Here is a 72,089-nt window from a genome sequence, read left to right as displayed (position 1 = left end):
CATATTAAAGAAACCACACAGGAGTGCAAATCTTCCCCCAAGTGGATCCAAAAATGTGTAGGACTGGCTGTCCTGCCATCACACCACAGGAGCAACTTCATGGAATTATAGGATCTTAGAACAATTTGGTTTGGAAGACACTTTAAAATTCACCTAATTCAAGCTCCCTGCAGGGACTCCTTCCACTAGAATTTGCCATGTTCTATCTGGCAAGAAGATTTTCTCTGAATTGTGCTAAAAGGACACTGAAGAATGTCAAACAGTCAACTTCTGCTGGGTCACTTTTGCTGTTGGTAGATTTGGAGTATTAAAAGTGGCTGAATAGATGTAAGTTTTTTCTTTAAATTTTGGAAAAAAAATTAAATATGTTCATCTCAGACCTTGTGCCACGTTTCAACAAGGAGTGAATTTTTACGGTCAAATTACACGCCCCTGAAAATAGGAGTTTATAATGGAAAGGCTGATACAACCGTAACTATGGTATTGCAATTGCATCACTATAAGAAAATTGGTTTAGATAATATACCCTTCTGGAATGACTGCAGCTCGAAATGATCCTGCATCTCCATAAATCTAAGCTAACTCAGTAATTCAAAATTACTAAGATTTAAGTTTAGTACCAATAAGCAATAAACTTATGGCTATTGCTATAATAACCGCTGGTCTGTGCTCCTTTATTTCACAGCAGGTGGTCTTTGGGCTGGTTTGCAGCCAGAATGAAAATACTTCCAACTAATTGAAAACTAATTCCTGAAGTTGAGCAGAGGCACATTTCCAAACTTTCACACAATTCCCTTTCACTAACAAAGAGCTTGGTTGTTTGGAGGATTTTTTTTTTTCCTTTCCCCTTTTCTCTTTAATCAGTGCCTAAGCATATTGTCCCTTTTTACACTGTTTTATACTAATATATTATATGATGACAGCTGACTCACTGTATTTCTGCAAACTGTCAAGGGAAATGCACTGAGGAACATGTAAGTTCCTCTAAATACACTGGGTCCCTTTACATCATCCTGCTCCCCTCCCCACTTCTCTTATACACCTAAAATTCCAAATGCCAAAATCTCATGCCTGAGTCTCCTGTCAGACTGATCAGCTTCATACAGGCTTGACTCAAGTGACTGATTCAGGCCACCAGCAAATGAGAAGAAAATGAGGTTAACAACATCTAATTCCACAATTTAGCAGAGTTTGAAATCTCATTTCCTTTGGGTTGTGTCTGAAAGACATTGAGGGGCTGGAGAGTGGCCAGGGAAGGGAACGGAGCTGGGGAAGGGGCTGGAGCACAGGTGTGATGAGGAGAGGCTGAGGGAGCTGGAAAGGGGCTCAGCCTGGAGAAAAGGAGGCTCAGGAGGAACCTTCTGGCTCTGCACAACTCCCTGACAGGAGGGGACAGCCGGGTAGGATTGGGCTCTGCTCCCAGGTAACAAGTACCAGAACGAGAGTAAAAAGCCTCAAGATGTGACAGGGGAGGTTCAGATTGGATATTAGTTAAAAAACACCCATAGAAAGTGTGGTAAAGCACTGGAGCAGAGTGTCCAGAGAAGCTGGGGAGTTGCCATTCCTGGAAGCGTTCGAACAACAAGTAGATTCAGCATTTAAGGACATGGTTTCATGGTGAGCATGGTGGTGGCCCAGGTGGGCAGTTGGACTGCATGATCTTAAAGCTCTTTTCCAAACTTAACTCTAATTATTCTATGATAGAAGCAACACCCAGCCTTTCATGACAGGGTGAGGCATCACAGAATGGTTTGGGTTGAAAGGGACCCTAAAAATCATCTTGTTCCAACATCCTGCCATGAGCTGGGACACCTTCCTCTAAACCACGTTGCTCAAACCCATATCCAGCCTGGCCTTGAACCCTTCCAGTGGTGGGGCATCTTCTTGCTGGGATCCAGCAACAAACTTCTGATAAATCGGCTCAGCTATTTAATCCTTCAAGATGCAACAATCAAAAAAAAAATTTGGAAACTCGTTCTTCCATTCATCAAACTTGCTTTAAGTGCCCCTTGTTCTGCAGCCACAATACAACCCCCCAGGAAGCCAAATGTGAATCAGTGGTCTTGCCAGCATTACATGGGACTCTGTGAAAGACACATAACAAAATCCTGTTTTCTGTGTTTCATCAGGCTAAGGAAGGTGATCCTTTCCCTTCTGCTCAGCCCTGGAGGCACATCTGGGGTGCTGTGTCCAGTGCTGGGCTCCTCAGGACAAGAGAGCCATGGAGCTCCTGCAGTGTGTCCAGTGCTGGTGACAAAGATGATGAAGGGACTGGAGCATCTCCCTGCCCAGGAAAGGCTGAGGGGGCTGGGGCTGTTCAGCCTGGAGAGGAGATCCTGGGAGGGAACCTCATCCCTGAGTGTCCCTGTGTGCAGGGAGGGGCAGAGCAGGGCCCAGGCTCTGCTCCAGGGCCCAGCAATGGCACCAGAGCCACGGGCAGGGACTGATCCCAGCAAATTCCACCTGCACAGGAGGAAGAACTTCTGTACTGGGCAGTGACCCAGCACTGAACAGAGACCAGAGAGGGTCTGGAGTCTCCTCACTGGGATGTTCCAGAATGATCTGGGCACAGCCCTGTGCCCTGAGCTCTGGGATGGCCCTGCTGGAGCTGGGAGGTGGCACCAGATGAGCCCCTGTGGTCATTTCCAACCTGACCCATTCTGTGTTGGGACAAACCAGTAAACAACTTCTGCCAGAGTTCTGCTTCTCAGCCTAGCTAGAAACCCTACAGGGTCACTATTATTTCATACAGTCATACATTTATAGAATGTGCTGAGTTGGAAGGGACCCACAAGGATCACTGATTCCCACTCCTGGCCTTGTACAGAACACTCCAAATCCCACCACGTGCCTGAGAACATTGTTGAGCTCTGTCAGCCTTAAGCTGTGACCACTTCCCTGGAGATCCTATTCCAGTGCCCATCCATGCCCTAAAGTCCCTACCCAGTTCTCATGGAGCCCTTTTAGGTACTGGAATGGGTTTTAAATTCTCTCCCAAGCCTTTTCTCCAGGCTGAACAACCCCAACTGTCCCAGCCTATCCCCACAGCAGAGCCAGCCCTTGGATCATATGGGCCTCATTCCAACAAGTCAGCATCCTCCTTGAGCACGGGCCCCAGAGCTGGATGCAGAATTCCAGGTGAGGTTTCCCAAGAGCAGAGCAGAAGGGAAGAACTGTTGGGTTCTAAATGGAAAACCTTATCAAACAGGGCTCATTCTCTGCATCTGTGAAGTCTTCCCTTGTTGGTGAGCCACAGAAGATTTTATCCTTCTCTCAGAGCCTTTTTTCCCCTCCTCTAGCAGGATGAAAATGTGGGGAGGAGGAGTTTAAATAGAGAAAACACTACATAATTTAGAGGACAAGTAGAAAAACTCGAGTAGGAGATTTGTGTAGAAATGAAAATAAGAGTCTGCATAAGAGCCAAGGTGAATGGCAGAGAAAGTCCTAGGCTGGTGAATCATCTTCCTGTTCTCAAAAATGAAGACATTTGCAAAGCCCAACTGTCAGTGCCTGGTTGGTGAGCAAGAGTCTGAATTCATCAAATAAAAGGACAAATTTTCTACCAATGGAAAACCACCATGCTGTTGACTCCAAGTCAAACTGTGCCAACTTGTGAATTTATCCCAAACTGGTAGCTCAGCTCTCTTTGGTAATGACCTTGAATAGATTCAGATTGGTGTGAAATAGATGGAAAATGGTCTGTAGCCTGTTATCAGTGCATTTCCCTACTCCCAGCCTTTAATCCCACGAGAGTAGCAGAAGCGAAAAGGTTTCAAACTTCCTATGAAAATATTTTTCCACCATGCCTGTTCCCTAGCCCTGTCTGTTCTCCTTTCTCTCTGCATAAGCAGTTTTAGACTTTATTTAAGTGTCGCATTTCCAAGCGTTCACGACTCTGTACAAAGCTCGTCACACATCACTCATGCCTTATTTCACGGGTTGAGCTGGTAATTAGCATATTTCACAATTAGCCAGTGTATTTGCTTTGCTAATTTCATTCCATGATGAAGGTGCTAACTTGGCGTGAAGCTGTAATGTACTGGTTGATTTATTAAGCTTCCTCTGATGGATGAAAATCACATGCTGTGCCTTTACTGTCGGGGAAAGTTAACAACATCCATTTGTAAGAGATGGTATTTGAAAAGTGATGTTGGTGTGATTGAATGTGTGAATCTGTAATGAAGCCAAGTCAGATAGCTCCTTCCCCATAAAATAGTATTCAACTTCTGTGGTGGCTGCTTTTTGAAACTGGGCTTTTCTGCCCAGATTCCTCCCCTGAACTATGCAAGTACCAAATACTCAGCAGGTATTTAGCACTCAGGGCTGTTTCCAGCTCCTGTTTTCCAACAGCTGCAGAGGAGTCAAGTGCCTAAACCCTCTAAGAGTCAGAATCCTACTGAGTGCTGACAGGACAAAGCATTTGCTGTTCTTGTCTTAACAAAGCTCCACATAAAATGAATAATTGACCAATCAGTCAATTTATCTGTCAGTCCACAGGTCTTCATGACATCTTTTTGAGAGAGAGCTCCCTGGTCCACAGCCTTTGGTTGTGAAACTTGGTGCAGTTATATCCACATACTCTTCACCTTTCAAAAAAAAAAAAAATTGTAGTTTTAACTAAAATATTAAACGAATTTTGTTGAGTCAGTTCTTTGTTCATAGAGCCAACATGGGTAGACAACATGGGAGAGGGCTGGCACAGGGAAAGCTTCTGTGTTTTCATGACCAGCGTGTGATGTGATGTAGGAATGCACGTGATGCTGGGCAGTGATGATGGGAGGAGCAGCTGAAGTGGCTTTTTCCTCTGCTAATTCTGCATTTTGCTTTTTTAGGATTCAAAGGATCTTTTCTACTCCAACCTGCACGGTTAGCCAGTCTGTATGTGATAATTTTTTTTGTCCATACTTTAAATATCCCTGATTTTGGCACATTCCAGAGAGGATCCACAGTCACCTGAAGTGATGTTTCTTGCAGAAGGATCCCACCTAATTTCACACTATTCTGTGGTTTATTGTTGAGCTATATTAAGTCCATCCTTCTTTTAATATCTCAATATTTTCCTTGATTTTAACAGCTCTAAAGATTATCTGGAGAAATATTTTTGAGAGAGCATTTTGAAACTTCAGATGTCTGTACACCCAGACAGAACAGATTAAGTTCAATCTTTCTCTTAAGCCATCACATTTTATTTTATATCTGCATTTTCTCTGTGTATCAGATATGAACTATTGACAAATCAGCATTGACCTGTCTTGCCAGCAGAGTTTAGGGTTTCAAAGAAATCAGATTGTTCTGTATCAGAATTTCCATGTGTTTCTCTACAATGGGAAAGCAGAATGAAAAAGGAAAGGAAGGGCTGCTAAGGCAAAGATCACAAGAATTAAGGTACCCCAGAATTAAGATTAATTTAATTTAAGTGTTAACTAAAATTCTGCAGATGAAGACAGCATGAACTGATGATCTTCATGTTTTGCTCTGATTTTTCTGCCTCTCCATTCTCTCTGTGCTGGGTTCATCTTTGCTTTGCAAAGCTACACACAAATGATATTGTAACAGTACTAATAAAACCAAAAACTTAGATTCAGGAAAAATTCAAGCAAAATCTAAGCTGCTTCTAAGGATGTGTGTACCTCCCCAGTCAAGCCTGTGCTGAACTGCTGTCACCTTCAGCAGCTTAGAGACAAACACAGATTCAGAACAGGTTGTTTTCCTGCATAACGTGTTTGCTCCTTCCTACATTATATTAGCATGTTTGGGATGCAGGGATTGCACTGCCCTCCTGCACAAGTGAAAGCAGTTCAGCTGGGACATAGCCAGCCTTTCCCAGTGAAAAGCCAGGGAAATATATTGTATCAGGAGCACTGCTGTCCTTACTGATTCTGGAATGTCCTTCCACCAAAATGCTTTCCCCTGTGCCTTGCTCCCCCTTATTCCCTCTCATCACCCCATCCTTACCCCTTCCAGCTCCTTTTATTCCCTGGCTCAAGCTGATTCTGTAACTCAGCAGAAGGCAGGAGCTGCTGTTTCACACAAATGTCGCCTCGGTTCACACTTCCAGCTGGTCTTAGAGACCACAGTCATTAATTACTGTTACTCATCTTGTTGTTTATGCTCCAAGACCTGCTTTTTCACCCCAAAAAGAGTTACAAAGAGCTTAAGAGATGCCACTTGGCCAAGCTTATATCACCAAGGATCGTGTGTGTCTCAATACATTAAAGGTACCTTGACTGCTTTTTTGCCTGATTTTTGCACTGCTGATTAGATTAACTGGTCAAAAACCTAACCCATCTACCAGATATGGAGTATTACAGAGAAAGAAGGAAATAATTTTCTCTAGGTTATTGCAAATGCAACCTTTTAAAAATATATATAACCAGGAGTTGCTTAATTAAATCAATCTGTCAAAGCGTTAACTATGTGCTGTTGTGATTATATAACACTCATATGGAGAGAAATATTTTATTTAAATATTTTTAGATTTAAAATTACTCTAAATTCTTTTCTGCAATTAGCAAGAGACATATACTCCTCCTGCATTTTATATGAAAAATAAGGACTGTTTACATTTTTATTTATTACAACTGATCCATTATCACAATTTCAAATCACATCTCCATAAAGGAACTGACCCACTGAGGCACCCAACAGGCAAGAATCAAAATTCATGGATTGTCAGGCCTGAAGGGCATCACTACCCTTCTTCATCCTTCTTAGTTCAGCAGCTGGACATGGATTACAGAAAACAAGACATTTTTGCAGTAGAAGGTCCCTGGACTGGTGTCTTGGGTTATAGTCCAGAGTGTGATAAAAGGTATCTGTTCTATCACCATCTGTTGAGGGTGGGGGCAGTATCCTTATCTCCGTGGGAGATATTCTGCTAATGGGCCATCCATTGAAACCAGGCAGGGCAGTGTTCTTTATCTTTTCACAACCCATCCTTCCTCCAGCCAGTCATTTTCTGCTCATGGCCATTGAGTCCCACTGTGGGACTGATAAAATTACTGCATCCCATTGGGAGTTGCTCCAGCCAGGGGGAAGAGCCCAACATTTCTTACCAAGATAAAAACAGAGGTTTTGGGACACTAAGGGAGCCCCTTTCTCCACTGGACTCCAGAGGAAAACCGGATTTCTCCACATCCCCACTGGAGCTCCGGAGGGAAACTGCACCTTGTACAGGAGCACTGCTCCAACTGAGCCACATCTGTCACTGCAGGAGGATGCAGCCACCATGGAATGGGACTGCTGCCAACCCCCTGCCTGACGGGTGTCAGGCTGTACTCTGACTGTGTCAGGGTTTGGCGTTTGTTTCTTTGTAGTACTGTATTTCTATTTTAATTTCCCTAGTAAAGAACTGTTATTCCTAATTCCCATATCTTTGCCTGAGAGCCCCTTGATTTCAAAATTATAATAATTTGGAGGGAGGGGGTTTACATTCTCCATTTCAAAGAGAAGCTCCTGCTTTTCTCAGCAGACACCTGTCCTCCAAACTAGGACAACTGGGGAGACCAATGATTTCCATGACATTTTGACATCTCTTGCTGAGGAAATGAAGCCCAGGCCATTGAAATGAGGCTGACCCCAAACTGCTCTGTGTGATCAGGTGAGGAATGTGCTGGATCTCTTACTGAGATTGAAAATGACTGGAATTACAATACTGTTGTCAGAAGAAGGGCTTCATAACTACTCTCAGCATTCCAGCACCAAGCAGAAGTTCATTTTGTGCTTCTCCTACACAAAACACACTGCTTGAAAATGCATCAGAGAACGGGGAGGGAGGATTTCTGAGATCTCACATATTTAATAATGGTCCCAATTGAAGGTCTGTTAATGATTTGGAGCTGATCCTTGATGTTTCCAGTCAACAAGCCTGGTAATAAAAGGTGATAGGGACAATGTATGATGCAATGTTTAGGGAAGTGGATAAAGGCGGGGAGATGGATCAGTTATGTGGATAGGGATGCCTGCCCGATGGAAATTTTAATGCATTTGTCTTCAAGTCTGACAAAGCAGTGTGCACAAACTCAACTGGTGAAGGCCTGGCCTCTGCTTCCTGCCCTTCTTTTCCATCACTAATCTGCTAGCCAATTGTTTAGTTTCATCATTCCAGTATTAATCTCTAGGTACCTTAGACCTGCATCATTTTAGAGGCAGGGATGGGGTGAGAAATCCTACACAAGAGAAGTGAGATACCATGACAGGACATAGTGATACAGCAATAGGACAAGAGGGGATGGCTTTAAGATGAAGAAGGAGAGATTTAGATTAGATGTTAGGAAGAAATTCTTCCCTTTGAGGGTGGTGAGGGCCTCTCACAGGTTGCCAAGGGGCTGCCTCATCCCTGGAAGGGCTCAAGGGCAGGTTGGATGAGGCTTGGAGCAACCTGAGATAGTGAAAAGTGTCCCTGCACATAGCAGGGGGTTGGAACTGGATGAACAGCTTTATTTAAGGTCCCTTCCAACCCAAACCATTCTATAGGTGCTCCTAGACTCTCCTGTAAGACAGGTGCATCCATCAATCTGCTGGGGTAGGAGTGAAGGAGTTCCAGGCTGCCAGCTGGGGAAGGTGCTGACCAAAGCTGAGTGCTGTGTCTGAAGATATGTCTTGCCACCAATAATAACATATCCTGTTGTGAAGCCAATATGAAAGTTGGACTTGATGATCTTTGAAGCCTTTTTTTGAGCTGAATTATTTTGATTTTAGGTTTCATGATCCCATGACTGAGTGAAGTTGCAGGGGATGGGATGAGGAGGGATAGGGCAATGGTGAGTGGGCAGAAAAGAGCAGGACAATTCCTATGGCTTGAAACCTTTCCTCTCTGCAGTATCTAAGTAATGAATAAAGATTTACTGGCAGTTTCTGAGACAAAAGCATCAAACTGTTCCTATCCTGTTTGTGAGGAGGCAAAAGAGTGGTGTGGGGGACAGCAAAGGTGTAGAACCTGCAATGAAGCAGATTTGCTCTTCTGTGCATCCTGCAAGCTTGTCTTTCAACAGCAGCCATGGAGAGAAACACCAGAGGAAGGTGATGAAACTTCTGCTGCCTCTGACTTCAATTTATTGACTGCAAATTGCATGAGGTCCAACAAGGAGCAGTGTCAGGTTCTGGTTTGGGTGACAACAACCCCTGAAGCACTGCAGGCTGGGATAGAGTGGCTGGAGTTCCCATTTCTGGAAGTGTTTCTAAAACATGTGCATGTGTCACTCGATGATCTCAGTGGTCTTTTCAAACTTTGTGGATTTAGTTTTCCCAAACAAACCAGAATTGCTCCGTTCCCCGACACCACTAGATGGTGCTTTCAGCCGCTGCTAAAACCCGCAGCGCCCGCAGACACGGGATTATCATCACACAGAGCTTCAATCCCTGGGGAACAGCGGTTTTTACAGAGCAGAAAATGTATAACGTATCCTGCATGAAGACAGACAGCCAGAAATGCAGATATGCCCATAGGGAAAAAATAAAAATAAAATTAATAATAATTACAATGATAATAATAATAATAATAATAATAATAATAATAAAAATAAAAGACTTTGCAGTGGGTTCTTCCAGCAGTATTGGTACCAGCAGTCCTGGAAAGGCTGCCTGTGTGCAGATTGCCCTGGAAGAGCAATTGCACCGTGTTGTTCCAGGCTCCCAGACCATCTGGCTCCCTGCTCGGACAGCAGCCAGTGGGATGCAGGGACTTGGGCAGCCTGGGCTCTGAGTCCTGCAGCTCTGGGGACCCAGCATGGACCAGAACCACCAGTCCCACGTACCCCGAGCAGCACAGCCATTCCTGGGGCTTGGGGATGCATTAGGAAAAGTCTCCAGTGCTCCTGTTGTTTATTCAGTAGCTGGCAAGGAATGCACAAAAGCATCACTGATTTCTCCTCACTTCTTCTCTTTGTTGTGTCCTGGCCTGGCTGATGCTGCTTCTCTCCAGTCCCACTGGGCTGGGCAGAAGATAAAATTGCAAAGCTGAGATCAGGAGGCTGGTGTTTCCCACAGTGTGGGTCCAGCAGTTTTTACTCCAAATTTCACATCTGAAGAATATATGGCACCTTTCTGGAGAGCTGCAGAGGAGAAGTCTGGACTTGTCCCACACTGGGGTAAGTTTAATAAACCTGGTTATTTCACTGCTGCATGTTGTAAAACAGGGGAAGCAGATACTGTAGTCAGAATGGCTGGAACTGTCAGCTTAATCTGGTTAATGTTTCCTGGAGAAATAAGGAGCTTCTGCTGTAAGAGTGGGGCTGCACTGTCTGCACTGATGGAAGAACAGCTCCTAAAGGCTTCACCCTTCCCAGCTGACACTGCCTAGCATCAGATTACTTCTGCTAAACCCAGGTAGATTCTGTTGAATAATGTACAGCATTGCACTGGAAGTTGTGTCTGCCCCATGCCTGGAGTGTCCAAGGCCAGGCTGGATGGGGCTGGGATAGTGAAAGGTGTCCCTGTCCATGGCAGGGGATTTGGAAATAGATGATCCTTAATGTCCCCTTCAACCCAAACCATTCTCAGTTTCTGTGATTTTGGGATTCAATGATTCCATGATGGTACACACTGGCTAATTAAGCCACTACATTTTGAAGATAATTTTCGTTTCCTGTTTCAGGAGTAAATACAAAAAGACCCTCTTGATGTTCAGAGCAGAATGCCAGTGTCTTTTTTATTTCAAACAGAGGAAACAACTCTTTTTATTGAAGCAGTTCAGTTGCAGAAGTGATAACATTGCTCTCTATTTCACATCACTTTTCTCTTTTCATAAAACCTGCCCAGACAAACTATGGAGAAAAATAACATTTGTGTAAGAAGGTCACAAACAATCAGAAAGTACTGTTATTTTACAGATGTCCTTGAGCACAATCACAACAAATTAAGACCTTTACTGTTGACTCTGGAGTTTTATAGATTTATAAAGGGATGGTTACAATTTCTGACATTTTTTGTGCAGTATAGCAATAATATCTTTATATACCACTGTAGTATCCTAGACCCCCCCCTGAAGTTTCATGAGAATAGATATTCCATAAAGACAACCTGATTTAAAGGCTCCAAGATGAACTGTTAGAGATGTTCATCCTTCTGTGTTAAAATACATGTGCAATTCTCTGCTGTGATTTGTCTGGCTTTGTCATGCACCCTTTATTCATTGTTATTCCTTCCTCAGTTGAAAACAAATTCCATAAAGTAACATGGAACGTTCATTTATTTTTTTTTTTTATATAACTGGGTTATAGACCTCACAACATATTCAAACCAACTTGCTAGGACAGCAACAAAGGAAGCCTGAAGGAGATAGATATTTTCTCGTGTTAGACTTTTGCACAACAGAAGAAACGTTTACATGGTAAAGACAAAGCCACCATTTACATTCCAAATTCAAATAACAGTAATAATATTTTCTGGCTCCAGATTTATGTTTCCATCTGGCTGAAGTGACTTGGCAACCAAAAGCATAAGCTTTGTTTCAATTCTTGGTATCAACAAGTACCCTTAAGGCATATTAGGGAGGTATGACAAAAATCTAGTGAATGCCAAAAGCAGTGAAGCTTAGTTATTGGCTTGCCAGCATGAGAGAAATATAATCTGCATTTTGTAAGTATGAATATAGAACAAGCCCTGGCACTGCAAGCCGCTGTCAGTCAGGAGGAACTTCCTACTTCTTTTCAGAATATATTTTATTTTATGCCAATTTATTTTTGCAGCGTGATTTACTGAATAGAGGATTAAACACAATGGTGTGGCATAAAACAACGCATGTGTAGGTTTGAATACAGATTTTCCTATTCCACACCACTGCACTTAGCCCAGTATTCCTTGAGTAATGGATAAATAAGAATGAGTTAATCTCAGAGCTTTCTTGGGTATCAGGGTTTTTTTGTCCTAAAAGTGAACTTAACATGAGTTTAAAAGCCTCATGTAATTACAGGACCTTCATCCAGGGTGTCTGGGTATCAGAGGCCTTGGCCTTGGAGACAGAAATCTTCATTCATGCCTTTGCCAGAATTTGAATCAAAATGTGATTTCTTCAAATAAGGAATGGAGCCTATTACTTTGAAGTGGACAATAATGAATAGGGCACTGTGCTCTGGGATGTCCCTGCTTGAGCAGGAAGGTTGGCTCAGATGAACCCACCAGTGCTCTCTTCCAACCTTACCCATTCTGTGATTTGGTGATTCCACACTGGATCTTCTCCCTTTGTTTGGGTGTGTCTGTTATTTAAGCTGTTCAGTTCAATTCTGCTTCCAGAACTTTCTACACCAGGTTTCCAGTGTTAAATCGCTGTGTCCTGGTTTCCAGTGGCTATGGGAGCAGGCAAGAAGGTGAACCAAGGCTGGAAGACATCAGTGGGTAGATGGAATTTGAAATATGGGTATTGCCACAAATCTTTTGAGACCTTTTAAAGAGAACCCCACCAGCTGTCTGATCTGTCATTCTGTGTCTCCTGAGCAGTGCTGGATGAAGACATCACCTAATCTGCCATGGATTTGTGCTGGGTGAGCACTGCTGGTTAATCTTGTGAAAGCAAATGAACCAGTGGGAGCTGCTGGAGCTCCCACTGCCAAATAGTCAGGAATCTGGACACATGAGTGCTTTGGTTTGTGACACACTGGGCCTTGCAGCTTGGCCTCCTCCATTTAAGAGAATCAGACATGAAATAGTTCCAGATGATGATTTTTGTTTGGTTGTTTTTGGGGTTTTTTGTTCGTTTATTTGTTTTTAACTTTAACTTTCTCTGAGTTACAGGACTGATCTATAGAAAGCCTTCCTTGTCTCCTGTAATTCAATGTAAGTTTTCCATGTCTTTCAGCTGATGGCACAATAGGAAAAGTTTATCACAACCATTTGACCAAATCTTTATTTTTTTTCAAGATTCACCTCTGAGGACAGTGATGAGATCACCTATTGCACCAGGAGCCTGAGCTGTGTTTGCTGCCATTTCCAGGCTGTGGCCCTGAATGCAATGAAACTTTTGAGAGTTATTATTTTCTTATGATGCAATTTATCAAATCCCAATGAATAACAGACAAACTGCAGTAGATTTTTGAGTTCATCAGGTCCAAGCAGGTTTTCAGCCTCCTGAACTGTTTAGAGGTAGAAATTATGGAGAAGAAAAATAACAAACTGTCCTAGTTTGGAGGACAGGTGTCTGCTAAGAAAGGCAGGAGCCTCTCTTTGAAATGGAGAATGTAAACCCTCTCCCTCCAAATTATTATAATTTTGAAATCAAGGGGCTTTCAGGCAAAGATATGGGAATTAGGAATAATAGTTCTTTACTAGGGAAATTAAAATAGAAATACAATACTACAAAGAGACAGACCCCAAGCCCTGACAAAGTCAGAGTGGACAAGGAGCAATTGTTTTAAACTGAGAGAGGAAAATGTTTGATGAAATATGGAAAAGACATTTTTAAAAATTAAAGTCTTGAGCCACAGGGTGCCCAGAGAAGCTGTGGATGTCCCATCCCTGAAAGTGTCCAAGGCCAGGCTGGATGGGGCTTGGAGCAACCTGGGACAGTGGAAGGTGTCTCTGCCCATGGCAGGGAGTTGTTATTTGATGATCTTTAAGGTCCATTCCAGTCTAAATCATACTGTGACTCTACATTCCAATAAAGGAATGAGATCAGAGGTAGTTTTTGGTGACAAAGAGGCTGCCAGTCTCCTGAGTGTCCTATGGTCCCATTGCAACTTCACAGTGTGATCAGCTGTCAAGGGGAAGTTTAGGAAAGGAGAAGAAGGGGGAAAGGCAGCTTTGTTCATGAAATAACTTCCTGAAATCATTCACTGCTCTTCAAATTTTCATTGTAACTCCTTGGTCTCACCCCAAGCCCCCCTTCAGATCCCTGAAACTTCCTGCAAACCCACATCTTCATTCCAAGCCCCACTGATCCTTCTTGTCACCCCTCATCACATCGATCTCCATAAAAACCTTCACACTTCTGCCACAGCCACAAAATGCGATTTATTTTTGCCTGAGACACGTCAAATCAGCTGTGCACAAGGCATAGGAAGAAGATTTAAGATGCCACAACAGCCTTAGAGAAATCACTGAACATCTGTATTTGTATGTGTGCACGCACAGCGGGGTGCATGGTACAGAGACTGATACTGCTCCAAGACTTGTCTTACCTTTCTAATTAAGTATTGAGTAGTAAAAGAATTAAATTATGAGGGTTTCTGCACCTGTTTGACTTTCCTCTTTGTGACAAAACCCAGATCAATGCATGTGGGTTTATTGAAAAAGGGACTGGTCTCAGTGTGGATAAAATATGATTGGTAAAATCAGAGTTTTCCCATTCCCTTTGTTCTCAGTCCTTCAGAGGTGTTTTCTGCAGCTGGACAGAGAAATACAGGAAACAAAATCAGATGTGCTCCAGGAAATATTTCTTTCACAGTGATGTTGCAGACAGTCTACAGGAGCTCTTTTCTGAACACTGGCTGAACTAAAACTGAGAGAAAATTTAAATTGATGTACATAAACTTTATTAACCATCCAGTTAGGATGAGATTAATTGCAGCCAGGAGCTCTCTCTCCCTGACTGTGAAAAGAGTCTAGATGGAGAACTTAAAAGAGCTTTACAGTCCATGCCTAGCATAGAGGAAATGGATCCTGCCTTAAATGACCCTCCAGATGTTCAATTCTCAGCCTCTATACTAGAGATATATGCTTAAAATTATGCTCAAAAAATATGAGTTTAAATTTCGCTATAGCATAGATATGTTAAAATGAGAGAAAAATGGAAGGGGGAAAAATATCACCAAAGTCATAAGATATGAGGACTTTAATTGACTAGTTTATCTCAAATTTAATCATGATTGAACTTCTAATACTCTGTTTTTATTGCAATAAAAATATTTCTTACTTTTTTTTTTTTTAAGGGTCGGGTGTTCTTTTTAACACGAAGAACTATTCATCCAGACTTCATTGTGCTGAAGAAATATTTGAGTTAATTCTAGTAGTTGTCAAAAACTCCCTCTCTCTTGCTCTCCCTCTTCCCCTCTATAGATATATATTTATGTGCACACAATAGTTTGTTGCTATATAAAGTGATATAGGCACAGAGTATAGTATACAAGGAATAAAATGACATTAAAAATAAAGCAGCTCTTCCAGAAAGGAGAAGCCATTACAGATTAACTTTACAATTAAATGGGAATCCCTGGTCAATGATCCCTATTTCCCTCTCTTTTCTAAAATCCACCCACTCTGCTGAGCACCTCGTTGATGTTAATTTATTCCTCCTCACTACAAAATTTAATCCCTTTCACTTGAGCTGGGCACTGAGAAAGCAACAAAGGACAAGTTTCTACATGGACATCAGGATAAAAATGAAATCAGGAGTCAAAAGCAGAAGTTGTTTGTGCTGGGGTTGAAAACATCAAACACTTCACCTTCCATTTAGGAGGAAGAGAAACCCAGCCCTTCCCTACACATTTTTTTTTCAATGTATTTTAGTCACTGAAGTGCCATGGGGAAATGGAACGTTGCCAGCTGCAACCAGGAGCTTCTGTTGCTGATATTTATTACATTAATTACACTTTATTTCATTAAAATAGCACCCAGGATTCCCTGTGGAGTACAGTCTCTGTGTTACACACAAAGCATGGATAAAGCATGATGACATGTTCTGCTTCCTTAAATGACAGAGCAAGGGAATGGCATGGTGGTGAGTCAAACCTGAATCTAGGAATTCCAACACTAACTCTTCTGTGACTCTATAAATGGACATTTATCTGCTTATTTGTAAAAATGTATGGTGTACCAGCCTCTGGGGAAATTTATTGTTACAGAACAGAGACATCTACAGCTCTGAAATTAGTTTAAGGTTAACTAGATGAGATGGAAAATAGAATTTTTAAAATATAATCACCGATTCTTTGTAAGTTCCAACTTATATATGCAAAATATTTTCTCAGTTAAACAAAATGTGTGCCAACACCTGCTGGCTTTGTTTAAAACACAAATGAGATTTTGTTATCTGTGGACCAAGACGTTATAATGGAACAGTCCCTTAAAATACCTCCTTGTTCTCATTAGAGAAGAGAATCACAGAATCAAAAAGGTTGGAAAAAACCTCCAAGATCATGAAGTCCAACCTTTGATTATCACCATGAACCGTATCACATCTGCTCATTTTTCTGAACACTCCCAGGAATGGTGACTCACCAGATCCCTGGGTAGCCTGTTCCAATCCCCACTCAATTCCCCATTCCCTATTCCAATTTCTTTCAGTGAAGAAATTCCTAATTAAAAAAAAAAAATCACATAAGTCTGCAGCTGGAGAGGTTTATCCAAACAGTTTTACGATGTGATTTAGCAAGGAGAGACTCCATTTCCTTGCACTGCCTTTGTAGAAACCAAGTTAATACTTAAAAATAGACACAATTTATGTTTTCCTGTCTCAAAGGCATTGGCTGGTCTAAGTTGAAAGCATGCTCAACACTGAGGTGAGGTAAATTAAATGAGCAGGATAACAAGAGTTTTGTAATTTTTATTATTTCCTTGAATCCAGGTAGTAAAAGCTGTTAGTTCTGAACATAGAATAATAGGATGGTTTGGGTAGAAAAGGAACCTTTAAAAGTCATCTAGTTTATCCCCTAACATTACTGCTCTGGTTATCAAACCTTGATTTCAACCATATTTCATTTCCTATATCATAATATCTTGAGGACCTTCAGATATCAAATATGTGGATGATATTTTTGTGTGTATAGAAACAGGAAAAGAGTAATAATATCTTACTAAATAAACCACTTTTTAAACAGAAATAGCTCATTATTAAAAGTTTTTCTTAATGTTTTATTAGAGTCAAGAACTCCAAGAGTTGGGTCAGAGACTAATTTTACTCATTGAGAAAATTCCTGCTCAATTCCACAATGAGTAGGAGGTTGGATTATACGACTCCAGAATTCTTTCTTTGTGTCAGTACCTCCAGAGAGTTCATCCAAACAAGGATATCTGATGTTCCTTTTCCACCTCATTGCTTTAGTCACTGTTCCCACCTCAAACTTGTCCCTGTGTCACAGGAACACCGTGTTGCTGACACAGATGAGATCTCCTTTTAAATTGTGTTTCCTTGGGTTTTTTATAAGGAGTGGCACTGGTAGTTCTAGAATACACCAATTTAGTGGGGATCTTAAGGTTTTTTTTCATTCTTCCTGACAGTAGAATTTTTTAAAAAATTAAAATTGAGAGTCTAAATCATGGTACTGGTTCATCCAGAAATTTCCCATATCAGGAAGGTTTCTTGCTATGAGGGTGAATGGCCTTTTACTGTGTGTGTCATTGTAGTGATTGCAGCCCAATTAAAAAAGAAAAAACAAAAAAACCCAAAAAAAACAGGTTCAGAAAGGAATTATTCTCCACATTAAGGCAATGAAGAATGATAATGAACTGGAAGGAAAGAAATTCCTTACCAAAAACAATCTTGAAATGTGGTTTGAGGGTTTTATGGAGATTTTTGTGGGGAGGGATGGTTGTAAATTTTGTGGTCACATTTTATAAAGAAGGAAGGTTTGAACTAAAAGATTTGAGATTAAAAGGACAAAAACTACCTTTTAAAATGTCAGTAAAGAGGAAACTGTAGACTCCATGTACATGTATGTACTTAAGTATATATATATATTTATGTATGTGCAACACACAGACATACTGGTGACTATATTTAATTTATAGTTAGTAGGTTGATGTTCAATAAAATTTCTCTTATAGAGAAAAAGAACAGCTAGTTCTTTAAACTCCTCTCCTTTTGCTACATGATTTAGAGGAAAGCACAAGACAATAATTGTTCTCTACTTATATGCTATCTTCAAGTAATTTGCTTGCACAGTAGCCCACTGAAGTAAGCCCTGAAGGAGCAGTTCCTGCAGTTCTGGAAAACAATAAAGTGAAAACCCCTTTGGAAACCTACTAGTCTTTCTATTGTCAAAAAGAGGAAATTGGTAATTCTAGATTTCAGTTCATTTTATCCTTCAGGAAATACTAAAATCTCCAGTAGGAATCAGGTCATGCCACCCTTTTTTTCCCATTCATTTCTAGGAGAAATCAAGCAACTATGATTCAGGCATCTGTATTTGCAGGAATCCCATGAAAATATTTCACTTGTAAGTTCTGGTGCTGTGTCCTGCTCCACTTCAAGTTATTTTATCCCACTCCTTTTATTCCTGATGATGGCAATGTTTTTGATGAAGTCTACAGTATTCACACAGATAAATCACAGAATTGCAGAACGGGTAAGGTTGGCACAGGGTGCCCAGAGGAGCCCCACCCCTGGAAGGGTTCAAGGCCAGGTTGGATGGGGCTTGGAGCAGCCTGGGATAGTGGAAGGTGTCCCTGCTCATGGCTCAAGTGATGGTCTAGATGACCTTTAAAGGTTTCTTCCAACCCAAACTATTCCATTATTCTATTCTAAAATGATACAGCCACTTCAATATAAGTGTCTTCATCTTGCAGCTAAATCCCATGCTTCAGTCCACTGCTCCCAAAATTGTTTAGTAGTGAAAGTGCTGCAAGATGAAGTTGTCAACTACCAATATCACTCTCAGTTTTGAGAGATATTAATCACAAAGGTGACAAAACCACCCTTCAGTTGTCAATACAGGGTTTCCCTCCCCAACACAAGCTACAAAAATCTAGTTGTGCTATCGCTTCCTCCAGTATTAAAGCTGCAATTGATAAATCTATTTTTTATCGTTAGGATGTGTTTGCAATAACAAGCATAGGAGACTGGGCTTATAATTAAGCACGTTCAGTTTTGCAGGATCCAGGAGCTGTTGGTTAATGAAGTTCAATGTGATACTGTCAATAACCAACATGATAATTGGTTACAGAGAAAAGGCAATTTCAACAAATGCTCCTCATGCAGGTGGCTGGGAGAAATTGCTTTCACTCAATTATCTCCTCAATTATTTTGGATGAATGAGGCAGGATCCTTTAGCTCATTATAAGCCCAATTCCACAATAAGTAAGTAAATATTTTGACACAGTGTTGAAACTTCTGCAAAAGCATCTATAATATTTATAAGCATTGGAGAGGTCACATATTGTATTATCATCATTTGGTGCATTCAGTGCCAACTAAAGGAAATTAATGGTTTCAGTAGCCAATATCACTGGAGTAATATTTTAATACTGTGAGTAGTCAGTAGTTTTTGGAATACTGACAGAGATTTTATGGTTTATAAATACCCATGTCTGGTATCATTTCCAAGAATGGAGCACTAAGCAATAGGAAACTTTTGCCCTGGTTATGGGGTAACCTGTAGGTTATCATACACTGTGTTGGAAAAGCAATATCCATCAATTTAGGAGTAGAATTTGGTATTGATTTATGTCAGAGACCAGAATATATTTTTAAAAAATAAAAAAAAAAAAAGAAAATGTGGAATATCTGAAGACTCATTTGATATGGTTGACATTGTCATCTTCCCTTCACCTCCCTGTTCATCCTGAAGGGAGAACAGGAGAATTCCAGATTTCCACCACTCTGGTGGCTGCCCAAAAAGCCAACTGTAACTTTTGACTGGAGCATTTCAGAATGAACATTCACAGTCAAAAATTATTGCCAAGATTTAGGTAATGTGACATTAATTATATGCCTTTGTCAGAGGGTTTTATGGAAGTTCTCCAGGTGATTCAACTTGCAACACCTCAGGGAATTCAAATTTTTTTTCCTTTTCAGAGACAAGTCTACCACCTGTGTTCATCTAGCCAGTTGCTGGATCTCTTCTACCTCACACATGGATAAAATTCAAATTTGAGGTTCCTCTCAGACAGCTAAGACTTCCTTAGGAGTCTTTTGAGGAGACCAACACGTGTCCATGAGAACACTTGTAGCAGGCACGGAAAATTTCAAGTGTTGCTGGCAAACATCTTTCCCAGGAGCTGTGACCTGCTGGTATTCAAAAGCCACCTGGAATCTGGGAAAATGGCTTTGGATATTTCTGCCTGAGCAGGGAGGGTGGACAAAGGGACCTCCAGAGGTCCTTTCCAACCCCAGCTGGTCTAAGATTGGACAGAGTCTTGTGGAGTCTGGAATTCATTCTGGAGAATGGGAAGGGAAGGGAAGGGAAGGGAAGGGAAGGGAAGGGAAGGGAAGGGAAGGCAAGGCAAGGCAAGGCAAGGCAAGGCAAGGCAAGGCAAGGCAAGGCAAGGCAAGGCAAGGCAAGGCAAGGCAAGGCATACTGAACAGAAAGTTCTCAGAAACAGAGGCTCCAATTTGGATAAAAATTAAGTCCATTTTATATCACAGACACATAAGAAGGCACAGGACATTGCCACTTCAAGGATCCAGTAGATGTTTTTATTTCAGTTTTTCACCTGAACCAGCCAGTAGACAATGATAAGTTTGGCTCTTTCAGACCATGATTATTCCCCAGACTGTTTCCACTCTTTCAGCTGATAAATGGCTATTAAAATTTCTTGTGATTATCTATGGTATCTCAGGATGTCTCTGACTTCTGGGAACCCCAGCTGTACTTTAAGCAGGCCAGATGCAGTTGTCAGGGATGTTTGCAGTATGAAAGTTTAGTTCCCAGGCTCATAGCTGCCAGGTTGGCTGGAAATATCTCTGCCAGTATTTTCCAGTAGAAGTTTTCTTCTGCTCAGGAATTTCCCCTTTCTAATCAGGCCACTTTTAAGGCTGCTCACATTGAAGCCTCTTCAATATCCAGTCTGATTATCCCACCTTATTCCCTTTTCCATTTGGAAATTCAGTCCCTCCTGAAAGGATGCTGTTCTCTTTGTGTAAATATCCAGCTCCTCCAGGGTGAGCATCTCTATTTCTGCCTAGGAAAAGGAAGAGTTCCTGAAAAACATCTAAGATATAACTCCAATTTAAGCAGGATATAAATGCATGATGCTGTGGAGCTGAGAGAGGTCAAGAAGCAGAGGTTATAAATCATCATTGATCCTTTCCATCAGAAGAATAAATAGTAATGGTCATGATGAGAAATGCAGAAAATCTGGAGGAAATAAAAGCAGAAGGAGAGGAACTGCACCAATTAAGGACTGAAACTACTGTTAACCACGGGACAAAATGTCAAGAATAAAAAATATAAAATAAAAAACAAACAGAAAAAAAAAAGAAAAAAAAAGAAAAAGAAAAAATGAAAAATAAATTTTTTAAAAAGCCTTGTTTTAATCTCAATAAAACCAATCTGTTTTCTGAGTGGTCTGAGAAATTCCAGCATCCTTTAAGTTTTCAAGACTATTAGCCTGAAAATATTTTTCTTCAATATGTATTGCACATGCACACAAGGCTCAATTTGCTCTTAGGTGAACGTGTAACAAAAGCAAGATCCTTGCAAATAGCCTTGGAAAAATCTGTGCATAAAGCAAGATTCTAAGGTAAATTTTATTTTATCCTGTTAAATGTTTTGCCTCTGCCATGAGCTGCCTTGAAGCACTGTCCTCAAGATGCACAAGGGAAATCTTATCTGATATTTATGACCAATTGTGAATTATCCACAGTGAACATGACTGCTTCCCCCACATTCCCAAGGATTTTAAACCATGGATCTGCTGCTTCATATTACTTGACTAAATGTTTAGGTGAATCACTTTCCTTTATAGCATGTGAAAATGATCTTTTTTATCAGCCAATTGTGAATTTTCTGTTTTTCCTGAGATTTTCTGCGCTTAGGGTGACAAAAAGAAAAGAAAGGATATGCAGAAACTGCAAGAAGTCAGAAACAAGGACTTGTGGGACTGCAGCAGATCGATTTATAGTGCTTACAGATTGCATGCCCAGATAATTTCAAAGCACATGGTATGAAGGGGTCAGATCAGCCTCGTGCCAACATTTTTTGCAGCATCAGGCAAGACTGTCACTTAAGACCCAGCCAAGAGATTTACAATGTAAAATGGTTAGTGCATATGGGCATGAGATTGCCTAAAGTCCCCAGCTGCCAGGGTAGACAAAGCCTTAATTAGCCAATAATGCTGGAAATTTGTGCTTCTATGGAAGTTTTCTTTATTCAATAAGCAGCTCCCCAAATAGTAGTGAATTGAAAACAACAACCAGCTTGACAAGGAACCGAGGAATGTGGCTTTAGGTCAGTATATATTAACTAAAAATTCAATCAGCTAGCTAAAGGTAAAAGTTTATCGTTACATCTCGTGAGACATTTGGTACACTAAGTGACTGAGAACATGTTTCTTTTCAAAGATTAGATATCTGTGTTTGGGGATCTAATTCCTTAGGAGAAACCTGATTATGTGGCCAGTTTGATGGATTCAGAGAAAAGCTGTTTCCATGAGGGATATGAGAAATTGTAAGCACTTGTTCTGCAGACAAGAACTGTCTGTCCTCATATCTGGGCTAAGAAATTCAACAGGTTCTAGGGATTTAGACTCAGTTCTCAGTAGGTATCAAAAACAGCAGCTTCTATATTCACCTTTAGGTAAAGCCACCAAATGGGACAAAATCCCTTCAGTGGTTTCTTTTATTGTTTGAAATAATATTTGTTATCCCTTATTTTCTTGATGTATGAAATGCTGCAAAGAATGTTAAACCTTAGACAGAGAAGTGCACTTTATTTTGTGGTTTTAAATATGCCAAACAGTACAAATATAAGATTGTTTGTTTGTTTGTTTTCCTCAAGTATTCCCGAACTTGTCTCAGATTCTTGACATTCTTTTGTAAGTAGGGAAAAGAAGAGCAGAAGTATAAAACCAATATTTCCAAAAATACAAGAATTCTGAATTGCTTGCTGTACTGGAGCAGAGTCAAAGTGAATAAGGTACATATAGGCATGTACAACAGGTCAGCTTAATGCTGATAAGAATCATTGAGATGTGTCCAAAGTGGTACTTTGAAACACTTACTCTGTCTCATTTGTATACTGTGCTCTTTAACTCTGGACAGGTCTCAATGGTTTCAGAAATTTTCCTTGATAAAAGTGAGAAAACCCCCATAATATATATCATCTGTATTTTTCATATGGCTAAAAATCCCTAGTTGCACGTGGACACACCTCATGATCATCTTCAATCCAGGACTGGTTACAAAACTCAAATTATCATGTTTAGTGGACAACATCCAGGACAGCAGTGAGGAATCAACCCCAGGTATTGTTTGAACTACAAAAATTATCCTGCATTGGGAGAGAAAACCTTTTGCTGTATCAAACCTTTTTTGACTTTGCAACCGCTGTGTGCTGCTACGTACTATTAATACCCACACTTGGTTTCAGAACTTGGTGGGTTGTGTTGTAGTTTAGCTCTCCCTACAACAGATAAACCATGGAAATGAGTGAGACCAGAATTTCTCTTCCAGTCCCAACACTTCACAGAAGCTAGAATTCAGCAGTGTTACAATTAGATAAATACTAGATATTAGGTTCTCTCTTTGGGTTACAGCTGCAGTACCAGGGAAGAAGATTCCTTGTCTTCTCTGGAACAGATATGAAGAAAAGATTGTCTTCCTTTTTACATCACTTCAAAATTTCAAAGAGTAACTAATGAACCGCCCTTGAGCTAATGAACACCTTGCCCTAAAAGAACCCTCTGCAGAAACTGTCCTCACATTTGCAACAATGAACTGAGCAATAAATGAAGACTTGATAAGAATTTTTGTGGCTATTTGATAAGGCTTTTGCAGGGATGAGCTGATGAATCCATTACAGCTCCAGGGAAGGGGATTTGTCTTCCTGTTTGCATTAAAAATCAAGTGTTTGTCTTACCAAATGGGTTAATATTCAGTGCATAAAGAACTACCTGACATGTCAACAGAGATGGGATGTGCTGTTATGGCTTTTTAAATCCAGAAGATATGTGAGTTTATATCTCTTTAAGGAATAGGAGTGGTAACTGGTAAATTATATGTCTGGTAAGTGGTAAATTATATGCAATGGTTCCCCAATGCCCCAGTGTGATGACTCCTGTGGGCTTACACCACTGGCACAAAAGCAGTGTCAAACTGGTACCAAAGCAGTGTCAAATGAGCTAATTTCGGTGGAGCAGGTGCAGATGTTTTCCAGTTATGTTGTCAAAACAGAACTTTTGAAGTAAAACCACACTGTACTGGTTCCTGTAAGTGCATCACTTACAGAAAAACAATTGACACACACCAAGTTAGTTCTTGTGGTACAATGTAAATTATCTGTATAAAAACTCGTTTCCAAATCTATAAAAACTGTCTGTTTTACTCTATAGTTACACTATGGCCATATTACAATCTTGCAGTTGGCCTTTGTTTTCTATTCAGTCTTGCTGCCTATTAAGTATAAATATGTCCCCTTCAAATTTCCTTACTGAAATAGCTAAACCTCCATGATATTTTTTTTCCTCAATGTCATTTGCCTTGACACCACTTTAGAGGAATCAAGAAGATGCTGCTATTACAAAGTTGTTTCCAGTTTTTGATCACCAGAATTGAATTCTCAGAGAATCTACAATGTCTTGTTTTCCAGGTTTCTGAACACCTGAAGAAAATTCAAGGTATCTTGCCTAACTGCAGATCTCTAAATTTTAAGGAGATGATCCAGTGTAGCCTTTTCATTTTCCCTGGATAAAAAGAATCTACTGCAGAGAATGTTTTATCCTACTTTTCACATATCTGCAAAGAAGTGATGTAGAGCCCTCTTGTAGCTGTCCATCTCTTGTCATCTACTACATGGGGAGCCTACAGAACCTGTTAAACTGGACATTTAATGTGAGAAGATTAAGTTGGATCAGATCAATTCTACTCTTTGTTGAACTACTGTACACTTGCATTTCAATGGAGTAATTATGAATCAGATGAAAACCAGAACAAAGAAATGTGATCCAATGTCTGCAAAAATTTCTTCATATAGATATATATATATACATAAATACCCTCTTTTTAATTCTAGAGGAGTCAAATTAAGGCATTTTCATACCATATAGACAAATGTTGCACAGGAGGACACTCCTAACTTTTGCTCAGGCAAAAATTAAAAATTCAAGGACTTGAAGAACAGGAAAAAAGATGAAACCTGGCATTTAAGCGAACTGACATCTGTTTCATTAACAGACAACCTGGATTACTGGGGTTTGTGTGTAAGAGGTTTTCATTTGTCATAACTCTTCAAACTGGAGGAGCTGTTTAATCAGCTTCAGCAGAGCATAATCCCTTAGCTTTGATACTTTCCCCTCACAGCACTTAGCAATGCAAACAATGTTATGAATACCTGGAAGCATTGCAGCAGATTCACAACAGCAACCTGTCTTAGTCTGCCCCTGTGAAATTGTTTCTGAGACAAAAATAAACAAACAACAACAACAAAATAAGAAACTACCAAGAGAGAATGGCTGTCATTTGGGAAACTCATATTAATTGCCTACAGTCATAGTCAATGTGAACCTACTCAGCAAGGAATATTCAACATTATGATTTGAGTAGTCCCCAGAAAATCAGCTTCTCTGTTTTAAGTCAGCTGCACACTTTAACAACTGGTAGAAGAGGATTTTCACTGAGACAGTTGCTCCATTGATCTGGAAATGACAAGATTTAGGACATGCATTTACATAGAACAGAGGTGGGGACAGCTTGGAAAGTTAGCAGAGTATGGAAATTTTCAAGAACGTAAACCTGAGGTTTCCATCATGGACCAGATGTGTGCCCCCAACAGGCACTGCCAAATAGGTTATCCTGGGTAACTAAAGCTGTTTCACACTGGCAGTAAGAAAGTCAGAAAAATGAAAAGTAGAAAATGTTGAGAAGAAATGCAGGAGTTATTCAAGCAGATAAAGTTTAAGAAAAACTTTAAAAAAAAACCAAACAAAAGCAGAAGATCTCATTCTCTGTGAACATCTCTAGAGTGCAAGAGAATCAAGTCAATCAATCAAGATATCTGGGGGAAAGAGGAGGGTGGAAAAAAGGCAGAATGGCCCAAATCCTTCCTATTGATCCCTGTGATCTCTGTGATTGTCATGGTGCTCTTGTTTCCTCAGGAAAACCAATATATGAGCAATGTGTTTCTGTTGTTAGTGAACCTTTCCCTTATCAGTGTAGGGAATTGTTCTCTTCCACAATATTAATGCTGATGAAGATCTCATTTTGCTTCCTCATAAGCTTCCCCCAATACATAAACCATGAGATGGGACCTTTTTTTCTCCACATCTCTTTGTCCCACCTCAGTTTACAACACCTTTCCCTTGTGTATTTTTTCCTGTGTAGCTGCATACCTGCAAGAATCAGAGGTCTTGTGGTAATCAATGCAGAATCAATGGCAATTCCTGAGATTTTGCTGGGTATTTAAGAAATCAGTCATCTGGAAGAGTTGTAACCCCGAGTGAGTTCCCCTTGACATATCAAATCTCGTGGAGATTTATCTTACTGAAACTATGAACTATTTCTGAGCACACTCACTGCTTCCTGAAATAGTTCACTGTTACACTGCAGCAGGTTGTACAACTACTTAAGTGCAGAAAGTGCCAGGACCCTCAGAAGAAAAGGGGACATTTATCAGTGCTAGCAGGACTGGCATGGAAATGGGACAAACAATTAGAAAAATGGTGAAAGTGTTTCATTCCACCTGTAAATAACTATAAGAAATGTTGACATGACTATTTAATAATGAACATGATTTTTCTTTGTTTCACTGTTTACAGATTATTTCATAACCTTGTTCAAAGTTTCGATTAATTAGGAAAAATTTTCATTAAAAGGATTTTAATCTTGTTTTAACGAAAACGAACAAAACTACAAACAAACAAAACCTCTCCATACCGAAGCAGAAGGAAAGAATTTCATTCTAAAGTCAAAATTTTGAGAGTTCAGAAGAAATTATGGTCTTTTACTTCAGCGATTTTTAAGACAGACATCTGTGCCCAAGAGCTCTGCCATCAACGTAGCAGTGCAAGTATTTCCAAAAGCAATAGGTCTGGTCTTCAGCTGTCCAAGTGGGTTAAATCCTGCTCCAGTGGTGTCTTTTTCAGTCTAATCACTACTGGACATCTATAAAATTATCTTAGACCAGACAACAGGCTTTAAAATATGAAAACCTTGTTGAAAAGTTATCTCACCATTCCTACCTAAATATGGTTATGTTATCCTTTGATATAAAAAAGAAAAATACCATCTGTTTTGCACAACTCTGATCAGTAATAAACCCTTGTTCTTTTCTAAATGGAGTGAAAACTAACATGAAGAAACATTTTCAGTGCAACTGTAACTTATTTCTAGTCAGGTAATTTTGGGCTGCATGTGCAGATCTGGTGAGCACAAAGAACCAATTGAACGGTGAGACAACAGCGAGCGAGACTACAAAAAAATTAATGGTGAAAGAACACACCTTTGTCTATAATTTAATTCCCAACTATAGTGTTATGTAGCAGGATGAGGGCACAGTGAATGTGCTCTGTTATTTGCTTCAGGGTGGGCTTGGAGCCAGGGAGTCATTCTGCCCGAGAGACAAAAGACGCTCTGTCTGCGCAGAGATCCTGCATCTTCCCGACACGTTTCCTCATACATTTTGTGAACTGTCTTTCCCCTCCCCTCTCCCTCTGTTATGTGAGCTGTGAACTGCACTGAAAATCTGTCTGTGACAGACACTTGCAGTACTTGGTCAGCTGTCAGACAAGCATGAGGTGAAAGACTTCAAATATGGCATTGGGCTCACAAACACACACACACACAGAGAAACAGCCATCACTGGCTACTGCTCATGTCCAAGCATGGAAAAAACAACAACACACACCAACCCCCCCAAAACAAACCCAAGGGAGAGAGTGCTTCTATATAAGTCTGGGATCTTGCAAACAAAGAAGGCATGTTTTATGGTTTTCACAGAATCGCAGGCACAATGGGTAGGGTTGGAAAGGAGCACAATGGGTCACTGCTCCAACCTCCCTGATCAAGCAGGGTCATTCCAGATCACTTTTTAGTTTGTGCTCCGAGTGAAATATCCTCTCTGGCCCTGTACCTAAGAAAAGGATGTTGTCTTCTCCTACAGCACCCTGCAAACACAATGCAGAACTCAGGGAAACCAAAGGAAATATCCCAGGTGGATCCAGTCTGAGATCAGATCCTGAAAAGCCTTCTTTGTTCCAAATCTCACCACACAGAGCATCTGGGCTGGACTACACAAATCTCACAAACTCCTTGATTTCTTTTCGACTCTGAGAGGGATATTTTGGTTCCCTGGCCTGCAGAATTTCAGTATAATTTATGAATCTAAACGAAAACATGGCCCACATGGGTATGTCTAATATTCAGAGGTATTCCTAATGGCTCTGGATGCCTGTAGAAAACCAAATTTTACTGCCAGAGATTACAGGAGTAAGGACATGTTCCTCAAGTGTAGACATCTACAATTAGATGTGTGAATTTGAATCCTGCCATAGGCTCACTCCCTGTCACTGCAGAGATATAGGCACCTGTAGAGGGTGGCTCACCCTTTTTTTAAGATTGAGAAAAAAACATGTCAAATATGAATTCAGAAGAAGTGTCTGAATTTTATCTTCACTGAACCCTAAAGTGGGCTAAATGGCTGCCATTTAGACAGCTGAGTGTCCATTCCTCTCCCTGAGTTATTCCTGGCTGTCTGAGATGCCCTGTCAAATCTGAGACAGCCACCCAGGCCTGTCAGACATTACAAAACATCAGTGGGAAATTCAAACTTTCTGAACCAGTAGCTAATGTTAAGACAGAATATTTTACAGCATCTCAAGACAACACCAAGCACTGAAGCAGAAACAAATGAAACCAAATTTGAAGGAAAGTGATTAAATCAGACAGTGGGCTGCACTCAGCTGCTCAAACTTTGGTGTTTAGTATCATGTACCCCCAAAAAAGAGCAAGGCAGGAAAACACACCAGAACAACTAGCTCCTGGATATACTCAAATAGAAAAAGCAATCAGTTGACAGACAATGCCTGGTAAATCCCCAGAGCTGTAAGCATAGCTGAGGCCAGGTAATTTGACTTACCACACATGAAATAATGGGGATGTGATTCCTTTGCCTCCATGTAGACATTTAGGGTTATTTTAAGTACTGCAGAATGTCCTACCTTGCCTCCATCTGACACTCCAGAAGGGGAGTCTCCCATAAGTGCTGTGTAATACCTGTTAGTACCGTGCATATGTCTCAAATATGCTACAGCAAAATTGGCAACAGACGTCCATGTTTCAGCAACAAAATCCTCCCTTACGCGCCCGCGCTTCCAACTTCCCTGAGCATTTGGAGATCCCACCTTGCAAGTTGTCACCCAAATAGCACAGAGCAGCGTCAGCCAGTGATGGCACAGACCAGTGCAGTCTGGTGTGCAATCCAAGATATCCTCATTCCCAGGCAGTGGGAGCACATGGCTCCATGCATGGGGACTTTTGTTCCTTCCTTTCCAGCCATGAGCGGGTCGGTTTCTTCTCCCAAGTAACCAGCAACAGGACAACGGCTCATGGCTCCAAACTGTGCCAGGAGAGGCTGAGAGTGGGTATTGGGAAAAAATTCTTCATTGAAAGGGTGGCCTGGCATTGGAACAGGCTGCCCAGAGCACCTGTGGGGTCACCAGGCTCAGAGGTTTAAAAGAAGTGCAGATGTGGCACTGAGGATTAGTGGTTGTATTGGCAGGGCTGGCTGATGACCTGAGAGGTCTTTTCCAAGTTAAATCACATCAATTCTGTGATTCTATGATTCTTGCAAATAATCCAAGCTTATCCAATCCAAATCTCTACATTTAATGCTGAGGACATATCCAGAGAGACTGCTCAGACCCTTCTGGTGCATACAGGTTGGGATCTGCATCATGCAGTTCCCATAATGATATTTTTTCAAGAGAAGATGAAAGGAAATCCTGGTTTTGTGTGCAGAAGTTGAGTTCCATCTGTGACTGAGCCACAACCTTCCTGGATGTGACAAGCCACACTTTTCCTCTTATTTCCTTCCATCTCATCCTGTAATCAACATTACTTCTTCTCTGAGATTACTTGAGTGGGCACATCCATTCATGCTTATCAAATATCTTTACCACTGAAATTTTTGGAATCCTTGGGGATTCTCGACAGAGAGATGATAATCAGAGTTTCCTCCTGACAATGCTGAACTTTGTCACTTATCTCCACCTCTCTGTCTCTTCTTATTTTTCTTTGTGATGAACACCAAGAAGCCCCAGTTCATCTCCACAAATTCAGCCTTCATGTAATAACAGAGTTGTCTTTCTCTTCCCTAGCATGAGAAAACACACAAACCTGAGAAGAGCTACAGAATTTCTCTGTGAAGAGAAGAACAGAAAAGATGAATTCTCCAGGGATGTTCATGAGTTATTTCTTTCCTTCACCAAAATTTCCTCAGCTTGTGCTACACCTTTAGCTCAACAAGGTGAGCTTTTAGTATCCTTTTCATTAATAAGTTAAATATAAATAATTAAAATAAAAGGACAGAATTAAAAATATATGAGACTTTTATAAAGCCATTCAATAATCATAATATTATGGTTACAGGTACTTTGGGATGTTAACTTTGGGATCAAAGGAGACATGTCCCAAAGATACCTGTTTATTTTCAAAAGGAGTCTTCCTCAAAGGTAGATGCTCAGGGTTATTTAGTTAAATCCATTTCAGGTGCATAGATGACCTGTAGAATGTGGTCTTTGGTGGTCTTTGCAATATTATTTTCTTCAGAATGTCTCATCATCTTTCCTGGTAATATTTGGTTTTAGGTGTATTCAACAGGGGTGTGACTATATAAGCTATCATATATAAGCCATACATATAAGTTATCAATACAGAATATGTCCACAGATATATTGTATAGACTTCAAATACTTCTTTAAAAAAATCAAATGCAAAATCAAAATGTGGGAGAATTATCTCTATTTTTCGTTACACTGTTATCACAACTTAATTTTGACTCAGAAGATCTTTAGATCTGTAGGTTGATAGGTAAAGATTATTGCACTTTGTGTGTCTGTTAACATAGAATATCTGGCAAAAAAGGTTTATATATTATTATCTTTATATGCATAGGATTTAGCATGATGATGGATACAGTACTACTTCAAAGCCATTTGGAATTATGTCCAGGTACTTGGCAGCAGCATATGATTTCAAACTGTAGGAGAAAAGGGAATTAGTCCCAAATATTGTGGGGTTTCTCAATAAAACTGGAAGCACATTATTCATAGAAATAATTATTACAGTAGTTTCACGAATACAAGCCGCACGGATTATAAGCCGCACCCCCGGTGCCTCGACAATGTTGCTGTCTTTGTCAATAGATAAGCCGCACCCCGAATATTAGCCGCACTTTCGTTCGTCGCGAGAATCCGTGCACAGCTTTCACAAATTGGCCAATTAGTAACAGGATCGCGGCATAGCGGGCTTTACTGGCTCGGGGCGGGGCCAGGAAGGCTCGGCCCGCTCATGGTTGCCGACGGGGCCGGGTGGCCCAGCTCAGCGCCACGGCTCGGCGGGGCTGGCCGGGTGCTGCCGCCGCCGCCGCCGGGCTCGCTGGCCCCCCTCTCCCGTCAGCACCGCCCCGCTGCCGCGTTCGCTCGCCCGGCTGGCAGGGCTGCCGCCGCCGGGCTCGCCGCCCGCCCCGCTGCCGCTTTCGCTCGCCCCACTGCCGCTTTCGCGAGCGGCGGCGCTTTCGCGAGCGGCGGCGGCTCGCGGCGGCGCTTTCGCGAGCGGCGGCGAGCGGCGGCGCTTTCGCGAGCCGCGAGCGGCGGCGCTTTCACGAGCGGCGGCGCTTTCGCTCGCCGGGCGGCGCTTTCGCGAGCGCCGCTTTCGCTCGCCCCGCCGGCAGGGCTGCCGCCGCTGCCAGGCTCGCCGGCCGCCCCCTCCCGTCTGCACCGCCGCCGCGTTTCCTCGCCCTGGCCGGCACTGCAGGCCCCCGCACCTCCGGGCTCCCCCACGCTGCTGGCCCCGATTCTGCTGGGCTTCCCCCGCTGCCAGGCAGCCCCACCCGCCGGCCTTCCTGCTTCTGCCATGCTCCCCTGCACTGCTAGCCCCAGTTCTCCCGGGCTCCCCCGCCATGCTGGCTCAGGCTCTGCCGCCCTCCCTGCCCCGCCCTGCTGGCTCAGGCTCTGCCGCCCGCCCCCCGCACTGCTGGCCCCGCCTCTGCCAGGCTTTCCCACCTCTGCCGGGGCCGGCCGGGCTCCAGCTTGGCTTGGGGCTGCCGCGGGCTCTCACTTCCGTGTTGGCAGCTTTTAGAATTTTGTTAATAGATTAGCCGCCCCGGAATATTAGCCGCACTTCCGGGTTTCCACCAAAATTTTGGTCAAATTGGTGCGGCTTGTATTCGTGAAATTACTGTAAGTTCCCCAAGAGTGGAAAATTAGTGTTTGAAAATTTCCTGTGATGGTGTTAGGACAAGGCCTTTTTGTAGGAGGCAGATCAAAAAGATTTTGGGTGTTTCCTTTCCTGAGACAGGCCATAAGGTGTAATTCTGCACTGCCATCAAGAAGGACCTAAATGTGTTCAGTGCTTGGAGAGCTACAGTAATGGGGAAAAACAGATTTGCACTGTGAACAAAATTCTCCTTGTCCAGTGCATTTTCTTCTCTAAGTCATGGAGAGTTAAATAAACACACACAGGGATAAAGAAAAACAGAAATACAGCTTGGCAACATAATTTTCTGCCACTTAGATACCTTAATGGAGTAAATTTTTAAAATCTATTTTTAAAAATTCTATTTTCTTTATAAACTGCATTACTATTCCTCAATACAAGACACTGCTGCTCCTGTAAGGACTCTTGTTTTAGACTACCTCAGGGTTTGATCAGGCTAAAGACCTGAAAAATCACATTAAAAAGAAGAGAAACAAGGACTGCACTAGTCCAGTGCAGCAATCAGTGGTGAAACTGAATTTTGGAACTTTTCCATGGATGCACTTCAATGATCCGTGCTCAAAATAGGGTATGAAACATATATCAGACATTTATAAAAATACACAGGATGCTTCTGTTCTATCTTTTTTTTCTCCCCAGGCACAAAATGCTTATCATAAACCTTGCCTTCCATGACATCTAACATTTTCTTCTTGACATTTTAAAATCAGAATTGGTAACAGCAGGCATGCTGGGAATTAACTGTACCAAAGATCTAAAGGAGGCATTATAGAAAAGTGTGGTATGGTATAAGGATGTTACACAGCCTTGCTATGCTGCTAACATAGTGGCAAACAACATCTCACCCTAAACACAGAGACACTTCTTTCAGATAAATTATGCAAATTTAATTTCATTTTTAGCTGCATTTCTCTTGTGATTGCCTGGTCGAGTAGATCCTTGAAACAGAATCCTTCTAAATAAATGCACTGTTGCTACATGCATTTGCTATGGCAGAAATCTGAAAATACTAAAAATATTAAAAATATTAATCTTCTTCAGAGTCCTGCTGGCTTGGAGCTCCTGGCTCTGGGAGGAGCCACAGTCAAAGTTAGGGATAAAAGAACCACTGACCCTTAAAAGGACCAGTTTAATTTTTGGAATGGAAGTACCAAACCTCAGTGATTGACTTTGCAATCTGTCTGTTCCTAGAGATACACAGTGGAGCCTTCAGGCTGCTGTTTTCCAAAGGTTGTGCTGATGTCACAGTGTTTCCATCAGTTTACTTGAGAATTAAAGCCCTGGGAAACACAAAACTGAGGGAAAAACAAAAGCCAAGGCATTAACTTTCTTGAAGGGTTATTAATATAGTTTGGAATCTCTGTAATGGACTCAAAATATTTATCAAGGTATGTAATCTGAGGCTGCAGTGGATTACCTCCCTGAGATAAATGCATATGATACATAGAAAAAAAATACACTTTTGTTCAGGCTAATAAAAAAATGATATGCTCTAATAATTGAGAAAATTTTTATCATATGGAATATGAGAAAATAATGTGTCTGCTTATAGCTCAAATTCTAGTGGGAAAACTGCCAAGAAAGTCTTTTAAAACAATACATTTATTGACCATTCCATTTGTGTAACAGGAATGGAACTCCAGCTGAGCATCTGGGTTTTCAGTTTGTGGTGGACAGAAAATGAGAGAGCTCCACCCATTTATAATGCAGGAACAGAAAGGGAGTATGGGGTTGTGGAGGTAAAATATCTCAAATGTTTTGACATCTTTAATTCAGGCCTCTGTTTTATTTAGTGAATTGGGATGTCACAAGGCTGTCTCAAAGCAAGATGAACCTGGAGGTTACCCACCACTTTAAAGACCCAAAAATAATATTTGATTGATACATAGAGTTTAGCTTAATCCTAACTTATGATAACAAGTATTTTTTCCTCCACTGGAAAACAGCTAATTTTTTCTACCTCTAATTCTCTCTCTTTAACCACAAAGTAGAGAAATACCTGGAGCATCTAGACATCTGGAGACTGCCTCCCACATACAAAAATAACTTAGCAGAATGGAGTTTCAGAGGCTTTTGTGACATTTATTCTAAGTCAGGGTCACTGTGTGGCCAAAAGGAAGAGAACAATACTTTCAGAAATTGATTTACTAAGATGGGAGTCTAAGATAGGAAAACAGAAAGGTGTCTTTGTCTACTGGATGACAGAATCTGGACACCTATATTGTGCTAGATATGTATCATTTGGATATCTAAAGATAGCTGAGAGAAATATAAATTCTTTATATAGTTTATTAGTGCTTTTTGTTCTTTCTGTGAAAGGCTCTGGGATCCTGCTCTGGGAACTCTAGAAGATGCTGTAGAAACCAGAATGAGCAGATGCTTTTCTTCCTCGGTATTGGATAGCTGGATACAAAATAAAGAGGGGTACAAATAAATAGGAACAGTAAATGGAGAAAATAAAAACAAAATAGGTTTGATCTATATATAAGACAATACCCACAGACTAGATCTAGCTTACTGCACTGAAATGTTTTGTAGGCATCAAAACAAAGAAAATCCAGAAGAAACTGCAAATGTTTATTGATCACTCTCCCATAACAAAACTAAAGATGTTGAAAAAAATATCAATTTACAGGTTAAATTCATCACCAGATGCTGAAGGAATCATGGTCAAAATCTGAAAAGTGGGTGAAATATTAATGTCAGGAGACAAAGAGGGGTTCTACATCCCTGGAAAAGGGAAACTGTAGCTAATGACTGATGAGGTGGAGCTGGCATGAAAATTTAAAGACAGGGAATTGAATTCTCATTAGCAATGCCAGGCATAAAACGTTCCTATAAATGCCTGAGATTTAATGGGATTTGCTAGAGAAGTGAGGGTTACATAATCAGCCGGTTTGCAGGGGGTGCAAACCTGCAAGGTGGCTGAGCTGCTGCTCAGAGGGACCTCAACAGGCTGCAGAAATGATCTTTTGAGATCCCTTCCAACGTGAGATGTTCTGTGATTCTATGAAAATAAACTACAGGAACAACTTACGGAGAGTCATGACAGACTCTTCCCAGAAATGTTATCGGGTATAGGTTGCTGTTCTGAATCATCCTCTCGGGTTTATAGGCAGCTCTCACACTTGAGTGGGGAGGTGATTCACAAGGTCTCAGGGTATATTAGGCAGAGACATGACTGAAAAACACAACAGGATGCAGTCTTTACCTTATGATCCATTGCTCACTGATGACCTGCACAGAACCTTTTCATTAGTAATGGTTATAATGGTTGTGCTAATAACACTTGTTTTCTCATACAGCAGAATTAGAGGTTCCCACTGTAATTGTTGAACTGTTATATCTGCCAACAGATAAAATAAGACAAGTCTCACTTTGTTCCTCTCCAGTGTAAAAAACACAAAAATCACACGACCTAAGAATGGTTTTGGTTGCACAGGACCTCTGAAGCTCATCTGGTCCAACCCCATGCTCAACCTCGAGTCTGTGTTGTAAAAGAGTCGAGCTCTGCCTTCTCCCTTTCCAGCACAGCAGTCCTTTGCTGGGCTTACTCTTAATGCCTACTGGGGGCTCTAAAACTGGGCACAGTAGTCCCAACACCATTTCAGAACTGCTCAGAGTGGGTTTAATCACTATTCCAGTTTGTGCACTATGGTTAATCCATTGCAGTTCGTGGTTTGTGATGACTCTTGTGCAACTTCTCATAGAATCATTTCTGTTGGAAAAGACCTCTCAGATCATCCCTGCCCATGGTGGGAGGGTTGAAGGAAATGATCACTAAGGTCCCTTCCAACCCAAACCATTCTGTGATCAAGTCCAACCTCTAATGTATTTTTGTAGAGCTGCTCCCTCAACAATTGGTGTCCCTCAATTGTTTGCTTTCAGATCTTTGCTGTCACATCACGGCTCCAGCTTTTTGAGATTCATCTGAATGACAGCCTTTCTATCCAGCATGGGGACTGCTCCCTGCAGTTTGGTGTCAGCCCCAAACCTGCTGACTATGTGTTCCTCTCCACATAATTACAAACCACCAAACCACCCCACTGCCATTTCTCTGGCAGAGCCAAGGCGCTGCTTTCCCAGGTGTGGAAAAACCAAGACCTGTTCTGAAGGCACAACGTGAGGACTCAGAGAGGAGCTCTGAATTTAAATGGAAAAACAGCAACATTTGATATAAAAGCAGACAATGACAGCTGCTCTGGTCAGCAGCTACTGGAGATTGAACATGGACAGAAGCAGTCAGTGCACACACAAAAGCCTTTCTGGTCTGGCAGTGTTCCCATCCATCCCTTCTCACCCCATCTATCTGGAAATATATCTTAATGTTAGTGCACAGGACAATCTTTTAAACTTTATCCAATATTGGTTAAAATTATAAATTACATAAATATCCTTGTGTCCTTCTTTGGCTTTTACATTTTACCAATAGAGAAGCCACAGCATGAACAGGAAAACTTGGCCCAAGACTTTTTAAACTCCCATGGAAAAATCAATGGGCAAGATTCCATCTTGGTTACAACAATGTCAGCCTAGAAGCATTGGTAAATAATAATAATAATAATAATAATAATAATAATAATAATAATAATAATAATAGTAAAACAGCTCAGTAACCAGCTGAGTTTATTTGCATTGCTGGAGATTAGGATCAAAGCTGCTACATCTGGATGTGTCAATGATTAGCAGAGAGCATTGTACCCAGTGATCCCATGCACTGCAAATTTCAGATTTGAGATGTAATACATCCAAAAATCATTTCAGAGTGTTCCATCTCTTCCAGTACACAAAGTAAGAGGAAATTAAAATGGAACACAAGCTCCTTTTTGGATGAATTTGCTCTTGAAAAATACGCTGCTCTATCTGGTCACTGCGTGAATTTTGTAATGCCTGTGACGTTGAATCACCTTGTCCTATCAGGAAACAGGAGAGCTATAAATCACCCTCCAGTGAAGAATTCCAGCCAATTCCACAAGTACCTGAAGAAAGACAGAAGAAACTTCGGCTCTTCCTGGAAACACAAGGTAGGATTCATCTTGATTTGTTGGGTTTAAATATTGGGATTTTTTTCATGTATTAAAATATTGGGATTTTTTTTCATGTATTAAAATACAACCGATCATCAGAAGACTTCTTGAAAAATTTAGGACAGTCACAGAAGAGGATCTCATTCAGTGAAAAATAAGGATTATATAGGCACTAGTGTAACACAAGTTAAAACAAAAAGGTAGAGAAATGGATGAGCAACCAAAAATAAAAGACATCTATATCAAGAAAACAGCATCTTAGTAAAGTATGTGTACATAGAGAAAGGGATAGAGAGGCAGTAAAACACATTGAATGGGATATATATTGAGCTCAGTAAGTTCTAGTGGTTCATGTTTCTATCACCACCTATTTTCAGAGTGAGGAAATTACCACCTTGTTTTATTGACTTCTGCAAAGTGGCAGCTAAGTAGCCTTTGTGCAATAATGCTGTACAAGTGCAGTGACAGAAACTTTATTCTGTTTCAGGTCTTTTTCAAGGCTAATAAAAAATAATTGGGATTCTTTTTAATGGTTATTCAATTAAATGAATCATTTAGGGTGCACCTTCTTTATTTTTTTATTTTAGAAGGAGAGATGGGAAAAAACATATTCACATGAGTTTGCCAAACTCATACCAACTAGGGATGCTAAAGCACCATCTTTCAGTGGCAGATCCCAGTATACAGATGGATTTTCAGGAAAGTCAGTAAGACTTGGCACAGGTCCTGATTTATGTTTGATTGAGGGGGAACAGGGGAGGGGGAGAGAGAGACTGATTTTAGGACCAGTGCCTAGAAATTAATGCAGAGCAATTAAATTTACATCTCATAAACTGTAAGCATTTGGTTGAAATCAGTGGGATTGCCAAAAGTATGTTAATATCTTGGAGTGGGAAACCCACTGGGTCTTAAAAAGCATTCCAATGGCATTTTGAAACTGTATCATGTATTAAATTACCAATTATATTTAATTGTAAGTTAATTCATAGAAAATATTACAGTGAATGAGTACTTTGCCTATGTCTCTAAGTCAGCTTTTTCAGCTTGGTTCACAAAATAGAAAGCTTCACAATTCCAGTGAAGAGTTATTTTTCCTTTAAAATGTGCTTTACATGCAAAAAGGGTTGTTTTTACTTGCATCTCATCATATTTTGCACTCAAAAACATATTTTTGCTCGTAACTTGAGTACAGCTAAAAATAACCTCAATTCTATTTACTCTCTAGTTAGAAATTAAGTGAAAAGTATTATTTTTCATGATATTGGGAGTATAACCTTTTGTTGCCAAGCACCTAAGTCAAATAAAGTGCAAAGTTTTGTAATGGCTCTGAGAAATACGTGTTAGAGAAGTTAATTAGGAAAAAAATCTGTGATTCTAAAGCACTTCAAAGAGGCACAGGTGATGTCAAAATCAAAAATAAGGGACATAAAGCAATACTAAGAACAGGAGATTAATGACTTACTTTATTAAGTATCCCAATGTTTTGTCCTGGATCAACTTCCCTCAAATACAAGCCAATGGCACTGTGGGTCACCCCCAGTGCAAGGTGAGAAGCTGGTGAAGAACTGGTGCCTTGCTGTAACACCTGGGGAAAAAAAATAGATTTTCTTAACCATGTGTTCTCCACAAGCACCAGTGCTCTCCAGAGCACCCTGTGTTTTATATAAACTGGTTGCCTCGAGGTAAAGGGGCTTTGCTGAATTTGAAAGGATCAGCAAACCCTACTGGCCTCTCCCCAAGAATAATTTAGAACTAAATTCGGCAGCCCCCTCAAAACCAAACAAGTTGAGCTAATAATATCCCATAAATTCCCTCAAGTGGGAGTCTGGGAAAATTGCCAGAACAAGTAAATTCCACTCTAGTCACCTGCTTGCCAGAGGTAGGTGAGCAGAAACAAGCTGAATGTAACTTGTGTGACTGATTGCAGATGCCTGAACTTTGCAGTGACCTCCTGGGTTACTGGAGTGGTGCTTTGAGCCTCCCAGGCAAGTGGAGTCTTGGAGTCCAGGTTCTGGTGGATGCTTCTTCAATTAGAATCAGATATTTGTAGAATAACCTGAGTTGGATGGGACCCACAAGGATCATCAAAGTCCTGCTCCTGGTCCTGCATGGGAAATACCAAGAATTACAATGTTAGAGAAGGCTCTGATACTTGTAGTATAGTCAAGACTTGTCTTTAAACAGATAAAAACAAACAAACAAACAAAAAAAGCTTCCTGAAACAGGTCTTTCCTAGTTCTGCCTCAGCTCACATGCATGATTCACAGTGCTGGTCATCAAGGTTTGAATGGGTTTTGAATCCTGACTTCTATGCCTGACTGCAGAGATCACATGGACTCAGTGCCTGATTCCCCTTTCCCCAAGCACTCCAGTCAGAGCAGGCAGAGGGGAGCAGGGGAATCTTCAGACCCACCTGGACACAGGAATGAGCTAAGAGCAGCATCCCATCCCATCCCATCCCATCCCATCCCATCCCATCCCATCCCATCCCATCCCATCCCATCCCATCCCATCCCATCCCATCCCATCCCATCCCATCCCAGTTTGAAAAGGAGCCATAGGCTTCCTGTGGGAAGGGCAGCAAAAATACCTGTGAACACCTGTGGAGATATTCCATCAGGGCTGCAGCAGGAAGTATGAGATGTAAAAAAGCAGTTGGTTCATAGAAATTTGGAAATGAAGAGGAGGGTTTCATTTTATTATTTTAGTTCTAAAAATGGAATGAGGAAGGGAGGAAGAAGGGATGAGGAAGGAAGGAAGGAAGGAAGGAAGGAAGGAAGGAAGGAAGGAAGGAAGGAAGGAAGGAAGGAAGGAAGGAAGGAAGGAAGGAAGGAAGGAAGGAAGGAAGGAAGGAAGGAAGGAAGGAACTTGAGCAAAAGCCAGCAAACACACAGTAAAAGATGCATTTTGTATTCAGAGAAGTGAAAGGTCTATAAAAAATTAACCAATTCCTCATTCTCACCTTTTCAGAGATGCTTCTGCTAGTGGTGTTCCTGTGTCTCACAGCTGTGCTGCCTGGACAGGTAGAATACACATCTCTTATCTGTAAAACTTGGGTGGGCCCTGAGGCACTTGTAGACTGAACATGGCTTTTCCTGTGCACACCAAACATATGCAGGAAGAGTCTGATGAGATATTTAGGATCTGGAAAGCATTTATCCTTCAAGTCTGCTTCATTTCAAAGCAGTTGTCTGCTTCCACATTAGCACGAAAAACCATCTAAAGATTCAGCATTACATGTAAGTTGGGTCAGACATAACTGTGTTTTCCAGAAGTTTCCATACACAAATCCAGTAATCCAGACCTCCTAAAGATCCAGCACTTTTCCCATTAATTCCACACAGGTTTACAAATATAATTTACTTATCCTTTCTCCTCCTACAGGTCCTGAAGTATTGCCTCTCCCTTTGCTCCCAGTCCCATCTGCTCAGCCCATATCCCTGATTTCCCTCAAGCAGCTAAATTAGCTCTGAATGCACCCACAGAGTGGTTCCTCCCAACCCAAAGTTAGTCTGAAATCTGTAGTTTGCTACTTCTGCATCAGAAACACTGCATGTGACTGATGGCTAGACTGCATTTCCCCCTAATTCTTCAATTTCTCCTCTCAGCTAGTCTAGACTAGTTGAGAATAGATGTAAAGAGTAGGCTGAGTTCTTCACACGGCTATTTTTTAATTAGAGAACATCTGAAAAGCATGAGAAATTTTATCAGTTGTGACAGAATTGGAAGAAAATCTATGGCAAGAAAGGTATAAACATTTTCTGTTGTGTGGGATGTCCTGATGAAGTACCACAAGAGGCCTGAGACGATCCTGTGATTAAACAACAGATTTCTTCAATAGAAAAACATTGATAGGGATGTTTAAAACTACACAGAAGAGAAACACATCATAAACACAATTCATGCATTCAGATGATTTTTAGATCCTCTTTCCACAAAACCTCATTAGGAAATTATAATATTGGTTAATAAATCTGGCTCTGCTGCCTAAGTGTACGAGTCCACAGGCACAGAGGCATTCCAGGATATCCCAGTTCTCCACGGAGGGTTGGAAGATAAAATACAGGAATCAGAGTTATTACTGCTGAGCTCTACACTGTGGAACCACTGAAATGCTGCTCCACATGGAGACACTTAGGAGACAAAGCAGATCACAGTCATTCTTCCCCCACAGGGATCATCTCCTTGGTTGATAATAAAATTTTGGTATTTTATTATTTCCTACACAGAATTCAGGATTTAGTAGCATTCAAATAAAACAGAAATGCAACTTCTTTACTTCTTTTTTTTTTTTTTTTCAATTTAGGAAACTAAAGCTCTCAGTGCTCTGTCAAGGAGAAGAGCAGAGCAGCAAAAGCTGATTGTTGACAGACATAATGCCCTCAGGAGAGGAGTAAAACCAACTGCCAGCAACATGATGAAGATGGTAAGTTGTGAGCTGTAAATCTATTTTTAATGAGTAGTGCATTCTATGAGAGATACAAGACTGTATGCAGGGTCACATTATTTTATTTAGCCACAAATTCTTTCTCCAGACCTTTCCTAAGAATCGGGCACAGCCAGCACCAAGAGAAACATAAGGCTGGGCAGGTGGAAGAAAAAAACTAGAAAATTTGGTGGTGTATCAACAGTTATGTCTCTTTTGAATTAAAATTAAAAGGAGAAGAAAGATCCATAGCATAATTGATTTATTTCTTCATCAGTTTTATTCCCTTGGTGCAGTAACTTTGCTCCTACCTACCTCTCCCCTCAAGAAACGGGATGAAAAGGATTTTGCATTTGTCTTTTTTCTAATTTAAACGTAATTTCTAAATGTTGCCCCTTTATGAGGGGTTATTCATAAGTATGTGACTGATATTCTCTCTTTTTTTTTTTGTTAAGGAATGGTGTCCCCAAGCTGCAAGGAATGCCCAAACTTGGGCCAATCAATGTACTTACAAGCACAGCCCTCCTTACATGAGGAGGACCAGTAAGTGAAGCAAGAGTGGAACTGAACAAAGCCACACGTTATTGATGTGACCTGTTTGGGGTTTGGTTTGTTTGGGGGAAATGAGATGCAATTTTAATTCCATATTGATTTTCCTTTTTTGGTCATTGTGACAAAGGGAAATTTCTAGGTAGAAATCTGCCCAGTGAGTGAGAAAAGTTAAATCCCATTCTCATCCCCGTTTTGCATAGGTATATCCCATTTTTTACAGCAGATGAAAAAATTAAATCATAGTGATAAAGCATATTATCCTAAAATATCCATCAGGAAAAAGCAAATCTAGAGATCTAGAACCAGTTAAGTGCAGAAACCAATTTACATGTGCTGGTTTGAAATTTCAGGGAAGAAAGGGGCAAAAGGCAAAGGAAAACTGGCTGGTGGTTCTAAGAATAACTTCTCACACCAGACTTAGAATTTTTAAATTCCCTGATAAATTGAACCCAAAACTGTCTCTGAGGTTCAGATCAACACTTCAGTCAGTCGCTGGGTATTTGATTTACAGCTGTACCATGTTAACAGCCCAGTGTGCTGTTGAGTGACTTCTACCCACAACATAATCTAATATGTGGACAGTCCTGTCAATATTTTTTTCCAAAAATCCAAATCCTGTTTTTTGCCAGGGTGAATCCCATTTGAGGACTGATGCAGTGGGGTTAGACCTGAATAAAGACAGTAGATAAGGGCAGTATAAACACTTGTTTTGTGGTCAGGAGTAAAATTTGGATTATTGGGATTTTCTCAAGATTACTGGGCTGTGAATTGGATAATGATTATGTTGGCAACTTCCAAATTACAAAAAAATTTACAGTCATGAACCTGTGATGCACCTGGTGCTAGGGTCATACAGAATTCTGTTCTACCAACAACCAAGCACCAGCCAAACAGGCCCTGTGCAAACTGGCCAAGTGACACCTTCAGCATTTACAAAGGGTGATGTCACTCAACTGGAAAAAAACCAACACCCTGCTGCCCCATCAGGATGAGAATTTCTATGGAAATCATCCCACATTTTGCTGGTTTGTTTTGTTGGGGTTTTTTTCTCATGCTTGTATTCTCCATGCGTTTCTCAGCACCATTCTCCTTTCAGGTGAACTATGTGGTGAAAATCTCCTCATGTCCTTTAACCCCCTCTCATGGCCACAAGTTCTTCAGATCTGGTACAATGAGGAGAAAAATTTTGTTTATGGAACTGGGGGAAAAACACAATGGAATGTCTTTGGCCATTACACTCAGGTAGATTATATATATATATATATATATATATTTATATTTCAGTTAGCTAACAAATAAATGTTAGCTAAGCAAGTTTTACCCTCTCATCTTTAAAGGAAATAAATACAATGGACACATGAGAGTTATTATAACAAAACAAGATGAAAATTTCCAAAGGAACAGAATTAGAATGAAAATAATAGGTAAAGTAACAAAATTTAAATGAGAATAATAGCCTAAGTGTATGTAGGAGTAAAGAGTAAAGATACTGGTATTTCAAGACTTCAGGCATTAAAAACTTATTTGTTTGTTTAACATCTGAAAATTGCCCAGACACTGGAAAAACAGGGTTATTAAAGTATCAGCAAAGAAATATAAATATAAATTGCAGTCAACAGAGTTGTTTTGACTCAGAGGCTTATGGCTCATCCTAAATTATGGACAATGGCTTATCCTAAATTTCTACAGTACCTGTACAAAACAAAGGCTACAAAATTTTACATCATTATGCCTACATTAACATTTTTAATTGAATGAAGACATAAATACAAAATCAAAGGTTTTATAAAAACGAGTCTTGAACTATTATTGTTATATTCCCAATATTCTTTGGTTGAATAGAGGTGAAAGCAGATTTGCAGTAAAATGGGGCTCATATTTTTACTCTGAAGGGTAAATAAAGTGCAAAAGGGTAAATAAAGTCACTGCAAACATTTCTATTATGCATATTTTATTTAAATTATTTTCAAATAATTCAAATGTATATTTTTCATATTCCCATGATTTTTATTCTTATACCTACAGATGGTTTGGCACAATTCTTATAAAGTTGGATGTGCTTTTGCTTTCTGCAACAACGCTACACTCAGTTACTTTTACATCTGCCATTACTGCCCTGCGTACGTATTGATTCCGATTTTGGCACTTCCTATGTTATCAAAATTAGGGGTTGGTGAAATTTGTAACAGAGCATCTCACCAGTAGCTGAGAAACAGGTCTGAAGACTGTATCAAGAATGTGAAAGAACAGAAAATCCTCATGAAAGGAGTTGTCAAACAAGAAAAAGCATAAAATATATAAAAGGGACATTGATTTTCAGATTCAATGTCACTTGCCTAAAAATCCTAATTTTCATAATACCTAATCAGAAATAAATATTTTGCATGTTATACTTGATATCTCAGTTCAGAAAGGCATACCAACATGTACAGTACAGTGAAGACTATAATTATGTACTACAAAAAACTTCAATGGGAATGCTAAGATAAAGTGATTATTTCAAATAGTACCTAAAATTAATGTCCACATTCAAAATATCTTGTTGTGGGTTGACCTTGACTGATCACCCAGCCTCTGTGACCCTTCTCCTCAACAGGACAGAGTCATTAAAAAATATGGCGAAAATGGGTCAGGATGAGGTCAGGGGAGTTCACTCACCAGTTATCATCTTGGAAAAAAGAAACTCAGCTTGGGAAAATTAACTTAATTTATTACTAATCACATCAGACTAGGATAGTAAGAAGTAAAACCAAATCTAAGGCCCCTCCTACTAGCCCCTGCCCTCTTCCCAAGCTCAGCTCCTGATTTTCTCTCCCTCCTCCCCCAGAGCAGCACAATGGGATGGGGCTGGGGGCTCTGGTCGGTTCATCATGTGCCATTTCTACCACCCCATGCTCTTCCCCCACTCCATTCTGGGGTCCTTCCCATTGGAGACACTCCTCCATGAACTTCAGTGTGGGTCCCTCCCACAGGCTGCCTGAACTGCTCCAGCATGGATTCCTTCCATGCTTCCATTCCTTCAGGACTGCTGCAGTGTGTGTTCCCCACAGTCACAATCCAGTCAGGACCCTCATCCAGTGAGGGCTTCCCATGGGATCAGAGCCTCCTCCAGGCATCCTCCTGCTCCACTGTGGGTGCTCCACAGGTTGCAGGTGGATCTTTGCATCCCCATGGACATCCATGGGCTGCACCAGGGAAACTCCAGTGCCTGGGGCACCTCCTGTCTGTCCTGCACTGACCTGGGTGTCTGATTTGTCTCACATATTCTCACTCCTTTCTTCTGCTACTGCATGCAGAATTTACCCTCTCTTGAATGTTTTATCACAGAGCCACTTTCACCATTACGTGGGTCCAACCTGGAAATGGCCAACACTGGCCCTGTGTCCTAGTTTGGAGGACAGGTGTGTGCTGAGAAAGGCAGGAGCTTCTCAATGAAATAGAGAATGTAAACCCCCTCCCTCCAAATTATTATAATTTTGAAGTCAAGGGGCTCTCAGGCAAAGATATGGGAATTAGGAATAACAGTTCTTTACTAGGGAAATTAAAATAGAAATACAGCACTACAAAGAACAAACCCCAAACCCTGACACAGTCAGAGTACACCCTGACACCCGTCAGGCAGGGTGTTGGCAGCAGTCCCATTCCATGGTGGCTGCATCCTCCTGCAGTGACAGATGTGGCTCAGTTGGAGCAGTGCTCCTGTACAAGGTGCAGTTTCCCTCCGGAGCTCCAGTGGGGATGTGGAGAAATCCGGTTTTCCTCTGGAGTCCAGTGGAGAAAGGGGCTCCCTTAGTGTCCCAAAACCTCTGTTTTTATCTTGGTAAGAAATGTTGGGCTCTTCCCCCTGTCTGGAGCAACTCCCAATGGGATGCAGTAATTTTATCAGTGCCACAGTGGGACTCAATGGCCATGAGCAGAAAATGACTGGCTGGAGGAAGGATGGGCTGTGAAAAGATAAAGAACAATGCCCTGCCTGGTTTCAATGGATGGCCCATTAGCAGAATATCTCCCACAGAGATCAGGATCACTGCCCCACCTGGTCTCATCAGATAGTGACAGAACAGATACTTTTGATCACATCCTGCATTGTAACCCAAGACACACTGTCTGGAACACAGCCAGCCTCTGGTGTCTTCTCACAAAAGCCACCCCTGCAAATTCTTCCCCCTTTCTGCCTACTACCAAAGCATTTCCAAATAAACCCAGCACACATGTAAAAGTTGATTGATGTATAACCAAAGACCAAGGGTAAATGTAACATTAAGTTACATAAGCTACTGAGCGTAAATCTAAACATCTTTATAATTTAATTTTCCTCTCAGATATAGTGTATTGACTTCATAGCTGATGTTGGTAACATTGATGTTTTAGGGGAAACCTACGAGAATCCATGAAGACACCCTACAAGGAAGGAAAGCCCTGTGGGGACTGCCCCAATGCTTGTGAGGATGGATTATGCAGTAAGTTCCAAACATTTTAACTGTGACCTGGGTAAAGCTGATGCTTAAAAAAACCCCTCTAAACAACAACTAATTTATTCAAACTCATTTAAAAAAATATTTGCTGAAATATTAGGCCAAAAGTACTATCAGAGAATCTCATTTCACCATGCTGTCTGCTTTACCTATGTCAGATAGCGCTTTTCCATGCCCAGGAGAGATAAATCTTATCCTTGAACCTAAGAAATTCTAGGAAGGAGGGATGACTTTACCTTTTTTTTTTCTTCTTCATCCTTTGAACAATGATGGCAAATCAAATAGAAGTAGTAACACACTTGATAAAAGCAAGTGGCAAACCTGAGTTTTTGGAATTCTAATAGGAAATGAAAATATATGGGCTGAGTTTTACAATGCAAGATTTAATTCTTATCTTCTTTTATGGAATTAACCAAATTCTCACCAGAGACTGCAGAATAAATAAAGAAAGATTTAAAACACCTTTGTGGGTAAGTGAGAAATCTCCCCTGAGAGAGCCACTTATTTTCTGTGTGTGGTCAAATTAGTGGTTCGAATGCTGCTGGGAGTAAATGGCAACAGAGAGGAAAACATGAGAGAGAAATTTATGACATTTATTCTGAAATTTATTCTGCAGGTTTTCACTTCCCACTCATGATTAATTTTGTGTTTCAAATTGTTTTCAGCCAGCCTTTGAAAGTTTGAAGATGCTTTTTTCCAACGCTCCTGGCAAAGTGTCCAGGATGTAGCCAGAGCTTTGTCGAGTCCACTGCTCTGCTCCTGATACTGCAAAACTGGAATAAAATAACAGGCTCAGCTTTTACCTTCCTGGACATCCATCTCCCTAATGAATTCTTCCACCAACACTGACTCCATCCTGCCTCTCCAACATATGCAGAATGACTGACTTCAGTGCAGTGACTCACACAAGAAAAACCTGTAGGATGATTTGCATATTCTATTTATATAATGATCCAGAACATGGTAGAAATCTGAATTTAAATTTGTTGTTTGCTTGACAGATATATTTAATTATTAGCTTTTCTCGTCTTTCTTTAATCAAAATATTATCTAATAAACATTTTTTAAAGGTCTGCAATTCCTTATGTTTATTGTGTTCTTGGGATAGATGGATAGTGCTTGGTCATGCAACTACTTTTAACTTAATGGAAAATTTAAACTATTTTACTGTTAACAGGACCAGAAGACAAACAGGATTGCTTGAAATATGTATTTCTTGAAAGAAATTAGGAGAGCAGAGCAGTTTCCTGTAGATCTATTCTGGTTTAGAATCTGTTGCTGACATATGTTCTACTGTAAAATGCTCAGTTTAGAAAAAACACAAAAAATACCCCCAAAAAAAGAAACCAAATGTAGTTAATTTAAATTAAGAATTCTGTTTATAGTATGAGATTATATTTAATTACAGGTAACCAAACCTGCCTTGTAAAGAAAAAAGACATCTGAGATATAGGCTTAATTCACAATAACAGACAGTGAAAAGGGGGAAGGTCCCTGCATTTGGAAACTTTGTATTTCACAACAAGCAGACCTGTGTTCCAAAATTTTTAATATCTTCTTTTGCTGGATCAGTCATTAAATTACTCATTTTTACTGACCAGTTCATCATAATTTTCATTCTTACTATAAAATTCTCTAAACTTCACCAGTGTTGTGACTTTATTAGCATTAGGTGTTGAAGGGAGCCTGAATATTTAGCAGCATGAGCAGAAACAGGTTATGAGAGAAGATTTCCTAGGCAAAAACAGAAGTCAGGCAAGCAACCCTCCATCAGACTCCCTTTCAGAAATAACAATTAACTAAATAATCTGCAATCCCCACTCTTGGGAAACAGGTGTTCTTCTATGCAGTTAACAATGGGGCTGAATATTATTTCAGTCTCATCTTACAAAGGTTGCACATTCCAGTCCTCTTTTAGTAAGGAAGCTGCTGTCATAATTAAGATTTGAACTCCCAGAGTCCTTGACACAGAATAATTTCATCACACATTTCTGACTCCTTCATTCCAGTGGCATTTCTTCTAGTGTCAAAGACAAGTATTAAGTTAAAAGTTTAATTTCACAACCCAAAGTGGTTGTTTTTTCCTCACTCATCCCCACCACTTTTTCCCTCTATGTCACACTGCCCTCTCACCTGGAGGCAGCTGTAAAAGTAAATTAAGCAATGCCAGGGCATTGGTGTGAGTGCTGGAACATGACTTACTACACTCTGAAATAATTAGCACCAGTCCAATGATTATGTAGCTATAGTTAATCCAGTGTTGTTTTCAATAAGGGAGTAGACAGAACCATTACCCTCACTCGTGAAAGACTCCTTTACTATGAATAGTGGGTCAAGAAATCACAGAATCATTAAGGCTGGAAAAGACCTCTGAGATCACTGAGCCCAAACATTTGCCTATCACTGCCAGGTCCACCACCAAACCATGTCTCTAAGAACCAGAGCTGCCTTTTTCTTGAGCACTTCCAGGGGTGGTGCCTCCAGCACTTCCCTGAGTAACCTGTTCCAATGCTTGACAACTCCTGTGAAGAAATTTTTTTGCCAATATATGATCTGTACCTCCCTTGGCACAACTTGAAGCCATTCCTCTGGTCCTGTTACCTGGGAGCAGAGACTGACCTCCACATGGCTACAACCTCGTTATAGGGAATTGTACAGAGCCACAAGGTTCCCCTGAGCCTCCTTTTGTCCAGGCTGAGCCCCTTTCCCAGCTCCCTCAGCCTCTCCTGGTGCTCCAGACCCTTCCCCAGCTCCTTTGTTCTTCTCTGGACACACTCCAGCCCCTCAATGTCTCTCCTGTTGATTTCTATTACCTTCCTCTGCAACCCAAACAAGAACTCATTTCTCAGTCACTCATGAGAGGAAAGAAGTAGTGTAATAAGGTAAAAATCAACTATCACATATCTGACCCAGGGAATAAATGTCAATAAGCCTAATTCAGATGTCCAGGAAGATAACTGAACAAAATTTTTATCTATCATTTTGTAACCAGTAGAGTATTAAATATCAGCATGGATCCTTCATGAGCTGATCTTGCCAAAACAAAATCTCTTCAGTCAGTCACTCAGATGAGAAGATGTGATGGCTTAAGTAACAAACTCGGGAGGTGTGGTTCAGATGAAAATTCTAAAACAGGACACAGCCACGCAGCTGAACACACACACCCATGGATGCTCCTGAGCTGGGGAGGAGACAGAGACACCTGGCACCTCGGGGTCCTGGTGGATGACAAGGTGTCGATGACCCAGGAGTGTGCCCTGTGAGCAAGAACACCCCATGAGGCACATCTGGGGGGCTGTGTCCAGTGCTGGGCTCCTCAGGACAAGAGAGCCATGGAGCTCCTGCAGTGTGTCCAGTGCTGGTGACAAAGGTGATGAAGGGACTGGAGCATCTCCCTGCCCAGGAAAGGCTGAGGGGGCTGGGGCTGTTCAGCCTGGAGAGGAGATCCTGAGAGGGAACCTCATCCCTGAGTGTCCCTGTGTGCAGGGAGGGGCAGAGCAGGGCCCAGGCTCTGCTCCAGGGCCCAGCAATGGCACCAGAGGAACGGGCAGGGACTGATCCCAGCAAGTTCCACCTGCACAGGAGGCAGAACTTCTGGACTGGGCAGTGAACCAGCACTGAACAGAGACCAGAGAGGCTCTGGAGTCTCCTCACTGGGATATTCCAGAACTGTCTGGACACAGTCCTGTGCCCTGAGCTCTAAAACCACGCCTTTGTGTGAGGCCCAGTTACTGATGTTTCTAGAGCATGAGAAATACTTAGTGACTGACTGATACCAAAGGGCCACGTTGCAATCAGACAGTGCTGGTAAAGATTTAAAAACCATTATAATATACACTTCCTAACATATTGCAAGGCAGTTTGCCTTGTCCCTGATATCCCTGTCATCTCTGGGATCCCCATAGCAGGGCAGGTTTTCCTCCTAGCATCCTGTTCCTGCTTCCTTCCACCTTTCAAAGACAAAACCTTGACACACTGCCTATCTTTAGCAAGGATCCGGACCAAACAAGAAGATGCCATGGGAAAGCCTGTGGGAAGGGATTGTTTCCCATTCCTGCTTCTCACCTACTCCTGAGGGAGCTCCTTGCAGAGAGCTGGCTGCTCTGGGACAGGCCTGAATTATGTCCCACATGATGGAGCTCCTGGTTCATGATGGAAAAGTGTAAAAATAGGCTAGGCTAGGCTAGGCTAGGCTAGGCTAGGCTAGGCTAGGCTAAGCTAGGATAGGATTAGGATAGGATAGGGTAGGATAGGATAGGATAGGATAGGATAGGATAGGATAGGATAGGATAGGATAGGATAGGATAGGATAGGATAGGATAGGATAGGATAGGATAGGATAAATTCAGTTAGAGGGGACCTACCTAGTGCAACTTTCTGACCAAAACTCTGTTTGGAATAAATTCGTCTCTAAGTGCAAGAATCATCTCACTTGTGCAGTGGTTTAAGAGGGACATGGTGATATGGACAGCTCAGCCAAGGCACTGTCCTGTCTCTTGCCATTACAAAGAGAATGTCCCTTAATGGCAATTGGAAACATTTTGTGGCAGGCAGAAGAGAATTTGTTCTTTCTCCAGGTTTGATGTCCTTTATAATGACCTTAAAAAAATGGGACTGTTGCACTTGAAATATTAATCATCTGAGCAGAAAGGTGCTGCTTTTTCTACTTGTGTGGAGATAATCCTTATTGATTTTCTCTGCAACATTTAACCACAGATAAGCTTTTTAGACAAGTGTTACACCATGAAGAAATTAACATTGTACTAATTCTAACTGGGCTATTTTCAGATGGATTTCTTGACTTTCTGTCACCATCCTTCTGCTCTGCTGCATCAGATTGCTGAACAGGAAAGAATGACAAAATTTAAATAAAACAGAAATAATCTATAGATTTGCATGTTTATTAATTTCTCATTTTGTTGCTGGAAAAGAAAACATCAGGTCTATACTCAGGAGATGCATGTTGAATTCATAGAGGTGCCTGAGAACATCTGTGCCCCAGCTGACACAAGAAATGCTCCAGAACCTGATGTTTTGCACCCTGAAATCCAGCTGTGTCACCCACAATCCTCTGTTTGGCACCCAGGCTGCCCACACAGGGATTTACACAAGAGGGAAGTGTCTCCAAATTAGATGCTAATTGCAACAAATGACTGAGCAAGAAGTGACCTATTTCAATTTAAGAAGAATCAAAGTTTTAATCCTCCCCCTCCCTCCATGCTGGGGTATACACAAGGGTTAAAGATTTCCCTAGGCATGGCAGAGTGCTATCAGAGGCAGTTAGGACCACACATTTGGATTTAAGCAGCTGTATTTCTCCCTGAGCTGTCTGTAGGGATCCTTTAATCTCAGTCTCAGCCTGTCCACAAACCAGCACTAGCTGTAATATGTTAAAAACCCTCTTATTTCTCAGCCTAAAGTGTCAGTCACTGCCCATTTATTACTCTGCCTATAATACATTTGGCCGTAGTTTGCTGGCATTATCATTTAGTATCAAAAAATTGCTGTCAATTTTCCCAAAAGTTTTGCTTTTTCTGGCCTCACCATGGAAATGAAGTTACCTGAGGTGGGTTTCACAGGTTGGAGGAGGAAGATCATCCCCAGTGCCACCACTACATTTCCTCCTTACTGAGTTGATCTCACTTCCTAACCTGGCAGAAAATGATCCACAGGCTGGCTGGTACTGAGACAGCCAGCCACAGAAAGTAATAATTCAGGACAATTCAGGACAAGAGGAAGTGTCAAGTTGTGCCAGGGTAGGTTTAGATTAGACGTTGTGAAAAACTTCTTGACTAAGATTGGTCAGGTGTTGGAACCAACTGCCCAGGGAAATTATGGAATCAGAAAAAATGTGAAGATCTGGTGCTCAGGGCCATGGTTTGGTGGTGCACATAGAGCTCCCAGGATCAGGTGCAGTCTCAGGAGGAGGGACAGACCTTGAGTCTTTGGTCACACAAGACTCACACCATTACCACCAGTACTAAGATGCCACCTTTCCCTAATCCACCCCTCTTCTCCCTCCTCACCAAATCCACATCTGGTTGTGATGAGAAGTAACCAAGCAACAAATAAAAGTGTTCTTGTGCCTGATTAACTCTTGCTGACATGAACCAGGACACTAACCCAGCAGAAAAATACTTGTCTGGTTGGTTTTCTCTTAGAGGGGGTAACTGCTCTCCTCCAATTAGAGTGTCAATGCTGAAAGCAGGACCTTAAGAAACTGGATGTGTTTGACTTTCCTGTACTGTGTACTGCTGGAATTAAACACAAAGACACAACACTTCCTGAGGTATGGGGAGCAGCTAAACAAGGTTGTGTTTCTGGTTTAAACGTGCCTTAAGATCTTCAGCTGCAACGCTCAAAGAAAATAGAAAACAGGTGAAAAGAAGCACTCGTTAGATGAAATCCCTCTACAGAGCTGCTGCTAAGATTTTAGTGCTGGGAGAATATTTGCATGGTCTGTCAAGTGTTTATCTCCCAGCTTATCAGAGGAGGGTGTCAAAGGGAAATACAAGTCAAAGATAAGCTAGTTTGAGACTGACAAGGCCATGTTGTCTGGGTTGCCTGAACAGCGACACAGCAGCGTGTTAACCAGCATCGTTAGCGAAATCAGGGACAGGAATCGCACACCTGATGGCACTTGTGAGGAGCAGCCACCATCTAATGAGTGCCACGGGTCTGTGGTTAGTGCTGTGTACTGCTGGCTGCATCTGTGAAACAAGGTGGAGATAAAAGATGAGGAATGATAAAGCGGGATGGCGTTAATCAGCCTCTACAGAAGGAGCGTATCAGTAGATCGCATTTAATAACGCATCGCCCCAAGCAGCTCGGTGCCTGAGCCTGATCTCATCCTCTGCATAAAGCATCTCCTCTGAGCCCCTGCTGCCTTTGTGCACCTCAGGAACTGCAGCATCAGCCCTGCTTTGCCAGCATGGGTGGGAGCAAGAGGCTCATCCCGCCAGGAGGTGATGTACAATGCATAGGAAGCATTTCTGCTCAATTTAAAGAAATAACAGCAAAAGCCAATGCCATTTAGGCTAAACCATAATTGCCAGCTGGCCCATCCATTAGCACTAAACATGACACAAGATTGTAAAGGTTGAGCATTGAAAGTTCTTAGCCAAGGTGGACCACGCAGCTGCTGGGTTCAACCAGAGCAAATGAGTTTACCCCTGAAAACCTCAGGAATATCAAAATGAATAAGTGGATCAGCTCAGTTCTGGGGAAGCAGCAGGCATGTTAACGACAAAACAGCAATTGTGCAGCATGCCTGAATATTCCACCTATATGGGATACATATGGTGTGTGCACTGCTGTCCCTCCTCATGGCCAGGACACACATCAACAACTGCAGGGCACATTCAAAACAGCCCCGAGATCCAGGCAGGAAGAGGAGATGTGTGTGCTCACGTGTGCATGAGGTAGTTGTGAGTAGCTAAGCAGCTGAAGGAGTGGAGAGGTGTGATTTTGCATTGCTTCTCACAGAGGAAACACAGCCCATTTTAGTAATTCTTCAGACCCTGTGGACACACCATCAAACAGGCTCCAAATCTGATGAGATGAATCGTGTCCATTGCAGTCTAACACCTTCCCCGTATTTCAGAGGATACTACACACTGCTGGTACATCACTGATGCCATTCTACAGTAAGACAAGTAAATGCTTTCTCCATGGCATGACCTGAATCTGTTCTTAATTTCAGGCCTTTTTTTAATAGATTTTCCTCTGAAAACTTTCCTTCCATTATTTTTTTCACGTCTCTCTGTAGTGACATGTTACACAGTCAGAACACAGGTCTGAGCACTGAAAAGGTTTTCAGTGTCTTTATAACCTTAGTCTTTGACACAATTTTGGCTTAGACCAAGTAGCATTACCTTCCAGAAAAGCCCTGGCATGTTTGACACGTTAACAGTGCCAAGAGCCCTTCACCATCTTGGAAGACATGGTTCAAGAAGCAGAGTTCAGCTCTACTGACCAGAGACAAATCAGAGGCCTTAAGACACAAGAACTAATCACAGACAAGCTGTACCATCCGTATCCTTACATCCCTTCCACAAACAACTCTTCTCCTCAACCTTACCTGAAAGAGGCATAGAGTTATAGAGGAAAGAGTTATAGAATAGTGACTGACTTGACTCATATAATGCTTTTAAAAAAATTATTGGTGATGTCAAGGCAATCATTTACCTTCTTTTCTCATCCAGCCTGTCTCAGGCACCTGCTGCAAGGAGAAAAGGTGAAATACAGACCTGAAGTACCTCCATTGCCTCTGGAAGCAGCACAAGGAGAATGGCTTTGGAGCAGAACCCTGGAGAGATGAATGTCACTCCAGCAGTTTGGATCATGCTCTGGCAGGGACAGGATTTCCTCTGCAGGTTCAATGGACCTTAGCTACAGTGAGGTTGATTTTGATGACAGCAGCCCTGGCTGGGGAAGAGCTGGAAGAGAAAAAAGGTTCTGGATGAAAACCAGGAAGTTAATAGTGGAGGTGCTGTCAGTCAAACACTGAGACATTTTCTGCAGTGAGTCAAAAGAAGAAGTACTTTAAGAAATACTTTAAGATAAGTAGTCATGAAACACTACAGAGAACTGAATTGGCTGGTTCCATTAGATAAACCAGTTTCCCCACATTCAAATCCTGAAGGCACAGAGGTCATCTGCTGCACCACACATTCATAGGAGATCCATATTCTCATCTCCCTTTGATTGGGAATGCTGGATTTGGCCAGAGAAGAGAGTGGCTGGTGGATTTGCTGGAGTACAGGGGAGAGGAGTCACCACATAACCAGGTGGCCAAAGTCACCTTTATGCAGCCATAGAATACAGAGCTGTAACAATCTGGGGGAAAAAAAAACAAACAAACAAAAAAACCCACAAACCCACACCCAACAAAAACAAAAAAACAAAAACAAAAACAAAAACAAAAACAAGTGAGAAGAAAGGACTGGAAAAACGGCAGTGCTTACACCTGTGTTAGCTCAGCCTGGCTCTGCCCCGAGTTGTCTCATCTGGGTGCAGTTTAGCAGAGATGTTTCCTTGGAGCAGAGCTGAGTGTGACAGTCTGATTTCAGGCTCTTCCTCCACTCTGATTTAAGAGGAAAGGCAAAGTATTTACCTGATCAGTTTGTGAGTAGCTGTGAGAATCTGTCACTTTTTACACGGTGCCAGAACATCTAAACTGCTCAGTGCATCATAATTCCAGTCTCTGCCTACTCTGTTCATCTATTTTTGGTCAAATTACTGGAAAATCTCATTTCCTCTTTAAAGTACCTTTTCTAACTATTGCAGTAATTAAAGTATTAACCTGATTTAATACATCTTTAGGAAGTAATTCAGACTATTCAGAAATTTGGTTTACTTTTGTATGCATAAATAAAACAAACTACTAATTTTCTGAAACATTTTATTCAGAGCCTTGACTTTTTTTTATTTTTATCTCCACAAAATCATGCTTCCTCTTCTGCCATCAATAAACAAAGTGCTTGGATTTTCCTCATTCAACTACATTACCTTAATTACTGAAAATCATTCTAAATTTAAAAAGTAAAAAAAAAAAAGGCTTGAAAAGCCATGTAATATATGATAGGGATATATATGCACACACAGGAATATATATATAAAAATATATTTCTAGCAGGGACACATTCCAGCTAAACCAACAAATTCTTCATTTTTTTTACAGATTTGACTGCAGATAGTTGTTTTACATTTTGTATTTTGGTGAACTGCTGAGTACCAAAACTACACAATCAACCCAAGCTGCACCAACTGTGGAGGTGATTTAATTTTCATAACAATGCATATTTTTATGAGTAAAGATAAAACCACAGGACTGTGTATGGAATATTCCATGGAAAATATTGGAATCTGGTACCAACTCTGGTGACACAGGAGGAAGAGACAGATCCTGTAATTAAACTGGGCCATATCAGACACTGTGTGTTTGAACTGGTTATTTATTTTGTGTGCACCAGCCTGACCCACAGGGGATTCTGAAACCTGGCTGTGCCCCATCAGGTGGCTGTGGAGGGTCCCAGATGTGCACAAGGTCATTCTGCTCCTGAATTTGTCTGTCACAGCTGGAGTTGCCCTGCACACACAGAACTGCTCAGTCTTGTGCTGAACCGTGCTTTAATTGAAAATATAGGAGTGCCCTCTGGTGGAAAACTGAGCAGTTGAAGCTCCAATGGCACTAAAAATCAGCGTTTTGCCTCAAATGCAAATACCAATTTCTTGCTGGTAGACCAAAAGCTCTTTGTTACATCACTGAATATTTCAGGGGCAGATTGGTCATTTTGTGCTTTGTCATGCTGCAAGGAAATCTTCAGAGCCCTGAGGCTGCAGGTGTTCCAGCTGGGGGAAGGTTTGGTGAAATTATGGTTTGGGTTGGAAGGGGCCTGAAAGATGATCTGGTTCCACCCCTACCATGGCAGGGACACCTTCCACTATCCCAGGTTGTTCCAAGTCCTGTCCAACCTGGCCTTGGACACTGCCAGGGATGGAGCAGCCACAGCTTCTCTGGGCACCCTGTGCCAATTTTGAATTTTCCTCTAAGAATGAGTTTAATCCCATTGCTCTGCAACCTGGAGCTCCATCCAGATGTGTGCCAGGGCTTGGCTGCCTGATATCCAGGGCTCAAACACTCACACTTGACTCCTGCTACTGGGAAGGAGCAGATGGAAAGTTTGAAAAGGGTCAGCAAAGTAAAAACAGAGAAATTAAGTACTGAGAAAGAGAGAGAGAGGAAAAGAGGGAAAGAGTGAGAGAAAGAGAGGAAAGAAAGAGAAAGAAAGGAAAGAAAGAAAGAAAGAAAGAAAGAAAGAAAGAAAGAAAGAAAGAAAGAAAGAAAGAAAGAAAGAAAGAAAGAAAGAAAGAAAGAAAGAAAGAAAGAAAGAAAGAAAGAAAGAAAGAAAGAAAGAAAGAAAGAAAGAAAGAAAGAAAGAAAGATAGATCAAGGAAAGAAGTAGTAATTTCTAAAAACCTCAGGCTCTCAGATGATGACGTTCTTTTAAGGTAAATATACATTAATTTGATTATTTGACAACCTGAACAGAGCTTGTGATTTGTTGCTTGGCACTAAAAGTATCCTTGGAGCAGATGAAAAACTGCCCTGCTTGTACATTTTGGAATACTAAAGAAAAATTACTTTGGCAAACAACAAGTTTCCTGGTAAACACTCTCTGGCTCTGTGGGAGGGGTACTCACTGACCCAAAGTGTTTGCTTTCCACAGAGAAAGGACAAGCAAGAAAAAGGTCTGTGAGACTGAAATCTGCAGTTCTGTCGTATGAGAATGTGACAATGTAAAAACTTTTTTATATTTATCTCCTAAAGCCACACAGACATGGGGATAATCAAAGCAAAACGTGCATTAAACCCCTTTTTATGCTCAGGGAAATGCAATAAATGTCCAGGTCAATGGTTTTCACTGCACTAGAACAGAGGGATGACAGAGGGGAGCCAAAGCTGATGAAATTCACCACCAATACTAAAAGAAGTAATTGAATAAATCCTTGCACTGTGATCAAGGTTCAAGGCATGGTTGGACCTGTCCTAGTGGGTCTCATCCCTGCCTATTGGAACCACAGGATCTTTAGGGTCCCTTGCAATTCTGTGATTCTCTGATTTTAACAACCAACTTCATGAAGACAATCCTGACAAAAAACTCATTTAGGGAACTGGGACAATGGATACTGAACTTCTGCCCAAAAAGGGAAATAAGGGAGCATCTGATAAACTGACCTCATCTGACCCAGGGAAAAATTGTAAATCAAATTACTGAAAAAGCAATGCATAAAACCATGGAAGGTATGCTGATGGCAAAACACTTCTAATATTTCAAACTTCCATCAAGCAAGCCTGAGATGAAGAGGCCTTATGGTATCAAAGTCCTTAAAAGGGAACTTTTGCATTCCTCTTTACATACCCAAATCAGAAATGTGAAACAAGTTACTCTGCTGCTCTAGTATGCAAACTGCTGGCACAAAAAGATAAGAACCTGCTTGTGTTCAGCTGAAAGAATCAAAGCTAAAATAGAATAATTATGTCAAGTGGGTGAGTATGGAAAAGTAAATACAACAAATATGACTTGGAAAATGTCAGAGGAGGTTTGGGTTGCAGTGACTCTCACACTTTCTGTGTCAGAAATGCAATATACAGACAAGATTGCCATGGGAACACTCAGAAATATCATGGTTTGGATAGGCTGAAAGCAAAACTAAGTTCAGAGGGGGATATGGAATTAGGAAAGGAGATAATGGGGTGAGAGGGAAGGGAGCAGATGGGCTCAAACTCAGAAAAAGTGAACATGAAGTACAGAACCAAAGAACATTGGGAAGTGAATCATCTCTCAACAGGAATGGGGGCACCACAGACATCAGGGATGTCAGTCCATGGAGAGCTGAGGGCACCCACTCAAACCCAACGTGCTTCTCATGAGGTCAGTGAGCAGAACAGAACTGAGTCACAGAACTCATATCATTGTAATTTGAAAGTGGGTCTAGATCTCAATTTGCATTTCAGAGATATAATTAATAGCTTCATGGTTGGACAAAAATGCCTTCATGGCAGTCAATTAATATTCACAGAAACACAGAATAGTTAAATCACAGAATGGTTTGGGTTGGAAAGGACCTGAAAGATCTCATTCCACCCCCTGCCATGGGCAGGGACACCTTTCACTATCCCAGGTTGCTCCAAGCTCCATCCAACCTGGCCTTGGACACTTCCAGGGATCCAGGGGCAGCCACAGCTTCTCTGTGCCAGGGTCTGCCCACCCTCTGAGTAAAGAATCTCTTCCTAACATCTGCTCTAACCCTGCCCTTAGTCTGAAGTCATCACCCTTGTCCTGTCACTCCATGCCCTTGCCAAAAGTCCCTCTCCAGCTCTCTTGGCCCCCTTTAGGTGCTGAAAGGTCTGAGATCCCCCTGCAGCCTTCTCTTGTCCAGAGTGAGCAATCCCAATTCTCTCAGCCTTTCATACTCCTCAAAGCATTTAGTTCAGTTGTGACATTCCTGACATCCCCCAGGGTAAGGATACCAGGGAGCTCCAGATATCCTGGGCTCCAGACAAAATCTGGAAAGGCACAAGTCTTCCATAGGCACTTACTTAGCACCACAAAGGTGTCTTGTTTTATCAGAGATGGGGCCAAGTGCCTCCTTATGGGCTGATACACTGAGACTTAGGTCTTCACTAACCTAGATCTCTCTCCTTCTGGTGGGATAACTTACTTAGATGTAAGTAGAAAATGTGGTAGAAATCTACATTTCAGGTACCCTCTTTTAGTTCAACAACTGTATAATTCAAGTGCATTTTATGACTTATCTCAAAAGAGTTTATTCATTGATTTATGAAGAATTGCATTGTATTTGCATATCCCTGACATGACCACAGGAAAGCACTAACACAAGCACACATACTGAGATATCATTGATACTTGTGTGAACACCTGGATACTTGCCAACAGCACAAAGCTGCAAAAGTTGTGTATCAGTTTCAATCAGGAAATGTTTTGGGTTTTTTTCTTAGCAATCATTTTCATTGCTGGTCATTACAGAACAGCATGTTCTAAGTTCATCTTTCTGGACTGTGTGTACATTTTCTATCACATCACATTGCACCTCTCTGAAGGGAAGAATATTGCAGGATGCAGAAACAGGAATCTATTCTGACTTTGCAGAAGTTTTTCTCAGGGCCTTTCCCAACAAATAAATGTCCCCTCTTACCTTTCTCCCCATCCAGCAGCTCTGTGGCTCCTGGATGTCAGGCTGTGGAAAGGCTCAGCTTCAGTGAGGTGTGTGGAAAACCCCTTTAGTCAAGATATGCTTTGCATGATTATTTAAAATACCCTCTGGTTATGTAGCTTCTATTCAGCTTCTATCAAGTAATTTCCAGCTTGAGACTGTTGTCAAATCATTGCCACTACAAAAAAAAAAGGTGAGAAGTCACTCCACAAAGAAGCTTGGCTGTGGCCAATTGCAGTTGGTTCAGGAATTATTGAGTCAAAAGGCATTTAATAAGTAATATCATTTCCAAATGGCTCTTCAAGCTGGGATTCTGTGATTTTAAGTGGATTCTCTATAAACACTTCATAGCTCCAAATATTCTCGTTTACTTACTGCAACCAGTCCAATAGAATGTTCTGTGTGGGACTCACTGACTTGGAAATCAGATTTTCCTGCTTTCTGACACATTTTAACATTACTTTTTGTGACAACAGGTTCAAGGTATTTTCTACCAGCTGGACAGCATTTCAAGAAGATCAAATTTCTTTCTGCACCCTCTACAACAACTTTGGTTTACTTTTATGTCAAATGCATAAGAACACTAAAATTTTCATATATAAGCATTTAAGGAATGTAAGCATTTTAAGGAATTAATTTCACACCTACATTTTTTTTAAGATTTCTCAGTAAAAGGCCCCTCGCTGTCACTACTGTTAAATTAGAGAAAATCTTCTTCCAGCAAATACATGCAGCAAACAAAAGGGGTGTTCATGAAAAACTTCAATTTGGACAGCCTGTATTTCTCAGACAATTATGTCTGAAGTTATTACCATGTAAATTGAACATAAACCCTGTTTTGTCCAAGGGTAATAAACGCCTCCAGATGATCCTGACACTTGAGATATCTGTGATAGTTTGAGTCTGCACTGCTTTGTGTCTTTCACTATGCGAGAGAATGGGGTGTATTCTCACTTCCTTTAACAATCAATTAAAATTAATAAATCATCTATATCAAAAGTCAGTTTAAATTCTGAGGAAAGTCATTATGGTTTGTTTGCTCTGTTTCCTGCTGGTCAGATTTAGTTTAAATACGGGATTTGTTCTAGAGAATCAGCTGGGCTTTTCTTTGGTTACACCTGACTCTCACAGAGGAAGACATATCTGAAAAAAAAAAAAAAGTATTTTTCTAATGGTTTCCACACAGAATTGTTTTCTGTTCACTTTCTGTGTATCCTTCCACACTGTTGTTGTAATTCACTTACAGCAGGCATTGGTTTATTTGGTTTATGGGAGAAATATGATTGAAGGGATGAAGCCCATCTCTCTCACTGACCTGCATCTGATATTTTTCTCTTATTCTAATCTGACATTTTAAATATATTAGATATGTTGCTTCTCAGAGAGTACTTCAGATGTGTGATTTATCTATTTGCAAGAAAAAGTTGAGCTGAGATCTAAGTGCTTCCACTATTGGGTTGGAGATGGAATGAGTTTTGTCCCAGGTTTTTTTTCTGGAGTCAGATTCTTGATGTCCCATAGCAGAGATTTAGAAAAATGTTTCTAATTATTTATTAGATCTAAAATGAAGCTGAATTAACAATCCCTACATGCTTTAAAAAGGGCAATTATGCATTTTTAAAGTGCTCAGCTTTGCCACATTTTAGCCAAGACTGAAAAGAGCATGAACACAGGCACGTATTGAACTGTGATGTAAGTGTATGATTGCACTGATTGAATCATTTGCTAATCCATCTTGGGCTTCATGAAAATGACTTTCACACACATACACAAAATCCCTCCTGCAATTTTTGGTAGACTTTAAAAGCTTTCTGGAATGGTAGTACCACAAAATAATGACATTTATCACCCAAGGAAATCAAGAAATCTCCTTGCTGCAAACTTTCTAGAAATACACAGAAAAATATTTCTAAGGAACTGCCTGTTTTTTACAGATCACCTTCTGGGAGAAGGATTAGGACTCTTAAAGTTTCTGGGTAACACTTTTTTTTTTCATTATTTCATTATACTGTGCTTATGTACAGTTACTCCGAAAGCAACTTTTTGATTGATTGAGTCTGTTTCTTCTCTCAATAATAATAATAATAATAATTAATAACAATAATAATAATAATGATAATGATGATGATAATAATAATAATAATAATAATAATAATAATAATAATAATAATAATAATAATAATAATAATATCAGAGTGAAAGGTGAGTTAGGTCTGCAAGGTGTTCTGACAGCCAAGAAAAAGATCCGTGCAATGTTCTGAACCACAATGTTCTGCATGGATTTTCATCTAAAGTGCTACTTTAACTGCCATTGACTTCAGTGGAAATAAAGAGTTGGAGAAACTGGATTTTTGTCTTCATTGTTTGAGATAAATCAGATTCCTACAGTCCAGGTTTACACAAGACCTGGAGAACGTCCACAGTCAAATCACTCAAGCTGATCTTTTTTTAAGAACTTTCCATAGATCTTTAAAAATTTACATACATTTGCAGAATTCCATGGAATAAATTCTCAATTTTTTTTTTTTTATTAAATTACCCTAACCCTTCAGGTAATCCACAAGGGGAAGTGGAAGTTGCTGTGATGAATTGTTCTTTGTACCATGGTTCCGGATGTCAGTTGTGTTTATCTTTTATTTCTTCCCAATTATTTCACTCACAGACCATGAATTGTAGCATATCTGACAGTCATCCTTTAGAGAACAAATGGTTTTCACTATTCAAACAGGTGGGGCAAGCTTTAAAGAAATACTTGTAGTAGCACAGTTTCATTCTAACAGTGCAAATAAAGCTCAGGTGACTGTAATGAATTAATGAAAATTGTTGAGTATGGTGGATGGGGTAAAAAAATGGAAATACCCCCCAGGACAATGGGAATCTGGAGCTGCTGGACTGCCTCCCCCCACAGACCATAGAGATGCAGTCCTGATAACTATGGTAGGTGTCTCATGAGGCTTTCTGGTGGTGATAACCTTGGTCTCATCAAAATTCTCACAAGCACTTCAGAAAAAAAATGTACATTAGCCCTTATCTGAAAGGTGGAAGGATATGGGAGACCTTATCAGAGGCAACTTTCCGTAACTGCTATACAAAGAGAGAACAAAGGCAGCTGTGTTTTCCAGCACAGGGATTATAATACAATATTAGAATTCTGGCAGCAGCAGACAGTTGCAGGAATTCTGCAGAAATCTGGAAAGAGTGAGGCAATATTGACTTGCTGCATGGGCAGCAAACCTTCACCCAGTGTGTGAAAAGGGTGCTCAGTGTGCAGCACACCACAGCAAAGGCAAGGAGGAGGAAGGGAACCAAGAATAGAATAAAGAGATGTGCAGATGCTAAATGATTCTGATAGCAAACAGACTGCATGGAAGGAGGAAAGGTTGTGTTTTATCAATGAGGACCTGTCAAAGCTGCAGTTGTGATATTTTACCTTATAAGAGAATGGAAACAAAGATTCTGCAAGAAGGAAGGATGAGCAGAGTGATGCCAGGTTGGACAGGGCTTGTAGCAAACTGAACTAGTGGAAGGTGTCCCTGCTCATGGCAGGGGGTTGGAACTTGGGAGATCTTTAAGGTGTTTTCAACCCCAACCCTTTAGAGCAGAACAGATGCCACACATCTCTCCAGACTGAAGACAGAAGACGTGAAACATCTGCAGCCCTTCTGCAATAACTGAATTGAGCAACATCTGGGGTGAATTATGTGTACAATAATCATGGAATCACAGAATCACAGAATCACAGAATGGTTTGGGTTGGAAGAGACCTGAAAGATCCCCTTGTTCCACACCCTGCCATGGGCAGGGACACCTTCCACTAGACCAGCTTGCTCAGAGCCCCATCCAACCTTGCCTTGAACATTTCCAGGGAAGGGGCAGCCACAGCTTCTCTGGGCAACCTCTTCCATTGTCTCACCACACTCACAGTCAAGAATTTCTTCCTAATATCCAATCTAAGCCTGCCCTCTTTCAGTTTAAAGTCATTCCCTTTGTCCTATCACTACATGAGCTGGTAAAAAGTGATGCCCACTGCCACAGCCTCAGTGAGCTAATGGAATACAAGTTTTATTCAGCAAATGGAAGTTCAGGAAGGTCTAAGTTCACTTTGAAGAAAACATTGGTGTGATGCCCACAGTACAGGTCATTTTGTGTACAGCTAAGAAGTTGTTCACTTATGTCTCTGCCACAAAATATTAGTCCCACTCTTTTGCCAGAAACAGGAAAGTCAGTTGTAAAACAGCCAGCTCAGAGCTCAAGCTTTTATTTTATTAACACATTCGCACTGTAGCTTGCTGATCAGACTAGAAGTTGAAGTTCTGCAAAAAACAGGTTTTCTTAGGTCTTCTTTCTCTTTTTTCCTTACCCTGGAGACAAGAAAAAAAAGTCCAGAAGAATGCAGCTGGACTGGTTCATTTTCAGTCACCTTTTCTTTAAGAAAAGTTCTTGACAATGGGCAGCCCCAAAGCTGATGTCATTTATCAGCAATAAATATTGACAAGGAAACAAAAGGGGAAATGTATATATATAAAACCCTGGACTGGGGAGAGCCTTCCACTCTCCTGCCACTTCCTCAGGTAAGGAGGATTCTGGTGGATGAAGGTAATGTATGCAGAACTGAATTTCAGCCTTACAGATTTTACCCATACAGTCTCTTGTTCATTGTGCTACAAAGGCTAGTGGAGTTAATAGCTAAGTTGTACCAAATGTGGTAATTGAAAGTAAATCTTTGCTTATAATGTCTCAGAAGAAGAATGTAAAATAAATTATGTCTTCTCTTTTCACCTTCCATGAGCAGGGGTGAAAAATTGCTTCAGTGGAGTCTAATTCCTGTATTTCTTTAGATCAAAATTAACACTTGGACTCATTTGCTTCTTTCTTGAAATGTGAACATAAAAGAATCCATTTTGCATGGGGTCATCAGTCATGGGAAATGCTTTTATAATGTCTTTTGAATTGTTTTGGTGTTGAATTTGTTTCACTTGTGTGTTGGGATACACCAGTACAGCTGAACTGAGAATTTTATCATCTCTAAATGTTAACTATCTGTCCAAACTTTCATGTACATATGCTGCTGAAATGTCTAATAGATATTATAGTATGCAATAAGCTGATTACCTTTTATTAACAGAGAGTGAATTTATTACAGAAATGAAATTTAAAGAGGTAAACTCAGAGAAAGTTAAAGGGAAAATACATCAAAATTACTGAAAAGACAAATATTCCCACTCTGCCAAACTTTCAAACATGCTATGCCTTGAAAGCTGTATCACATGGCAGGGGAAAGGTTCTTCTGAGGAATGAAACACCAGGATTAAACATAAAGACTGTATTTTTCCAAATAGAAATTTGTTTACAGTTTTGAAGCTATCAAAACTGTAATTTAAAACTGTTTATTTTATTTGTTTTTACACTTAATCCAATTTTCATGAAACCTCAGGTTTTCAAGTAGAGTTGGCTAAAAGTGCACTGCTGGTATTTGCTTTTCAGAAGCACAGAAGTGATTTAGTGATTGACAGGGAAGGAAGATTGTCTGGGAATCATCATCCTTTGACTTTGAAAGTAAAGCCCAACACATTTAGTCCAAGAGATAAATTTGATGGCAGAGTCTGGAAGCTGAAGATGTGCAGCAGTATTTAATCAACTTTAACTCTGGATCTAGAAATATTTTAAGTTTCCTTTGCAGCACTTAATCTGGGAAGTCCCAAAAAGATTTTGTTTCTGTGTGTATGGGCAAGACAACTCCTCCATGTCTAATAAATAATAGGTTAAGAATTTATTCTTCATTAATATCAGTGAGATCCCTGCCTCTAACTCATGAAAATGATTCCCTTATGAAATCACAAGAAAACAAGATAAAGACTGAATTTCTGAATTACATAATAGGGCAAGAGATAGTGATTCTAACTAAAGGGTGGACAATTTTTTTTTTTTTTGTTACAGTTATAGTTTCCCTGTCAAGCAGCATTTCTAGATTTCTATTGACCTGTCCTGCTCACACCATGGATTTTCCTCAGAGGCCAACTCTAAGGCATTTTATATTTGTTGGGCTTTGTTATCTCCATTTCCCTCTTGCCTGTCTGCTTTAAGACAACCTGCTGAGCTCAAAGCTAGTCTTCCTTGGAATTTTACCACATCTTTTTAACAACCAAAAAGTCCTTTTCCCCCTATACCCTCATCAATACAAAGATATATAACTTTTACTTCTTTTTTGATGTGCAGAAAAAGCATCCTGTGTGGATGGGTGGGTTTCAGAGTGTCTGTGTACACCTGCAGGACGTGCCTCAGGAGTCAGAGTGAAGATACATTATTTGTTAATAACATCATATTTGAAGGTTTTCTTTAAGTCTAGGTGTCAGATGAAGCATGAGGGTGATCACCAGCATTTGCTTGAGCTGATGCTGATTTAATGAGGAAACAGGGAAGTGGGAAAGAAATTGAGAAAACAGTCCATGTGTTCAGTGCTCCACACCAAACCACCAAATCTCACTGTGGATGATGCTTGAGGACTCTGGTGTGACAGTACTGAACACATTAATGGGCTTTTTTATATACAGGGAGGCAAACATGAAGGAAATGCTGCAAATTCAAGATATCTTTAATAAAGGAGTCAAAAGGGGGGTGATCCATTTATTCCAAATAACACAACTTTGTGTTATTTACAGTCCCTGCTTCCATCCAAGGTGGAGTTTTCTCTCTGTAGGAGGTTTATGCACAATTTCAGCACATCCATATTCAGGAGAGCTAAAATAAATTTTGTTGAGGTTTTGTTTTGCAACAGTTTCATATCTTGCTCACAAATCACAAAATGCCATAAAATGTATGCAACAGACTAATGGATTTTGGGGTTTTTTTTGGTTTTTTTTTTTCCCCCTTGTAGAAATGGATCTACTAACTGCAATTGTTTTCCTGGCTGCTTTGCTGCACCAATCTGATGGACAGGTAGGAGGATTCATCTGTGTAAAACCCCCATATCTGACTCCTTAGTACAGAAATCTGATTTAGTCTGATCTTGTGATCTCTAGAGATTTAGAATTCAGGGGTGCAAGTACAGTTAATATGTTAACGTAACCCACTGAAGATGAACTCACATTTCATACAGATTCTTGTGTTGTATTATATTTATTATTATTTGTGTATGGTCTGGTCTAGTGGAAGGTGGCTCTGTACATGACAGGGATCCTTTGCAGCTATTGGCTCTTTAAGCTTTCTACTCAAATCATTCTGTGATTCTGCCTATAAAAGTATTTCAAAAAGACATTTTTCATAACTAAATGAATAAATAATTTAAGATTCAGAAATCTGATTCATAAATCTCCTAGAGAGGATTAAGTTTGTAAGATACATGTTATGCAGGTATTTGCATGAGAGCTATTGATCAAAAATAATTTATCAATAATAACTTCTTATTATTTAATGAAGGTAAACAAGTACTTTAGGAAAGAAAATTGTCATTTTCCTCAATAAATCTGAGGTGAGCCATGTTGTAAGTTGATACCTTCCTTTACCTGAGTATAGCTGCAGCCTAAAACAGCTGGCTGAGATGTTATTTCTACCATCATAAATGCCTTAAGTTAAACGAGATTTATGAGACCAATTATTGGAGTATGTTCAGTTGACCAAACAGAAGTGACAAGGAGCTCATAATTTATCTTGTTTATTATAATTCTGTTAACTGGGAACTTCACTTTTATTTTCCAGGGTTTTAAAAATATAGAAGTGAATGCTTTCTCCCTTCCTCATTTTAAGACTCCAAATGAAAAACTGATCCTTGAGCTACACAATCAGATTCGGAGAGCTGTCATTCCCACAGCCAGCAACATGCTGAAGATGGTGAGCTATGAGTTACAGCTTTTTTAAGGGAAATGATGGACAAAGCCAGCATCAGGGGGAGCTGTGGGATGAAGGGATGAGGAGCAGCCTGATGGGAAGGACTTGGAGATGTTGGTGGATGAGAAACTCAACGTGAGCCATGGAGATGCTCCAAGGCTGGATCCCCTCTGCTCTGGAGCTGGGAGAGCTGGGGGTGCTCACCTGGGGAAGAGAAGGATCCAGGGAGAGCTCAGAGCCCCTTGCAGAGCCTAAAGGGTCTGTAAGGATGAGGAAAAACACTTTATCAGGGCCTCTTGCAACAGCACAAAAATTTTCAGGAGTCAAGGGAGAATTCATTTAGATTAGATATGGAAGAAGATTTTTATGATGAGGGTGGTGAGGCTCTGGCACAGAGAAGCTGTGGCTGTCCCACCCCTGGATGTGTCAAGGCCAGGCTGAACAGGGCTCTGAGAAATCTGGTCCAGTTAAAGATGTCCCTGATCATTGCACAGGGTTGGACTAAATGACCTTTCAAGGTCTATTCCAAGCCAAACTATCTCTGATTCTCTGAATCTAAAAAGAGAAACACACTCTGGATGAAGGAAAGAGCATGCAAAGCAAAGAGGGAGTGGGAGCCCAAGAGCAGCTTCTGAATTTCACACTGTCAGGAGAACAAGAGATCTAGATCTGCAAAACTTCTCCCATCCCTGTCACCCCTGGCAGTTCTTGTTATCCCTGTCCCACGAGCAGATGAACTGATCAGTGGCTTTGTGGTTAATCCTGCATGGCAAGGCCTGAAATCTCCCCCAGGATCAAAGCCCAGCTGACGTTAATCACCAAAACTCAGCTGAAAATCAGTTTTATATTGTTTAGTGCAGTGCCCCCTGCAGTGTTCACTGGGACACAAAGCTGAAAGAAATCAGCAGGATGTTACAAAAGCCCTCCTAATCTGCACCATCTGGGGATCAGGGCTGTGCAGAATAACCTGCTCTGAAATCTTTGAGATTGAAGAAAAGTGGTTCCTGTGCCCCAGGAGAGTCAATCAGCACAACTCCTCTTTCTGTTGAGGGCCATGGGAGCATCCAGTGCTCAACACCACCCCAGTCCCTATTTCTTTTTTCCTTCTCATTAACCTATCTGTGACCTGGATACTTCTTCCTTTGTGTCTTTCAGGAGTGGAGTGAGAAAGCTGCCAAAAGTGCTAAGAAATGGGCAAGTCAGTGTGGGATGAGGATCAGTCCAAAGGACAAGAGAGTCATTAATGGTACTGACAAGGATGGAGCCTGAGCTGATGGGTTAATGACAGATTGCAGATGACCCCTGTGAATGTGAAATAGAAATAAGGACGGCTTTTAATCTGTTGTAGAAGAACTTTTTAGGATTATTAGCTGGAAGGTGTCCCTCTACATGGCAGGGGGGTTGGAACAAGATGATCTTTAGGTCCCTTCCAACCCAAACCATTCTGTTGATTCTGTGATTATTAAACACAAAAACATCTTTTTTTTGTCAGATGAACACTCTGAAAGACAATTTTTGGGAAGTCCTTAAAATCACAGGGTACAGGAATTATTTTAGAATATAGCTACAGCCCCTCTGTCCCACCTCCCACCCTACAGTTTGCTTTTCTCCCAATAAAATAAGATTTACTTCTACTCCAGGTGTCACCTGTGGTGAGAATGTGTTACTGTCATCCTACCCAAGAACATGGGCTGACACCATTAAAGTGTGGTACAGTCAGTCCTCCAATTTCAAGTATGGATATGGACCAATCTCAAAAAATATCAATGTTCAGAGCTACACTCAGGTAAGGAGACTTGAAACAAACTGCAGGGATGCACCACAATCACAGGAGTGTACTAAAGTCACTATTATTGGAGCTATTATGGGATTATTGGAGTTGTTATGGGAGCTATTTATAATCAGGAAAAAAATATCAGTGTCATCAAACTATTATCTATAATTCATACTCTAATCCAAAGATGAATGATAAGCTAAAATTCTTTTCCATCTAATTAGGAGGCAATAAAACCAGTATTTTGGAAGAGCTTTCCAGGAAGGAAATATTATTCTGTAGAAAAACCTTTAATTTAGAAATAAATATTTTCTATATAGGGATTGAAATATGGGATTAAAAAGCGTCAAAGTAAAATACCTGTGATGAAAATATTTGAAATTCCTGCCAGAAAATGTCTTCAAAAACATCTGGAAACTGGAGGAAACTCATTTTTCTATGTATTCATTATGACAGCTAAACTTAAAACTTAAAAGCTGACTAGAAAAAAAAAAGAACAAAAGAAAAAAAATTTCTGGTTCTGTTATTTTGTGAGGGTGTTTTTTTTTTAACAAGAATTCAGTCTGAAATAATGTGCTTCTTTTTTAATCCACAGCTAATCTGGTACAACAGTTACAAGGTGGGATGTGCAGTTTCCTACTGTCCCACAGGCTCATACAATTATTTTTACGTTTGCCAATACTGCCCTGCGTAAGTACTGACTTCTTACTCAGTAATGATGATGATGATGGACAGGTTTCCAAAACATCCTGGGCTATGGGATAAAATAATTGCAACCTACTTTAGCCATTTATACTTTTTGAAAATACCAGTGGGAGTTGTGGGTTTAACAGCATGTTAAATATCAATATTTGTTTTATTTTGCATAGGGAAATTTTATCAGGTGATCAAGGGTTTATCTCTGTCAGAATCAGGCACCAGGCACAAATCATGCTGTAATTTTGACCACAAAGGAGAAAATCAGACGTAAAGTGGAAGCCAAGATCAAATGAATATTTGCAGAGGCAAAGAACTGCATTTCAGAAGGGTTGAGCTGAGGTTTGGAGCAACCTGGTCCAGTGGGAGGTGTCCCTGCCCACGGCAGGGTGTTGGAGCTAAGTGATTTCTAAAGTCCCCTCCAACCCAAACCACTCTGTGATTCTGGGATTGTAAGATTACCTCAATCAGCTGAAATCTATTTGAGAAGCACAGCTAGGAAACACATACATCTTTTTAACCAGATAATGCTATGCATATATGATCAATCAATTAATTTTGTTTCTCTAAACCTTATTGTCTCCCTTATTTAAAATCTATTTTTTTAGAAAAATATTTTTATCCAAAAACTTCTTGATGACTTTCACTGCAATAAAAACAAACTCCTGCTAATGCTTCATGTTGATCTTGTTTTGTCTTGTAATTCTTTCAAATTTCAGAGGAAATAACCCAATGCAAATAGCAATGCCTTACAGAAGTGGACCAAAATGTGCTGACTGTCCTGGCCACTGTGACAAAGGGCTTTGCAGTAAGTCACTCCATTCTCCTTAAAAAAAACACATTCTATAATATTTAAGCCATTTTAATAGCAGAGCAAAATTTAAAACTCTATATAAACATGAACAACTGGAATTTCTGGAAAATACAGAAGTATCAAACCACAGCTCAGTTTCCAAATAATATTTCATGTGTTTACTTCTCTCTCTTTTATTTCAGCCAACCCTTGCAAGTATCAAGACCTCCTTGAAAACTGCAAAAATCTGAAAACGTTGTTTGGCTGTAGCCACTCGCTGGTGAAGAAGCAGTGTCCTGCAAGCTGTAAATGCACCACTCAAATCATCTAAAGTCCTGCTGGGTGTCACTACAGCTGCTGTGAGAATATAAGAAAAGAGCAGAACCCACTGCAAAGTGTATTCACTCTCAGTGCATCTGCTCAGATTGACCTCTAGATAATAGTTTTATCTGAAATCTAACCATTATTTCAGTCTTAAATTAGACTAGTAGCGCAAAATAACCTCTGATGTTATTTTAGTTTTTGTAGAAATCATGTTTCAGCTAC

The 72,089-nt window shown here is 40.8% G+C and overlaps 2 protein-coding genes across 2 annotated transcripts; both read left to right on the top strand.

The window, feature by feature from the left end:
* Positions 1-37,085: 37,085 nt before the first annotated feature.
* LOC116993647 (cysteine-rich venom protein TEL1-like) lies at positions 37,086-47,392 on the top strand (the record flags this gene model as incomplete). Its single annotated transcript, XM_033054476.1, has 8 exons — positions 37,086-37,260; positions 40,234-40,286; positions 41,570-41,689; positions 42,145-42,232; positions 43,338-43,483; positions 44,267-44,361; positions 46,613-46,701; positions 47,382-47,392. Coding segments are annotated over 8 exons (777 nt in total), but the record flags the coding sequence as incomplete, so codon positions are not given.
* A 5,872-nt stretch (positions 47,393-53,264) lies between these two features.
* LOC116993645 (cysteine-rich venom protein-like) lies at positions 53,265-71,874 on the top strand. Its single transcript, XM_042779096.1, has 7 exons — positions 53,265-53,399; positions 68,152-68,283; positions 69,436-69,526; positions 69,921-70,066; positions 70,650-70,744; positions 71,470-71,558; positions 71,747-71,874. The coding sequence occupies exons 1-7, from the start codon at positions 53,265-53,267 to the stop codon at positions 71,872-71,874; spliced, it is 816 nt and encodes a 271-aa protein (XP_042635030.1).
* Positions 71,875-72,089: the final 215 nt, after the last annotated feature.

The sequence above is a fragment of the Catharus ustulatus genome, chromosome 3 (genome assembly GCF_009819885.2).
Source record: "Catharus ustulatus isolate bCatUst1 chromosome 3, bCatUst1.pri.v2, whole genome shotgun sequence".
NCBI classification, from domain to species: domain Eukaryota; kingdom Metazoa; phylum Chordata; class Aves; order Passeriformes; family Turdidae; genus Catharus; species Catharus ustulatus.
Note: the sequence above shows the minus strand (reverse complement) of the source record. Positions and strands in the feature narration are given on the sequence as shown.

Bases quoted from the DNA above. Each gene is read 5' to 3' on its own strand.
- LOC116993645 (XM_042779096.1), top strand. From the start codon at position 53,265: ATGTTGTCTGGGTTGCCTGAACAGCGACACAGCAGCGTGTTAACCAGC. The intron at 53,400-68,151 runs GTTAGTGCTGTG...TTTATTTTCCAG, and splicing joins ATGAGTGCCACGGGTCTGTG to GGTTTTAAAAATATAGAAGT. The intron at 70,745-71,469 runs GTAAGTACTGAC...TTCAAATTTCAG, and splicing joins GTTTGCCAATACTGCCCTGC to AGGAAATAACCCAATGCAAA.